General features: G+C 37.6%; 1 protein-coding gene across 1 annotated transcript; it reads right to left on the bottom strand.

The window, feature by feature from the left end:
- Window positions 1-14,172: 14,172 nt before the first annotated feature.
- On the bottom strand, window positions 14,173-70,608 carry HSPA4 (heat shock protein family A (Hsp70) member 4). Its single transcript, XM_077138432.1, has 19 exons — window positions 70,204-70,608; window positions 54,804-54,861; window positions 52,349-52,489; window positions 48,907-49,029; window positions 43,004-43,103; window positions 42,243-42,376; window positions 40,333-40,577; window positions 27,000-27,076; window positions 25,682-25,833; window positions 25,055-25,161; window positions 24,515-24,648; window positions 23,195-23,376; window positions 22,099-22,188; window positions 19,868-20,020; window positions 19,056-19,181; window positions 17,902-18,009; window positions 16,384-16,503; window positions 15,156-15,317; window positions 14,173-14,953 (listed from the first exon to the last, which is right to left on the bottom strand). The coding sequence occupies exons 1-19, from the start codon at window positions 70,308-70,310 to the stop codon at window positions 14,750-14,752; spliced, it is 2,523 nt and encodes an 840-aa protein (XP_076994547.1). The 5' UTR covers window positions 70,311-70,608; the 3' UTR covers window positions 14,173-14,749.
- Window positions 70,609-72,089: the final 1,481 nt, after the last annotated feature.

Below are 72,089 nucleotides of genomic sequence, written 5' to 3'. Positions count from 1 at the left end.
TCTATGATCAGGAACAAGACAAGGATGTCTACTATCACCATTGTTATTAGCTACAACACAATGTGTTAACATTGTGTTGGACGTTCTAGCCTGAGCAATGAGACAAGAAAAAGAAATACAAGGCATCAATTAGAAAGGAAGAAGTAAAACTCTCAGTTTGCAGATGATATGATAATACATGTCAAAAACCAAAAAAAAAAAAAAAATCCACAGCAAAACTACTAGAACTAATAAAGGAGTACAGCAAAGTGGCATTGACGAGATCAATGCTTAAAAATTTGTAGTGTTTCTATACACTAGTAATGAGAAATCTGAGGGGGAAATCAAGAAAAAAATTCCATTTACAATTGCAACCAAAAGAATAAAATATTTAGGAATAACTTTAACTAAGGATGCAAAAGACCTATACAAAGAAAACTACAAGAAATTGCTAAAAGAAATCACAGAAGACTTAAATAAATAGAAGAGTATACAATGTTCATGGACTGGAAGACTAAATGTAGCTAAGATGTCAATTCTACCAAAATTGATGTACAAAGTCAAAACAATACCAAGTAAAATACAAAAAACTTACATTTCAGATATAGAAAAATCAATAACCAAATATATCTGGAAGGGCAGGGTGCCCTGAATAGCTAAAAAATATCTTGAGAAACAAAAATGAAGTCAGAAGTCTCACATTACCTGACTTTAAGGAGCATTCCAAAGCTACAGTGGTCAAAACAGCATGGCGTTGGCATAAAGATAGATATACTGACCAATGGAATTGAATGGATTGTTCAGATATAGACCCTCTCATCAATGGACAATTGATCTTTGATAAGGCAGTCAAGCCAACTCACCTGAGACAAAACAGTCTCTTAAATAAATAGTGCCTAGAGAACTGGATATCCACATGCAAAAGAATGAAAGAGCATCCATATCTCACACCCTATACAAAAATTAACTCAAAATGGATCAAAGTCCTAAACATTAGACCTAAGGCCATAAAACTTTTAGAAGAAAATGTAGGGAAATATCTTTAAGATCTTGTAATAGGAGGCAGTTTCCTAGATCTTACACCCAAAGTACGAGCACTGAAGAAAGAAAGAAAGAAATGGGAACTCCTCAAAATTAAACACTTTTGCATATCAAAGAACTTGTTGAGAAAGTGTAAAGACAGCCTACACGTGGGAGACAATATTTGGAAACAATATATCAGATAAAGGTCTAGTATCCAGAATATATAAAGAGATTGTTCAACTCAAGAACAAAAAGACAGACAACCCAATTACAAAATGGACAAAAGACATAAACAGACACTTCTTAGAAGAAATAATACAAATGGCCAAAAGGCACATGAAAAGATGTCCAACTTCCCTGATTATTAGGGAAATGCAAATCAAAACCACAATGAGATATCATCTCACACCCACCAGAATGACCATTATCAATAAAACAGAAAACGACAAGTGCTGGAGTGGATGTGGAGAAAGAAGCACACTTATCCACTGTTGGTGGGAATGTCAAATGGTACAACCACTGTGGAAGGCAGTTTGGCCATTCCTCAGGAAGCTAAGTATAGAATTGCCATATGATCTGGCAATACCTTTGCTAGGTATCTACTTAGAGGACATGAAGACAAGGACACAAATGGACATTTGCACACCAATGTTTATAGCAGCATTATTTACAATTTCCAAGAGATGGAAACAACCTAAATGTTCATTAACAGACAAGTGGCTAAACAAGCTGTGGTATATACATATGATGGAATTTTATGCAGCTGTAAGGCAGAATAAAGTTATGAAGTATGTAACAACATGGATGGACCTTGAGGACATTATACTGAGTGAGATTAGCCAGAAACAAAAAGACAAATACTGTATGGTCTCACTGATATGAACTGACATTAGTGAACGAACTTGGAGAATTTCAGCGAAGACAATCAGGAGATAGAAATAATATGGCATTCCAGCAGCTAGCAAGCTAGAACATAAAGCAATAGGCCAAGCCCTCAATCTTGGGGTTTGTTCATATGAAACTTATCCTCACAAAGGATATGCCAATCCTACTTAAAATTAGGCCTGAGTCACCCCCAGAGAACCTCTTTTGTTGCTCAGATGTGGCCTCTCTCTCAGCCAACACACAAACTCATTGCCCTCCCCCTCTCTACGTGCATTATATAGATATCACCTTTTTAGTTAAAGTATATTGGAGAGGCTAGAGGGAAGTGCCTGAAAATGTAGAGCTGTGTTCCAGTAGCCATGTTTCTTGAAGATGATTGTATAATGATATAGCTTTCACAATGTGATTGTGAAAACCTTGTGTCTGATGCTCCTTTTATCTACAGTATCAACAGATAAGTATAACATAGGGACTAAAAGTAAATAGGGGGAACAAATGTTAAAATAAATTTAGTAAGTTGAAATGCTAGTGATCAATGAAAGAAAGGAGTAAGGGGTATGGCATGTATGAATTTTTTTGTTTTTTTCATTTCTTTTTCCGAATTGAGGCAAGTGTTCTAAGAAATTATCATGATGATGAATATGCAACTATGTGATACTGTGAATTACTGATTATATATTGTGCTGTCTTGAAAGGATGTATGTCCCCTTGAAAAGACATGTTTTAATCTAAGTCCCATTTCATAAAGGCAGAATAATTCCTATTCAATACTGTATGTTTGAAACTGTAATAAGATCACCTCTCTGGAGATGTGATTTAATCAAGAGTGGTTATTAAGCTAGATTAGGTGATGACATGTCTCTGCCCATTTGGGTGGGTCTTGATAAGTTTCTGGAGTCCGATAAAAGAAGAAACATTTTGGAGAATGAAAGAAATTCAGAGAGAGCAGTCTGCTGCAGCACCACAAAGCAAGGAGCCCACAAGCCAGAGACCTTAGGAGATGAAGGAAAATGCCTCCCAGGGAGCTTCATGAAACCAGAAGCCAGGAGAGAAAGCTAGCAGATGACACCATGTTTGCCCTCCCAGATGAGAGGAACCCTGTGTTCACCATGTGCCTTTCCAGATGAGAGAGAAACTGTGACTATGTTCGCCACGTGCCCTTCCACTTGAGAGAGAAACCCTGAACTTCATTGGCCTTCTTGAACCAAAGTATCTTTCCCTGGATGTCTTAGATTGGATATTTCTATGGACTTGTTTTAATTGGGACATTTCCTCAGCCTTAGAACTGTAAACTAACAACTTATTAAATTCCTCTTTTAAAAGCCATTCCGTTTCTGGTATATTGCATTCCAGCAGCTAGCAAACTAGAACATATATGTAGAATGGAATGATCATATGTTAAGAATGTTCACATTTATTGTTATATTTTTTTAAAAGAAAAAGGGCCCTATCTCACACCCTATACAAAAATCAAGTCAAAATAGACAAAAGACCTAAATACAATAGCCAGTACCATATAACTCCAAAAAAAAATGTAGGGAAGCATTTTCACGATCTAGTGTTAGGTGCTGCATCTTCACGATCTAGTGATAGGTGCTGGTTTCCTAGATCTTATACTGAAAGCACAGGCAAGAAATAAATAAATAAATAAAGTCAACCTCAAAACTGAATACTTCTGTGCTTCAAAGGTGTTTGCTGAAAGGGTGAAATGGCAGTCAACTTAATGGGAGAAAATACTCGGAAACCACTTATCTGTTAAGGGTTTGATATCCAGAATATATAAAGAAATCCTACAACTCAACAATAAAATGATAACCATATTAAAATATGGGCAAAAGACACGAAGACATTCTTCCAGAAGAAATACAGATGCCTAAAAACACATAAAAAGATGTCCACCTTCAATAGTTATTTGGGAATGCAAATCAAAACCACAAGATTTATCATTTCACACCTACTAGAATGGCCAGTTTCAAAAAAATAAAACACAGAAAACTAAGGCATTGGAGAGGATATGAAGAACCAAGAATGCTTATGTACTGCTGGTAGGGATGTAAAATGTTATAGCCATTTTGGAAGACAATTTGGTGGTTCCTCGGAAAACTAAGTACAGAGCTGCCCTCTGGGCCATCCTGCTACTTGGTTTAGCCCCAGAAGAACTGAAAGCAGGGATGCAAACAGGCATTTGCACACTGATGTTCATAGCATTTATTACTGTATTAGTTAGGTTTCTCTAGAGAAACAGAATCAACGGGGAACACTTGCAAATATACAATTTATAGAAGTGTCTCACATGACCGCAGGAACACAGAGTGCAAAATCCACAGGGCAGGCCGTGAAGCCAACGACTCTGATGGATGGTCTGGATGAACTCCACAGGAGAGGCTCACCAGCCGAAGCAGGAATGGGACCTGTCTCCTCTGAGTCCTCCTTAAAAGGCTTCCTGTGATTAGATTTAGCATCACTAATTGTAGAAGACACTCCCCTTTGGCTGATTACAAATGGAATCAGCTGTGGATGCAGCTGACATGATCATGACCTAATCCTATGAAATGTCCTCATTGCAACAGACAGGCCAGCACTTGCCCAATCAGACAAACAGGTACCACAACTTGGCAGTCCACCCCTTGTCAACTTGGCACCTATATATATCACCTTAAACCATACTTAATTTCCAAATGAAAACAAATAAGCACACATTTTTTTCTTTTATCTGACAATACTCAACTGTCCTGCATATAAGTGGAAACACATTAAATCTCTCCAGAATAGGGTGCAATCCTTGGGCAACATTCATTCTTAAACTTGATATCTTACAACTTAAATAGTAACATGAACAAAACAGCATTACAGTCCTCATTTCTGTAACTGATCACGTGGTCGAAGTTCATATTTATCACTACCTTCTTCCACTACCCATTCCATGCTCCCTTTACCCTCAGCAAGCACTTCAGCTGGCCATGGTTCTTTGCCTGGTGGGGGGACCCAAACCTTCACTCCTGAAGTTTCAGAGCCATTAGTAGTCCTGCCTGGATTGTGTTGTTGCAGTTTTCCATTGATTTTAATCACAGGGCATGGTAGTACTAATAGACGCCCTAGGGGATCTCCTACATTCCAAGAAAATTCTTCTTTACCTCCATTATGTACTTGCAGTCCTACTTCCTTCTGATAGTCAGGGTCAATTACCCCAGCCAATAATGTAATCCCCTTCTTGGCTTGTTGATCTAGAGGCATAAGTAGCCCAAAGTGACCAGGTGGCAATCTTAACTTCCAGTTCAGTGGTATCACTATTGTTTTTCCTGGAGAAAGCACACCCCGTTTTGGAACTAAAACCTGTAGACCAGCAGAACTCAGGGTAGCAGGGACAGGAAGCAAAAATTTTCCTAGTGGATCACTAGGGGTAATCATGAGTGGTACCACACCCATTTCCACCCTTGGTTCCTGGACCCATGGATCCTGGCTATGGGAGAAACAGCACCATACAGCGGACACTGATTCAGAGCATACACAGCTTCCTGGAGAACATTACCCCAGCCTTTCAAGTTTTTGCCATCTAGTTGACACCGTAATTGAGTTTTCAAAAGGCCATTCCATCGTTCTATCAATCCAGCTGCTTCTGGATGATGGGGAACATGGTAAGACCAGAGAATTTCATGAGCATGCGCCCATTCCCGCACTTCATTTGCTCTGAAGTGTGTTCCTTGATTCAAAGCAATGCTATGTGGAATACCATGACGATGGATAAGGCATTCTGTAAGCCCACAGATGGTAGTTTTGGCAGAAGCATTGCGTGCAGGGAAAGCAAACCCATATCCAGAGTATGTGTCTATTCCAGTTAGAAGAAATTGCTGCCCCTTCCATGAAGGGAGTGGTCCAATGCAATCAACCTGCCACCATGTAGCTGGCTTGTCACCTCGGGGAATAGTGCCATATAGGGGGCTGAGTGTGGGTCTCTGCTGCTGGCAGATTGGGCACTCAGCAGTGGCTGTGGCCAGGTCAGCCTTGGTGAGCGGAAGTCCATGTTGCTGAGTCCATGCATTACCTCCATCCCTACCACCATGACCACTTTATTCATGAGCCCACTGGGCAATGACAGGAGTTGCTGGGGAAAGAGGCTGACTGGTATCCACAGAACAGGTCATCTTATCCACTTGATTATTAAAATCTTCTGCTGAAATCACCCTCTGGTGTGCATTCACATGGGACACAAATATCTTCATGTTTTTAGCCCACTCAGAAAGGTCTATCCACATACTTCTTCCCCAGACCTCTTTGTCACCAATTTTCCAATTATAGTCTTTCCAAGTCCCTGACCATCCAGTCAAACCATTGGCAACAGCCCATGAGTCAGTATACAAACACACCTCTGGCCAGTTTTCCTTCCAAGCAAAATGAACAACCAGTTGCACTGCTCGAAGTTCTGCCCACTGGGAGGATTTCCCCTCACCACTGTCCTTCAAGGACACCTTGTAATGCAGCATCTGTCCACTTTTGGGTGGTACCTGCATATCGTGCTGAGTCATCTGTAAACCAGGCCCGAGTTTTCTCTTCCTCATTCAATTCACCGTAAGGAACTCCCCAAGAGGCCATAGCTCTGGTCTGGGAAAGAGAAGGTACTGTGGCAGGAGTGGAAACCATGGGCATTTGTGCCATTTCTTCATGTAACTTATTTGTGCCTTCAGGACCTGCTCTGGCTCTATCTCATATATACCATTTCCATTTTACAATAGAGTGCTGCTGTGCATGCCCAACTTTATGGCTTGGTGGGTCAGACAACACCCAACTCATGATAGGCAACTCAGGTCTCATGGTAACTTGGTGGCCCATGGTTAAGCGTACAGTCTCTACTAAGGCCCAGTAGCAGGCAAAAAGCTGTTTCTCAAAAGGAGAGTAGTTATCTGCAGCAGATGATAAGGCTTTGCTCCAAAATCCTAATGGTCTGCATTGTAATTCTCCTATAGGGGCCTGCCAAAGGCTCCAAACAGCATCTCTATTTGCCACTGACACTTCCAGCACCATTGGATCTGCTGGATCATATGGCCCAAGTGGCAGAGCAGCTTGTACAGCAGCCTGGACCTGTCACAGAGCCTCCTCTTGTTCAGGTCCCCACTCAAAATAAGCAGCTTTTCTGGTCACTCAATAAATGGGCCAGAGTAGCACACCCAAATGAGGAATATGTTGTTGCCAAAATTCAAAAAGACCAACTAGGGGTTGTGCCTCTTTTTTTGGTTGTGGGGGAGGCCAGATGCAGCAACTTTTCCTTCACCTTAGAAGGGAGATCTCGACATGTCCCACACCACTGGACACCTAGAAATTTTACTGAGGTGGAAGGCCCCTGTATTTTTGTTGGATTTATCTCCCATCCTCTGACACGCAAATGCCTTACCAGTAAGTCTAGAGTAGTTGCTACTTCTTGCTCACTAGGTCCAATCAACACGATATCATCAATATAATGGACCAGTGTGATGTCTTGTGGGAGGCAGAAACGATCAAGGTCTCTGCAAACAAGATTATGACATAGGGCTGGAGAGTTGATATACCCCTGAGGTAGGACAGTGAACGTATATTGCTGACCTTGCCAGCTGAAAGCAAACTGTTTCTGGTGGTCCTTACTAATAGCTACTGAGAAAAAAAGCATTTGCCAGATCAATAGCTGCATACCAGGTACCAGCGGATGTACTGATTTGCTCAAGCAATGATACTACATCTGGAACAGCAGCTGCAATTGGAGTTACCACCTGGTTGACCTTACGATAATCCACTGTCATCCTCCAAGACCCATCTGTTTTCTGCACAGGCCAAACAGGAGAGTTGAACAGGGATGTGGTGGGAATCACCACCTTTGCGTCTTTCAAGTCCTTAAGAGTGGCAGTAATCTCTGCAATCCCTCCAGGAATACGGTATTGCTTCTGATTTACTGTTTTGCTTGGTAGGGGCAGTTCTAGTGGCTTCCACTTGGCCTTTCCCACCATAATAGCCCTCACTGCACGAGTTAGAGAGCCAACGTGGGGATTCTGCCAGTTGCTCAGTATGTCTATGCCAATTATACATTCCCAAACTGGGGAAATAACTACAGGATGGGTCCAGGGGCCCACTGGACCCACTGTGAGGCAGACCTGAGCTAAAACTCCTTTGATCACCTGGCCTCCATAAGCCCCCACTCTAACTGGTGGTCCAGAGTGACATGTTGGGTCCCCTAGAATTAATGTCGCTTCTGAACCAGTGTCTAATAATCCCCAAAATATCTGATCATTTCCTTTTCCCCAGTGCACAGTTACCCTGGTAAAAGGCCGTCAGTTTCCTTGGGAAAGACTTGGAGGAAGATTAACAGTATAAATTTGTGGCAGTGTAACAGGTTTCTCCCCCAAAGGGACCTGGCCTCCCCTTCATTCAAGGGGCTCTGGGTCTGTATACTGTTTCAAGTCTGGAAATTGATTAAGGGGTCGTGACTGTGTTTTTGTAATTCTGGTTAGACTTCTGTTCACTTGACCTAGAACTCTTTTGTTTATACAGCTCCAACAAGAATTTAGTAGACTGCCCTTCTATTGTATTACTAGGTACCCCATGATTTACTAGCCAATGCCACAAATCTCTGAGTGTCATATAATTTTGATGCCTCCTTTGAGTTTGCTGTCTATTATAATAGCCACGCCTACCTGTCTTTGGTGATTAAGTGCTGCCACCTGGCTTCTGCCAACTTGGGATCCTGTCATCCCCATTGTGTTTAAGGATTCCAGCTCAGTGACAGCAGTTCCTACAGTAATATCTGACCTACAGAGAAGTGCAACCACAGAGCTCTTGAGGGATGATGGTGCTAGTCTCACAAATTTATTTCTCACTGTTTTGGTAAAAGGTGCATCCTCTGGACATTCCTGGGGTGTAAGAGCAGGTTTTGCATGATAAATCCACTCTAACATTCCAATCTCTCTAAGCCTCTGGATCACCTCATCTACATTATACCAGGGCAGTTCTGGCATTTCAACCTCAGGTAATGTTGGCCACCTTTTGATCCATGTTTCAACCAATCACCCAAACAAGCTGTTAACACCTTTTCTAACCGCTCAAGCTATAACACTGAATGCAGAATCTCTGCTTAGTGGGCCCATATCAATAAATTCAGCCTGATCCAGCCTTATATTCCTCCCACCATTATCCCACACCCTTAAAATCCATTGCCACACATATTCCCCTGATTTCTGTCTATATAAATTGGAAAACTCACACAGTTCTTTTGGAGTATAACGTACCTCCTCATGTGTGATACTTTGTACCTCACCTTTAGGGGCCTGTTGGGACTTTAGTCTAGTTATAGGTCTGGAAGAAATGAGGGGTGGTGGGGGTGGGTCATGAAAAGAATTAAAAATATCTTCCAAGCCATTAGCTTCAGGGCCTTTATTTGCAGTTTCATCTAGTGAAACAGGATTAATCACTCTAGGGCTAATCCCTTCAGGTGGAGGTTGGGTGGCCAATTCCTCAAGGCAGGCTGGAGATGGGGCAGCTATGTCCTCAGGGCAGACTATTACAGGGTTATCTAGAGAAGGCTCAGCATGGTCTGGGGTTTCAACCTCGCCCCCAACATCATTATCAGTCCATATGTCACCATCCCATTTTTCAGGGTCCCACTCCTTTCCAATCAATGCCCTCACTTTAACGGCAGACACCATGCAAGACTGAGATTTCAGTTTACATTGTAAAGTTGCTACTCTAACAATAAGATTCTGAGTCTGATTTTCAGAGATCTCAAGTCTACGGCTACAGGAAATAAGATTTTCCTTCAGGATACTCATAGAAACGTCTACATCCTTCAGACGGCGCTTAAGCTTCTCGTTTGAAGCCTTAAGCCCATCCCTTTCACCCTTTAATGTAGCCAGTGTATCTAACAACAACCAACCAACATCTCTATAACTCTTATTTCTACAAAACTCTGTAAAGGTGTCAAAAACATTATCCCCCAGGGTCTGGCTTTGTACAAGCGAAGCATTAGGAGAATCGAATGATGATATTTTGACTATCTCCTTTGCCAACAACTCACTCCATGGATTGGGAGCGTCATTCTGATTACGGGAATCAGAGTCCTTAGTGTCTCTGAGTCCAGTCAGAGCAGAAAACCATTCATAAAAACCCATTTTAAAGATTCTGTCTCTTAAGAACCACTCCTGGTATCAAGAGCCGAGAGGTGGTCTCCTTGGTGTTCCCCGAGGTTGATTTGGAAAGAGCCGGGCCACTGCATAGGCCCTTGGAAAGGGTGGGATTGCCACTTTCTAAAACTGAAGGATAAATGACTTTCAGATTTTGAAATCCAATGGTGTTTGCCTGCAGGTTTTCCTTCCAGTTTCTCCCTATGGATCCTGTGTTTATCCTCCTTTGCATATTGGCATCAGATAACTTGTTTTGAGATTCACAGGTCCACAGCAAGAAGAGAATTTTTTGCACCTGTTTAAGGTGATGCTTGAAGTTGCCAAGTTGACAAGGGGTGGACATGTGTTAGCTAGATTCGGTTGTCAACTTAGCCAGGTGAACATACCGAGTTTTCTTGCTGCGGACATAAGCCAATGGTACGACCTCATCTGTTGCTAATTAGATCTGCAGTCGGCTAGGAGGCGTGTCTACTGCAATGAGTGACCTTTGACTTAATTGGCTGGTGCTTAAATGAGAGCGTGCATCGTAGCACAGCCTAAACAGCTTGGCATTCCTCATCTCAGCACTAGCAGCTCAGCCCAGGCCTTTGGAGATGCAGAAAGAAGTCACCCCGGGGAAAGCTGTTGCAACCCAGGGGCCTGGAGAGAAGACCAGCAGAGACCGTCCTGTGCCTTCCACCTAGCAAACTAGAACATTTACACTTGCCAAAAGATGGAAACAACTCAGGTGTTCATCAACCAATGAATGGATAAACAAAATATGGTATATACACAATGAAATATTATTCAGCCATTAGAAAAATGATGCCTGTGACTATATAGATGAACCTTGAGAACATCATGTTGAGTGAAATGTCAGACACAGAAGGACAAAGATAATATAACCTCATTAACATGAACTAAATAAAACTAGCAAACTCATAGTGTCAATATCTGAAACACAGGGCACCAGAGGATAGAATGCGGGCAGAGAATGAGGAACTGATGCTTAATTTGTGCAGAACATGTAATAAGGTTAATTGCAGATGTTTAGAAATGGATGGAGATGATGGGGGCACATCATATTAAGTGTAACTAATAGCCATGATATGGGGGTGGAATTGTGGTTGAAAGGGCAAGTTTAGGGTTGTGCATGTCACTAGAAAGAAAGCCAGAGGATGAGGCATAGGACTATATAACATAGTGACCTCTCTTCAGGGTGAAAATGTTCTAGAACTGATTGTGGTGATGAATGCACAACTCTATGAATATACTAGAAGGCATCCATTGTATGGTATGTTAATTTACCTCAATAAAACTGCTTTTAAAGAAAAAAGACACCATTCCGTTAGAGCCACTTTTAAAGAGGGAAAAAAAACTACTGAAACAGATCAAGTGAACATGTTGCCAAAACCAGATTAAGAAACCAAACCTCATCAACCCTCTGAAGCCAGCCCCACATTGCCTTAATCACGACCTCATAAAGGGTAACCACTATTCCAATTTCTAATAGCACAGTTTCACGTTGGAAATATTCTTTAATCTTCTCCTTTCCTCCAACTACCAAATCTCCCATTTCCCCCATCATTTGGCTCATCCCTCAAACATGGGCTATTAAAAAAGCCCTGCTTTCAGAAGTCACCAGATTCAATTTCTTTCTGGCACACATCACTGCCACATGAACCTTCCTAAAATGTACTGTCACTCCTTCAAGTTTAAAGACACAAAAAGTACATTCAAAAATGTGACAAAACCTAACCATATTGCTAACATACTAAACACCTCACTGAATGGGGTGGAAAAAATGGGTGCTGTCCTAAATAACTACAGAAATGAAAAAAAAAAATTTAAATAGCCCTATGTACCTGACACTAGAACCTCAAGTTTCAGCACTCATTAATCCTTTCTATCATCTGACAGCACCCGTGCAGAATATGTATTACTCAAGTACTTTTATAATTGAAAAGCAACTCAAGGGCCACCATATTTAAATTTGGAATCTTCACAACCCCACCAAAGTTCTGAGAGGAAGTTCCTAGTTACAAAGGGCAGTTCCTCTTTCCAGTTGCTCCTAACACTGCATGAAAAAGCTGTGCATTGTAAAAACAAAACAAAAGGAAAAAAAAGCTATGTACCGTATGCACTATCCACACTCAAGGACAGCTAGAAGCCCAGGGGGAAACCATATTTGTTACAGATGTTTCTTGAAGGCAGGTAGAACCGTTTTGTTGGTTAGGTCCTGGCAGCTGAGCTGCTCCTAAGAACAGCCTGAGCACCTGATGGCAGAAGTTCATCTAGGCCTTAATGTCTTGTTCAGTTTAAGTCTCTTCCAACACCTTCAGAACCTTTCAGCACCCATCACCACCCCACACACACACACTCACAAAAACACACATTAACAGGACCAGCTGCAACTAACACAATCTAGGTTGTGTCTTGTGCTTTGCACAGTATCAGTCCTGTCACTTACCTTTATATGGCCATAATCTGCCTTCTGCTTTTGTCTAAATTTAAAAGACTCGGTCACAAGAAGCAAGATGGGGCATCCTATATCAGAAGAACTGGGCCAAGACTCACCAGGGAGACTATAAACGGCAGGAAAAAAAAAGAGCTACTTTTTGCCACACAGATTCTTCTTCTCCAGGCTGAAAGTCTCTGACAAAAGCTAACTGTAATTTAGCTAAGAGGGCTTACTCCTGAAGAAAAGTTCTTAATGAAAACACACAAGCACACACACATCATCCCAGCAGCCTTCATTATGAAATTAAGGAAACGTTTTTTTGAGTGTAAGACAGGTTTCTTTTATTAGTTTTTCCTAAACTTGTCTCAGGTTCACTGACTTTTTTTAGTGTAGGAACATGATCTGGAGCCTTAACAAACCAATTTGGATAATGTAACCTGGATAAATGCTTGTGCGCACGTAAGTGACCAATAATCACACTCTGGCCTGGCCTCCATGCAAGTCCAATTGGTCTTCAAGCCTATGTAAACAGAGAGCAAGCAGACCACATCATCTTATTTCTAGTTTTAACTTTTAACTTCAAATTCAGCCCATCCCAACACCCATAATCTCCCCTGCACGCACGCAAAAAATATATATGTTTAAGAAATGGCCATTAAGGACTGAGTCAGTTGCATAAAAATTAGCATAATCCTACAGCCGGCATGTCAAAGTAGCATTGACCTCACAGAAGGCCGGCTGGAAATGCTGAAAGATGACAAGTAGAGAGTAAATGAGGATGCTCCTTAGACAGAGCCCAAGTCCTGGTGCCACCAGTCTTTCATGCATGCTTACACACCAACATAAATACACTTTCAAGTTCCTCCTCTCTAAGCATTGTTTCTCAATAGCACTTTAGAGCTTATACCACCCTAAAATTTTTCAGTTATAGAGATGGACAGAAACTTATTCTAAGAATTCAAGGTATCTTATTTCTAACAACATAGGTTAAAATTAACAGAGTAGCACTCTGTTATACAGAAAATCAATTATTACAAAGATCCAAAACATAACCAACAAAGCTTATTACAGTTTCTAAGGCAGGTACCAGCTCTGGCCTCTAATACCAGTGTTAACAGGCTTCCCTTAAGAGTTTCCAAAATGCCCAAAATGCCTCATTCATATCAACACTGCCCCAAAGAGCAGTCTCAGGGAATGCTTTGTTGTACCCGACACTGGCTGCACAGTAAGAATGAGGTGATGATCATGTCAGGAACGTTTCTTTAACACTAATTTCAGACTCATCCAGTACAATCCAGTGTACCTTGTCAGCTGTTTAAACATGTACAAATTGGCAGGTTCGTGACAGATATTAACACTTAATACACAAGTGATTGTGTATGAGCTAAAAACAACTTTTAACTCTTATCCTTGGAGTTAAAGCTCTAACTCAAATTTATACAGAATATCTCCCACCTAAATAAGCAGGCCAGGATAAAATCTTTACACCATAATTAACAAGGAACAATGGCTCCATTAAAATTTACCACACCTAAAACCAACAATACATCTACCCAATTCTAACCTTCTGAAGAGAAAATTTTTTTAGACTGACGCTTGGGATATTAGTGAACATAATTTCAGGAAGAGTCTCCAAGTCTCTAAAAATCCTCAGTTAATGACTTGATCCAGGTGAGAGGGTCTATTTTCCAAGAAGAGCACATGGCATCCGTAAACAAGAGTTCTTTTATTCAGGAGAGGTGGGGGTGAAAGTGGAGGTAAAGTCTGAAGAAGCTCAGAGCATATACCTTCGTTGCTTTATGTTAATCAATGCCACACCATGCTCTGACCCTTAAAATAAAGGGAGAGCCACCCCCATCCCCACACCAGGTAGGGAGCCACTGTGGCAACCTCCACAACAGATTTTTGAAGCACAATTAGAGCTCCTGCCATATCATAATGAAAAGTCTGCTTGATAGATAGAGCTTTTGTTATAGCTCAACTTTCCAGAGCAAACTGATCTTTGTAGAAGCATGATTAAACATAAAAGGAGTGTAGCTTAAGCTCAGTAAGACCAACTGAGCTTCTAAATAGTACCTTATGAAAAAAGATACAATGCACTTAATTTCAGTATCTAGCTATTCAGAAGTCAAAATGCTCCATACATTACCTATATCCCCTCCCCCAAATCCCCTAAAAACTGCTAAGAAATCTCCAGTATTTGCTTGCTCTAGTTGATATTTAGAACAAAGTTGACAACTTAAAGCTTTATAATAGTCTATTTTAATATAAACAAGTGTTTGAATCAATCAATGTCCATTTCAGGAAGTTTCTTGTCCGAATCCGAAGGCACAGCTGTGTCTGTACCCTGCTCAGCAGCATGAGGCCCTGGACTGTCTCCTTCTCCATCCACTGGTCCATTCTGCTCTGCATTTTTTTGTTCTTCTTTTGGAGGTTCCACTTTGGGCTTGGGCTTTGAAATTATAGGGCTACAGATATTCATCAGCTCCTAGAATGGAGAGAATATTGTTGTTTCTTATAAATGAACAAATTTTACATGACCTTATATATTGAAGTCCAGTCTCTCCCACCCCATTCCCAAATCAGAAGCTAAGATGCAATAATGAAGTTCCCTCCTAAACACCACGATGATGTCTATAAACAAATATTAGGACTGCAGGGAAAGATTATATACCTAAACCATAACTTACCTTAATTTTAGCTTCAATCTCTTTTGCCTTGACAACTGGCTCCATGGTCAGACTCTGCTTGTTTTGCAGATTCAGCTTGTTATTCATCCACTCCATGGCCTCATTCGTGCTCTTCTCTACTTTCAGAATGTCACCAGGATCCAAATGGTCGTACTGGTCCTCCTGCAGCAAGTCAAGTAGTCAGAAGACTTCAAAGGATGAAGCTCCTCACCTCAGCCCCTCCAACCTCAAATATTGCCCAAGTCTCTGCTGTCTTACAAAAGTGACAATCTTTCAAAAAATGAAGAACATTCAGCCTCAAAATCTAAACGGACATCCAGTCTTCAAAAATTCAAGAAAAAAGGAAGAGTAACTCCAATTTTTAAAACACTCAGGAAATGGATGTAAAGGCCAAGACAGTACATAAAGTAGCAATCAAAAGGCTTTGTCAGTATAAACAGGCAGACATGATTTACAAGAAATCTTATGAAGATAATTTCATAGTAACAAAAAAAAAAAATTACATTTCATTAGACATGACAGCAAAGTTTTGGCATATTAATTCAGAACCAAAACAATAGTAAGTACAATTTTTAAATGAGGCCTTGCCAAAACAAAGTTTAAAAAATAATTCAGTTTATCACTCTTAGAGTTTCTGACACTGACAATAATCAAGAACCTGGAATATGGTAGAGTTGAACATGAACTCTGGAAACAGACCTGAGAGGAAAATCCAGCTCTCCCAATATATCAGCACCCTCAGGTCTTGCTTAAGCAAACTGAGGTTTCAAAGAAGTCATAAGTTACTTATAAATGTTGATACTAAGAGCTTACATTGTAAGGGTACCTGGTTTGCATGAGATAACCATATTTATGGTGTATTTATCATTTGGTGCTCAAAAACAGGTAAGCAGTTTACCTGAGATAGGGCTACATCTGATTAACACATCAAATTACACGTCTAATGTGTTCTTAAAAGACCAGGATAGGGCATGTTAAATCAAACACTGAGGAAATACTTCACAGCACGAGAGGGAAATGGAACCATACTGCTCAATTCCAAATTCCACCTAGAAAAGTAAAGCACGAAATTCTAGGCTTCTTAACATTCTATAAGACATACATTACACATCAATGTCCAAAATGAAACCAATACTGTTAAAAAAATATTTGGAGAGAAAAAACTGCTCTGTAAATGCCTCAAAACTTAACTTTTACTATAAGAAAAAAAGAGAAAAAAAACAGATACCTTGTTTTTGAAAGAGCTGATTACTTTCATATACTGTTGGATTTGTTTCCCTAGTTCTTCAAATAATTTTGGTCTTTCTTCAGATTCCTGAAATCGTATCTTAATCGGTTGGCCTAGATTCTGTAACAGAAGACAGAATACACAAATTTCTTATAGGGCAGCTTAAACAATCACAGAATTTTTCGTGCCGTTACCAAGTATGGATAAAAGCCTATTTAATCTCCACATGTTACATAATCTGAAAGTTTCTCCCTAGCCCACTGGAAATATGTCTGCCTGTCTTAGGGTGAATATTGAGCATATAGCTTCAGTGTTGTTCCACATGGAACCACTTTTAATTTATATCAACTGAGAAGAGCCCTAGTTCTCACAGTTCAGGGAGATCACCAAAACAAAATTAGATATCGCCTAAGAGATATGCAACCTGAAATTTGAAGCATACTTGCCAAAAAATAAAATAAAGAAACCCAAATCTGATGGTACCTCTATTTCTTACTAGCAATATGCAGGATAATTTTAAATACCACCATGGAGATGAACACCAGCAAAATCCAGACTAGGGGCATATCCAGAAAGAAAGAAAAATGATGGAGGGAAAACTACAGTCACAGATTTAAGAGACATAATCAACAAAATGTATGGACCTTATCTGGATGCTGGTTCAAACTAAAAACTAGTAATTTATGGACTATATGGGACATGAGAGCTTACTGAATATATATTATTAAGGAATTGTTTTTAGGTATGATAATGGTATGGAGCTTGAGGTGATTTTCTTTTAAATATATCCTTAAATATTTATGGATTAAATATAATCTACGGGACCTGCTTCAAATAACTGAGAGTGGGAGGGAACACAGAGAAAACAAAATTGGTCAGAAGCCACTAACAGCTGAAATTATTAGCCTACTTTCTTCTATGTTTGACATTTCCCATAATAAAAAGTACAACACTCTGCCGCTATTCTTGCCAAAATGATATGAAACTGCAGGCACTGTCTACTCAAGAGGTTAGTCATAACGCCCCAGAATTCCAAAAGAAACCAAGTAATTCAAAAGAAACTAAAGGGAAATGTGAAAAGTTCATTCTTGCTCACGTGCATCTATAATTATTACAAACAAAAGACCTGAACTTTAGACAATTCTTTGTACTTTTAACCCTAATGTTTAATGATCTCACCCCTACATACACACTGCAGATGCCTTTTTAGGGAAATGACATCTTACTAGTCTTTGCGTCTCTTCACACAAAGAATACACTCAAAATCTCCACAACTCAGTGAAATATTTAAGCCTAAACCCAGTTTTCAAAAATATTATTTTATTATGAGTTTCTGAAAGTGAGAAAGAAAACAGGCCTAACTCATAAAAGATATAGTTCTTCAAACATCATTTTTAGCCTGCCTTCTTAACTTGATATAAGAATTCCTCCAATTTTAAGCTACATTCCTTGAATGAAGGGTTCAGGATATCTCTGCTCACAAAAGTCACTTACTTTTTTTTTGCAAAAGTCACTTACTTTTAATTCAGCCAATTTATCAACATAAACTTGTTTTGGCTGGTCCTCTCCATCCTCATATAACCAATTTTCAGTATCCTCTAGTTTCAAGGTAAAACTGTTACGATCCTAAAGATAAAATTTTCTAATTAGGTGAATCAAAAATCAGCTGAATCACTGATGGAGTCACAGGCACAAACTACAATGATATACATTATCTGGGATCTGTATTAAAATACAGGCAGGATGAAAACTAATGAAGTAAGTGTCCTTCAAATATGAATGGATAAACAAAATGTGGTATATATACAGTGGAATATTGTTCAGTCATAAAAAGGAATGAAGGTCTGATATAGGCCACAACATGGATGAACCTGAAAACATTATGCTGAGTAAAAGAAGTCGGACTATTTCAAAAGACAAATACAAATATTTATAATTCCACTTAAATGAACTATCTAGAATAAGCAAATTCAAAGTGACAGATGGTAGACTGGAGGTTATAAGGGGCTGGGAATTTACTGCCTAATGGGTAAAGAATTTCTATTTTCAGTGATGAAAAAGTTATGGTAATGGATGGTATTGATAGCAGTATAACTGTAAATATAAATTAATCCCACTGTACTGTATGCTTAAAAATGGTTGAAATGGATTCCCGGAGCCTGCCCATGCCAAAAAAAAAGGTTAAAATGGCAAAATTTTATGTTAAATATAAATATACATACAATTTATCTTTAAAAAAGAAAATACAGGTGGGAATGGAAAGATGGGGGAAATATAAAACAAATAATTGGCAAAATGCTGTTTTGTATGATGGATAACATGGAGATTTATTATATTATTCTCTCTCCTTGAAGGTAAGTTGGAGTAAATTTCAGAATTAAATTTCATTTAAAAGTAAGTCAAAAAAGTAAACATCAGGAAAAGTGAGCTGACAAAATACTAAGTAAATAGCATGCAAATGAGTCAAAAAGTGATGTGTAAAAGTGGGGCACAAACCTTTGTGAAACAGTGCACTAATAAAGAAACACAAAATAAAGTGTTATAAAACTTTTTCCAAAAAAAGAGACCATTAAATAATTTTAGTGTACACATACAGAGGCAGACTTCCTTCCAGCACATTTAAAGACTCCCAGAAGTACACGACAGGCAGGCGCATTGTAGCACATACTTACATCTTCACTCACAAACTTCTCATATTCACCACTAAGCTTGTCTCTCATTTCATACACATATTCTTCCACTGCATTCTTAGCATCGTTCCGCTCCTTCTCCAGTTTATCCTGCATGATCATCTTACCCTGAGAACATTAGATATTAGGACAGCTGAAATGACTTCCTCTTAAATATTACGGAAAACAATTTAAAAAGTAGAGACTCTTTCTTCCCCACATCTTTCAGCTCTGCAAGTCATCCAAAAAGGATGCTGGAAGCATTAGTCTTCAATTAATTATGAAAATCAGTATGATATTATATTGAATATACTTAGAATAGCAAAGTGACAGAAGTATCACGATAAAGAAACTAAAAATGCAAAAATATGGACAAGAATGTAGAACTCTAAGAAACTATGTCACAAGGTGGAATACTCTGCTATACCATATTTTTTGTAAAATACCAAAAAAAATCAAATTTAGCCATATACTATAAACGCTAAAGATTCTATATTTTTATAGTATAAAACTATAACCTAAAACATCCCAATCTCTGGTGAGCAAACATACTCATACACCATATATAAACAATACTTCCACTACACCGAAGACAAGGGTCAAAGATCTCTAACAGAGCTTCTAGCCATAAAGACATAGTATCACCACAAAAGGCTTTGGGATCTACTATTTAAACTTGCCTTTGCAGAATCCAAATCGAAATTATTTCTCAAAGTCCAAACAACCAAAAATGCATCAAGGTAACCAAAGACAGCATGTGAACACTATGATCACATTAATTTGTGAGATTATTCTATGAGACTTTAAATAACAACCTCATTTTCAATGTATAAGTTGAGCATCTCTCTGTCTATCTGCCATAATAGCTGATTCTCAATCGGCAGGTCCACTGTACTGGTCTTCACTTTTGCCTTCTTGGCTTGAGGTGGTTGGTCCATTTTTTTGTCCTTTGATCCAGTTTGAGAGGTCTAAAATAATAGAAATCATTAAGAATAAACACACATACAGACTGCAAAGTTCCAAATGGAAGCCGTCTGAAAGGCTAGTTTTGCTTTTGCTAGTAACTTCATTTGTTTTATGATGATCTAAATAACCTAGAATTACTTCTTTTAATATCTAAAATTTTTAAATATATAAATAAAACTTCCCTTAATGCCATTATCAGCATATAATTACTATTTGATATTTAATCTTATTTTTTCCCACTCTTACCTCAACATATACAAATGCATATGAAATTAGTGGAGAAAGGGTTTCATGTCTTTATGGGTCATTAACCTACTGCCTACATGATTTCCAGAAAGTCTGTAACTATGGACATCTTCACAAAGAGTGAGAGAAAACTCACTTCACTGCACCAGGGCCAGCAATGAACGGGATTCTATCTAACTTCATCTCACTGCAATTTTAATATGTGCTTCTTTGGAGTTATAACCTTTTTTCACATACTAATAAACTATCCTCACTCTTCAATTTGCGTAATCATATTTTACCTATTGTTATCTTGGAATTATAGTGATTTTTCCCCCAAATGACTGACTCTTCCACTTTTTCCTAATCTTATTTGTCAATACAACTTTTTATTGTTGAATCTATTCATCTTTTCTTTGTAATTTCTTCCATTGTTTTCATGCATTGAATGCCCTTTCCTGTCCAGAAAAATACTCACTTTGAAATTTTACCTTTTTTTTTTTTTAAATTAGAGACGTTGTAGGTTTATAGAGCAATCCCATAGACCACCCTATTATTAACACCTTACATTCATGTGGTACATACATAACAACGATGAAAGCACATTTTTATAATTGTACTATTAACTATAAAGTCCATGGTTTAACCTAAGGTTCACTGTGTTGTGCAGTTCTGTGGATATTTGTTAACTTTTATTCTGGTAACATATACACATATATTTTAGCCACATTCAAATATATACAATTCAGTGCTGTTGATTATGTTCACAGTGTTGTGTTACTATCACCATCATCCTTTTTTTTTCCTTTTAACTTTTGAATTCCTAAGGAATTCAATTTGCTCTACAAGACAAGAATCCAATCTCATTACCCCCTCTCCTATCAAAGTAACATAAATAAGGTGATAAAAACCTAATGGTCATTCATATTTCATTTCCCATTGTAACAATATTAAGAAGGGCACTCTGGGTCCCTAAACTTCACACAGCTCCAAGGCAGCATCAAAATTTCCCTCTTCCCAAACTTCTATAAACATAAAGGAAAACAAGTATTGCTCTCTCCCACTGCTGCCTCCAACCCACCTAACAAAATGAAGGGTTTTCCCTCTTAGAAAAGGACTATAGCAAGTGTAAAGGATTTGTGAGAAAGACTTATTTGGTTCATTTATTTTAAGACTAACTGCCCAGCCAAAGGAAAGAACTAAAGTTGACATGAAACTGGATAACAGACTTAGGTCACCTTGAAGATCTACCAAACTTTAAAATACAATAATCAGAAATACCTAAGAGGGTTGGATAAACATTTGCAATTTTATGAAACTTAAAACATGTTTTCAACACTGAAAACAAATTTAACATGAAAATTCAACAGAACTAAAGAATAATTATGTTTCAAAAAGGATTCAAAAATGTTATATATTCTTTTAAGAACTTGGGAATAAATACATTATTTACATTATTTGCAAAAGGTATATAAGCATATTAATATTTAAAACAATGCCTATGTTTCAAGAAAAAGACTAAATTTGAAAAACAAGGAAGTCTCATTATTGTTTGCCAGTAAAGAATAAATCACCCATAAACCGACTATTGCCAACAGCCATCCAGGGACTAGCATGAACTACTCAATGGCCTGGTAAAATTAGGGCTTCTGAGTGCTTTCTTCCTATGTATCAACTAGAAGAGAGTTCAATGGTCATCTTGCAAATAGCATTTTTCAAATGCTCTATAAAACCTTACTAAAATATTGTCAAACAAATGAAGAATTCCTACTACAGCCACCTTCCAAGACACGGAGCCTCAGCAGAACCTTGTATGTTAGAGTCTATATCCACATGCTAAAATACAACCCCGTACCTCCATTTCTTCAGACTCTGTCTTATTTTCTGCTGCCATCTGTTGCTGTTGTTCTTCAACATGCGGTTCCTCCTGGTCCACCTGCATCTTCTAGGAGGGAAAAAAAGATCACATCAATTCTTGAAACTAGGAAATCCTAGTGAAAGTCTTTATCACACATTGACAAAGTCACATAATACAGAATTCCTGCTGAATTTATCAGTAATCAGCAGAGCTCCACTCAAATCCTAGCTACGCCACCACCTGCATTTCCTAGAGCAGGGGAGTATACCTCTCTCTGCATCTAAGTTAACACATCTGTTTACTGAGGATAACATGAGCCCAACCCTCATAAAACAGTGACTGTGCAATTCCTTTGTAAACTATGAAGTATGTATCAGTACCTAATGTGGCATCATTGAACATAATCTATTCTAAAGAAAGCATGAGCTTCCTCATGAGTCTTAATTTTTCCCAGTTCTTAAATCAGCCTTTTCATCCCCAAAAGTAAACCCACTGCCCGCATAAGGGGAGGTGATTACCTTGAGAATTCTTGTTAAAAAAAACAAAACTTGACAAAAGAAAGTAAAAAAAGAAAGAAGTTTGTGGAGACTCTGAAGCTATTATTCCCAAAGCCTGCAGCACACTAGAATGACCTAGGAGGCTTTAAAACTACTGACATCTGGTCACCACCCTCAGGTCAAATCAAACAAAACCTCTGGGAGTACAGATACGGGATGAAGTAGGGGGGTGCTGTGTTTCCTGTTTTTTCTTTTTTGGTAACACTCTCTCCACATGATTCTGATGCACCTTAAGGGACTAGACCCAATGCGTACAAATCTATTCTACCAGTACAAATAACCAACTAACTCAAATTCAAAGCATTCTTCAATAACCAGAAAGAATCAATCAATAATAACTGAAGGTGAAAAGCTGGGGAGTCTGGTGAGAGGAGTCAACTGTGTTCCATTTCTATATAAATCCTGTGTATATTTTTCTGTCAGATCCATGCAATTCCCACTTCCATTGGTTCTGTCCGTGTCACCCAGTCTACTTGCTAAAATTTCTAGACAAGTATTCTCTGGACTACATAAATGGTATAAAATATCTAAATTACCTCTTCCTCTTTTGCATTCTGATCTGTTTCCATTGGTTCCTCATTTTCCTCAGACTTGTGCACTTCCACCAGGCATGCACTGGACACACTGAAAATACCATGTACATTTACTCGAACCTTTACTTTCACTTTTGAACTGGAGCCATCAGATTGGGGGGTGACTTTCTGAACTGAAAACTGAGCTAAAAACATGAGACAAAAAGAGAATACATAGCCTAAGAAGATGAATTCAAACACAAATACATGCCCACAATGGCGGATTATGTCCTTTTCTCAATGACAGGTCAGTAACTAACAAGACACTTCAAAGAAGTAAAGTAGATACCCTTAACATCTATTTAAATTTACAGACTTCTCCTTTCATATCTAGTCAAACTCTTATTATTCTGCCCCAATTAGGGACTCAAATACCTCTTAACTTCTTCTCTCCCTCCAGCCCATTTCTATTCCAACTCATCTTTATTTTCTGACTGCCAGAAAATTCCTGAAACATAGAATTTGTCACATTCTCATCCAATGACTGAAATTGAAAATAGCCCCAATGAATCTACACTGCTTCTGTGATTTATTGAGAGACTGCCATTTCTAGATCCAGTTACTATATCAGAGTTTAACTCATATTTTTTTAATTACAAAGTTCTGCAAAATGTAAATTATTAGCATTATTCCTATTTTACAAACAATGGAAATAGAGTAAGCTGACTTTCCCCATCTTTTAAGTGTCATTCAAGATCTTCCTAATACTTTTTTACCAATGTGTTCTAGGTATGTCATTATCATATGGCTCTAGCTTCCTTCTCTTCACAACTGGTATTATTTCTAGATTATAAGAGCTTCTCACAGTCTATAAAGGATCCAGTCAACAGAGCAATGAAACCTACATATATTGCTTCTGTATCAGACTTTCCTAGTAATTCTCTGTATACATCTTGTAACTGAATGCCAGACTCAGAACTGAACTGAACTTCTCACAGTACCACTTCTGCCCTCGGGAGATGCAAAATGTGCATTAATGAAAAGACCATCCCATCTAGCTGGTTCTGCACCTAGTAAACAAGAGGTTTTCTTTTCTGATCTCAAGTGCCTAGATTTAAAAATAGTACATTCATATAGAATGGAATGATCAAAAGTTAAGAATGTTTGCATTTGTTTGGTGTTTTTTGGTATTTAAAAAAAATTTTTTTAATTAATTTGAAAAAAAAAAAGAGACTGAAGAAAAATAATAAAAATAAAAATAAAAATAGTGTATCCGCTCTCTTATTCTGGTTCTCCAAGTACTTATAAGCCTTTTTGTTTCTTAAGACCCAACTCTAAACTTACCCATAGCAGGATCTGGATAGGGCAAATCCTGAGGAGAGCCGTAACAGGCCTCAAGAGTGAAAGGCTCCTTTCTATAAAATGTGAGGACTTTAGAGAAAGGAGCAGCATGATTTTTCGGAAAGACTTCACAGTCACTGAACACAGGAAAAAAGACAAAACACAAAAATTCAGGATATTCCCAACACTTTACCCATGTATAAGCCTAGGTTTGTAATCATCATATATCTCTAGTTTCTCCCTCTCCTCAATTGGTATCATTTTCAGATTATGAGAGTCTCTGAGAATTTAATAATTTAAAGTCAGTAAAAAAGGAACACATGAATCAGCATATCAAAAATTTCAGGAGAATCAAATATTCCAAACTAAATAAGGATGCAAATTTATTTATTCTGATGACTAAAATAAGTGACCACTTTACTTCATGTGCTATAACAAAATGTTACAGATTTGTACAAGTTAATAGGGAGGATCATGTATTACTCAGACCTAGTACTGAGTTATTAATCTAAAGTATAAAAATGATCAAAACAAATATATTACCTGGACCCTTCTTCAGCTGGAGAATTCCATCTCAGAGATATTGGATATGGTACTACATCAGTGATGGAAAATTCTCTGACTTTGAAAGCAGGCGACAAGATTGCACACTAGAAAAATAGTTTCTTTCTTTTAATTCCACTTGACAAGTACAGATATGATGAGCTGACAGTATCACACTTATAATGACTTCAAAAGATCATTATCAACTTTTCTTTAAATATTTACATGAATAATTTAATGTATAGGAATAAGCAATTTTATAAATTCTATCATTTGTCCAACTGCTTATATAGCCTAGTTCTTCCTTATTTTCCATTAAACTCCTTATTTTTTAGATATACAACACTATTTCATAAAGAGATAATAGACCATCTGTCAAATTCTATTACTATTTCAGGTTTAGAGTTATCTATGCTTCTAGTAAGTCAAGTTATCCTCACTACATGCTGTAGAGTACAATTCCTTTTATGAACATCACCTCTGCCTGATTATCCATTTTTCAAAAAGGCTTCAGAATCTTACCTGAAATCACTGTGAGCTAATCTCAGGTTATAAGTTGGATACACAGCCACTGCCATCTTGTCACAATGGTCTATAAATGGCAACTTGTGAAAAACTGAAACTCACCTGCAATGCACAGCCTCGAGTGACAGCTTCATCAGCATTTAATGTTGTACTAAGTTCTTTACCAAAAAATTTGGTGATCTTCTCTTTTACTGCAGGGATTCGTGTAGCACCACCAACTATCTCTACTGCATAAATATCTTCCTTCTTTAACTCTATTATAAAACAATTACACATTCAGATTAAAGAAGTATTTTACAGTGAAATAAAAGAGCAATAACACCTTAACCAATTTTTTAAAAGTCACAGATACATAACAAAATTCCTCTACTCCCACCCCAACAACCCACTACATATGTGTGCTTGCACACACATGGAATCTAGAAACATGGGTGTACTTTGATTCTCAAAAAAGACGGAAGAGTGGCACAACAATATCGGTGCCGTGAAGTTTATAGGTCCCGCAATCCCTAAAACAGTTTCACACAAAGAATTGTTAAAACATGAACAATTAGACCAAGCATACATATGTACATAGACTAAGCCATAAGGAAAATAAGAAAGCCTCAAAATACTGGATAACGCCTAACCTTGCATGAAAAAGACAGATCCAGAAGAATATATAACCAAACAAGCATAGTCCAGATTATAACAAAGGTATAGTCCCTTTCTATCAAAAGGAGAGGTGTGCACCACAGCTCTACTTATGCTCATTTTAACCAACACTCACTGATAATTCCTTGAGAAGGGATACATAAAGGAACGGCTGACCCAGTGAAGAAAGAACATGCCATGTGCCATAATCATTTTGATTTGAAAGCTCAGCCTGCATCAAGCTGACAGAACATCTCAACACTCTCAAACAGCATCCAACACAACAGAGAACTCTGTTGAAATCGTGTAGAACAAGGTTTTAGGAAAACTCGAATACATTACTACCTCAAACTGCCACCTTTTAGTCTGGGATAAAATTAAACATCCTCTTAAAGTATGTGGTTATCTTCTCCCATTGCTGTATCTCTCATTCAGCAAACTAAAAATTCACTGACAGAATTAGGAAACTATGACATAAGCACTGCAAAAGAATTTTTACCACCATAAAATAATTGAGAAGCTTATATCCATATGCTGAGTCTGAATTAGGTTTCTTGAAAAGGCATAATTTAGGTTTCCCTGAACACTGTATGTAAGGATGGGGGGGTTGGAATGGAAGAAAAGAGAGAGGGTGGTGCAGGTGAAGACAAAGATAAAAAGAAGCTTAACAGAACTATGAAGTAGTTCAAGCAATGGAATTTAGGTAACTATTTGGGAAAAATAAAAAGTAATAAACAAAACTTCCCAAAGAATCTGAGGGACAACAATTCAATCACAAAATACTTACTGGCTTGTTCCAAAACACTACGAAGTGGTGGCTCCACTCTAGCTAAAAGATCATCACACATCTCCAGAAATTTACCTCTATTTAAAAAAAAAAAGAAATAGGTTATATTCAAAAAGGCTATGCAATAGACTACACTCACAAAAAAGTTAGACAACAATCAACACTGGCAAGTATGTGGAGAAATTGCAACCTTCATGCATTGCTGGTAAGAATGTAAAATTACACGGCTACTTTGGAAAAGAATTTAGCAGTTTCTCAAAACATTAAATGTAAGAGTTACCATGTGACCCAGCAAAGCAATTCTACACCTAGGCATATAGCGAAGAGAAAAGAAAACATATATCCACATAATAACTCGTACACAAATATTTACAGCAACATTATCCATAATGGCCAAAAAGTAGAAACAACCCAAATATCTATCAACTGTACTTAGCATAAAGGAATGAACACAATATGAAATGTTCAGAATCAATCAATCCATAGAGACAAAAAGCAGATGACCGCTGTCTAAGGCTGGAGAGAGAGGGAAGAGATAGAAAGTAATAGCTAAAATGAGTAGAATTTCTTTTTGAGATGAAAATGTTCTAAAATTGGACCATGGTGTAGAACTCTGTACTGTGATAAAAAAAACCCCTAAGTTATCCTTTCTAAAGGATGAGTTACATCTCAAAACAAAAAATGGGACAGGTACAGAATATTACCTTCCAGTGGAATGGCAAAAAATTAGACTATAAATACCAAACACTGGTGAGACATGAAGCAAACAGAATTCTTACAAGTTGGTAGGAGTCCAAAATGACAGTTTTATTCCTAAGAGCCAAAAACTGGAAAGACTCAATTGCAGAAAACATTAAACCTGCAATGGCAGGCATAAGAAGGAACAAATAATATATGCAACTACTGGATGAATTTCAAAAACATTATGCTGAGTAAAAGAAATCTAACATAAAGATTACATCTTTATTTACAAGCTCTAAAAGAGGTTAATTTAATCTACGGCCCCCCAAAAAGAAAAATCACAACAGCGACTGGGGAATGAACGGAGGCAAGAGAAAACTTTGACATGATGGCCTGTTTCATATTAGAGGTACTAGCTAAACAGTTGCATGTGTTTGTCAAAACTCAGCAAATAAACAACACTTGTGTATGTCATTATACAAAAATGAATCAAAAAGAAAATCTGTAAAATAGTTAACTCTGGTTAATCATATGTACACATTTTTTGGAGAAGTGTATAGATAATCTGCAATTTACTTTGAGATGCACCCAAAAATAAAAACGATGGGTAGATAGAATAGATAGATGAACAGATATGATAAAACAAGAATAGCACTGTTATCAGTAGAAAACAGGTGGCAGGGTAAATGGTTCAATGTAAAATTCTTTCAACATTTCTTCACGATTAAATATATCTCATAACAGAAAAAGTACAAGCTAGGGTCTATAGTCAACGGTAACACTGTAATATACTTCCCACTGAATGTAAGAAAGGCATTATGCCAAAACTAAATGGGGGGGGACTGGGAAAGGGGTATGGATTCTGCGTGGAAGGAAAGAAAATGTCTTCAGATAGAGTATGGTGGCAAAGACATGTCTACATAATTAGGCTGGATTGTATGATGTATGAATAAAACTGTTTAAAAAAGAACGAGAAAAACCAGTGCTAGAGAAAAGCAGAGGAAGAGGTGCACCTATTCATGGACGGTAGGGAAGTAAGAGGTGCAGCCCCTTCAAGGGCAGTGTGGTGGTTCCACAGGAGGCTGGGGGTGGGGTTGCCAAATTATCCTGCAACCCCACTGCTCAGTATGTATCTGGAGGAGGGTGTGGGGACCGGAATGGACATTAGCACACTGGTGTTTCTGGCACAGTGTTATGATTTACAATGAATGGAGGTGGCCTACCAGTACAATGACTAAGGAATGAAAAAGGGAACTGTGGTGTATACATACAATGGACTACTGAGCAGAAGCGAGAAAGAATGATGTTGTGAAGCAGGCAACTACATGAATGGACCTTAGGGGGCTGTATGTTAAATAAAATGTCAGGAACAAAAAGACAAATATTATCATGCCTCAATCATATGGACAAACCATAATATAAAAAGTCAATGAACTGAAGTCGAGAGCATGGGTTATTAGGTTGGGACTTACTGTAAGGTGTCCTAGATTGTAAGCTCTTACAACAGTCACATGTATTTAGTAGATGTGACTATTAATTCTCAATTCTGAGATACAGAGCTCTTCGTATATAACATGCTCTTTCCCAGAAACTTTCCAAGCTCCTAAGCTCTGTGACCCGAGTTCAGAGTCAGAGCTATGAAGGTGAGCAGTAACCCAGACAGGAACTGTTGTTCATTGAGTTGACATACAAATGAAGCTGATCTGGATAGGACTAAGGTATATCAGAAAACTGTGTAAACGATGATATCGTCCATATTTTAAAACTTCCACTTCTATGTGAAACTAAAGGGAGAGATGTTTATTTGGTGCAAAATTTATATTTTGGGGGTGCATGGGTGGTTCAGTGGCAGAATGCTTGCTTACCGTTCATGCGGGAGACCCGGGGTAGATTCCCAGATCGTGCACCCAAAAAAATAAAAAATTTTTATTTTGGTTAGTACATTTCCTAATTTAACTTGTATGGTCAGTTTAGTTGAATACCTTAAGTACAAGGAATCTTGAATAGGGCATGAGATTTTGTTGCTTTGTCCAGGTTAGTGTAATGTCCCAATAAACCCCAGAGTAAGCTGGACAGTGAGTAAAGAAGCATTTGCAGAGTCCCCTTGGGGGAATGAGGAGAAAAGGGGAAATATTCAACATCCCCATTTGGAGAATTTCTGATATACCCACAAGCAGTAAGGAAAACCAAATAAATAGGCCAAGCCCTTGATCTTGGGGTTAACCCCTTTGAAACTTATTCTTGCCAAGGACAGGCTAAACTTAACTTAAAATTAGGCCTAAGAGTCACCCTCAGAGAACTTCTTTTGTTGCTCACAACTGGGCTCTCTCTCTAAGCCGACACAGCAAGCAAACTCACTGCCCTTCCCCACCTGTAGATGGGACATGACTCCCAGGGGTGTCAATCTCCCTGGCAACATGGGACAGAGCTCCTGGGATGAGAAGGGATCTGGCATGAAGGGACTGAGAAAACCTTCTTGACCAAAAGGGGGAAGAGAAATGAGACAAAATAAAGGTTCAGGGGCTGAGAGATTTCAAACAGAATTGGGATGTTATCCTGGATGTTATTCTTATGCATTATATAGATATTCTCTTTTTAGTTTACGTGCACTGGAGTGGCTAGACGGAAGTACCTGAAACTGCAGAGCTGTGTTTCAGTAGCTCTGTTTCTTGCAGAAGATTGTATAACTATATAGATTTCACAATGTGACTGTGTGATTGTGAAAACCTTGTGCCTGATGCTACTTTTATCTAGGGTATGAACAGTGAGTAAAATATACGGATAAAAAATAAATAACGGGGAAACAAAGGTTAATATAAATTGGGTAGATGGAAATACTAGTGGTCAATGAGTAGGGGGAGTAAGAAGTATGGTATGTATGAGTTTTTCTTTCCCATTTCTTTTTCTGGAGTGATGCAGACGTTCAAAAAAAATGATCATGGTGATGAATACACAAGTATGTGACGAAATTGTGAGCCACTGATTGTACACCATGGGGTATGGAAATGTTTATATGTTAAGTTTTATTAATAAAAAAATTTTTTAAATCCCATAATAAAAAAATGAAAAGAAAGGTGTAGAGAAGAATCCGGGAATATGGGGGCAGCAGCAATATAGTTTTCAGTTTATTTTTAAACAGCTTTATTGAGATACCATTTGTATACCACAGAATTCTATTTAAAGGCTACAAGTCAATGGTTTTTAGTATATTCACAGAGTTGTGCAACCATCACCACAATCCATCTAAAAGCATTTTAATCACTTCATAAACAAACTCCACACCCCATAATCATCATCCTCCAATCTCTACCTAGCCCTAGGCAACCAATAATCTACACTTGGCTCTATAAATTTGCCTATTCAGAACATTTCATACAAAGAAAATCATACAATTTATGGTGCTTTATGACTGGCTTCTTTCACCTAGCATGAAGTTCCTAAGTTCATCCATGTTGTAGCATGAATCTGAACTTCATTTCTTTTTACCACAGAATAATACTCCAGATTATATTGATGGGGATTTGGATTTTTTTGTACTTTTTGGCTATTACAACTATTATTACTATTAACATACATGTACAAGTTTTTGTGTGGACATATATCCTCATTTCTCTTGATATATGAGAGCAGAACTGTGTGGCAGCTCCATGTTTAATTTTTTTGAGGAACTGCCAAACTCTTCTCCAAAATGGTTTCACCATTTTATATTCCCACCACCAGTATATTAAGGTTCCAATTTCTCCACATCCTCATCAATACTTACTAATTGTTTTTTTTATTTTATTATAGTCATCACAGTGGGTGAGAAGTGGTATCTCATTGTGTCCTGATTTGCATTTCCCTGATGGCTGATGTTAGCCATCTTTTCATATGCTTATTCATCACTTGTACATTTTCTTTGGAGAAATGTCTATTCAGACCATTGCCTGTATTTTACTTGGGCTAACGTTATTTACTGAGTTGTGATAGTTCTCTGAACAATCTAGATACATGTAAGTGCATATCGTTGAATCTCTTCATATCCTTGCAAATAAATGCACAGAGCAACTAGGAAAGCAAAATCAAAAACTGTTAACACCTACAACATAACTGGGCAAAACGGTAACCCCACAAACCCCATTCATTTTAAATGGACAGAGACAGAACACTGGCTGCTATAATCACTTCACAGTTACCAGCATCTGTGGAAAGAGTAGCAAAGGAAAACAACAAGACATGTAACAGACCTGACAATGCCAGAATAACCAAAGTTCAATGAGCCAATTTGAAAACAACTGAAATGAGGAGTTTGCAACTCCAAACACAATCAAATATAAAAGGTATTAGTAATATATAAAAGGACCACAGAAAAATGGGCTGAATCTCAATAAAAAGAACATCAAGTTCCCTCCAAGGAAAAAACACATTACGGAAAAACTCCTAATAAAAAATATATATATTTCTATATATATCCAAACCGAGAAGGACATGAAGAATAAAAGAAGAGATGGGCGGGGGGGAGGGGGGGAAGAGGAGCCAGATCTCAGTAGATTAAGAAGCCAAAATTTTCAATATTTCATAAAAAATGTGCTCTTTATAAATATTTTCTAGTATCTAAACTATATAAAAGAGCAGTACAATAAGAAAACTCTTAAATCATACCCCCCTACTAAACATTCAGTTTATTTCATCTAAAAATAAGTAAAAGTTTTTAAGGAAATGTACAGAGTAATTTGGTAGCTGCCTAGGACTTAAGGGAAGTGGGGGACTAAGAAAATGGAGAGTTACTATTAAAGACATAGAATTTCTTTATGGGTAATCAAACATTCTGAAAGTAGTTAGTAGTGATGGTTGCACAACCTTGCTACTTTACTAAAAACAAATGAACTGCTTTCAAATGGTGAATTTTATGGTATATGAACTATACCTCAATTAAAAATGATACAGGAAATGAAAAAGCAACAAATGAGAATTACAAAAATACAGAAAAGAATATGAACTAAAAGAACAAGCATCGAATGAAATTTATCCAGAAAGTACACAAGAGTAAATAAACCTGATAAAGTCTTAAAAAATGCAAAGAAAATGGCAAATCAAAAGTCAAGAAAAGAAATAAATACTACACATGTAATTCAAGAAAACAACAGAAACTTAAAAGGCTAGGAAATTACATTTTGAAAAAGAACACTGCATACCTGGAGAAAAATGATCCAAAACAACTAATACCAAAACAAATTCTAGTCACTGGATTTCAAAGAGAAAAAATTAATCCTCTGGGCATCTATGCAAAAAGAATTAATAAGTAACACAAATTTACACTGTCAGACTTCCACAGCAATTATCTATGCTCCCCCCTCAACCCAAAACAAAAAAAAAAGGCATTACTCCTTTAAGATATTCAAGGAAAGAAAACACAAACTCGGGATGTTTTATCCAGTTAACCAGCTAAAGTGACTTTCAAGTATAAACATAATACCCTCACATCTAAACAATCAATGATTTTTGACAAGGGTACCAAGTCCCTTTCATTCAGGAAAAAAAAAAAAGTCTCTTCAACAAATGATGCTAGGAGCCAGGGGAACTGGATAACAACATGCAGCACAATGAAAGTGGACCCCTACCTAATACCATATAATGAAAAATGTAAAAGGGATCAAAGACCCAAATATAAGATGTGAAACTATAAACCACTACAAGAAAACACAGGGAAACATCTTCAGGATCTTATGTTAGAAAGTAGAATCTTAGACTTTACATGAAAGAAAAAACAGATAAATGGGACTTCATCAAAATTAAAAATCTGTGTGCAAAGGACATTATCAAAATAGTACAAAATGGGAGAAAATATTTGGAAACCATGAATCTCATAAGGGTTGAACATTCAGAATATATAAAGAACCCCTACAACCCAACACCCAAAAGAAAATCCAATTAAAAAAAAAGGCCAAGGCACATTTTACACATTATACACATTTAATCTACATAAAATAATATGCAAGTTACAGGAAGTACTGAAAGCACATACTTTATAATGCTGATTACTTCTGGTTATTGAAACTAGGAATAATTTTAATCTTCTGGTACTTCTCTGTACTTTCTACCAGTAAATGCGTTTTTTAATTGAAAAAAAAAAACTGTACTCACTGCCAATGAAAAAAGAAAAAAAAGTGGGCCCACGACTTCAATAAACATTTCTCCAAAGAAGATATACAAATAACTAACACAATGAAAAGATGCTCAAAATCATCACCCATTAGGAAAATGTGAACTAAAATCACAGTGAGAGAGGGCAGGCCATGGTGGTTTAGCAGGCAGAGTTCTTGCCTGCCCTGTGAGACCTCTTTACAGTGCCTGCCCATGCAAAAAAAAAAAAAAAAAAAAAAACCCACAGTGAGATACCACCTCACATTCACCCACTATAACAAAACCAAAGAAACAGGTCGAATACTGGTCAGAATTGGAAGAAAATGGACACTGTTGGGAGGGGAAGTGCTATTGAATGGTACAACCACTTTGGAAAATATTATGACAGTTTCTCAGAAAAGTATAGAATTACCTAGCAATCTCACTTATAGGTATGTACCCCAAATAATTGAAAGTAGAGACTAAAAGAGATCTGTGCAGATGTTCAAAGCTACGTAATACACAATAGTCAAAACATGGAAGTAACCCAAATGTCCATCAATCATTGAATGGATAAACAAAATGTGTATATGTGTGTGTGTGTGTGTGTGTGTACACACACACATACAAGAGACCACTGTTCAGAGTAAAAACGAATGAGTACTTGCTATAACATGGATCAACCTCGAAGATATCAGTGTTGAGTAAAATAAGTCAGACATAAAAGGACAAATATTGTATGATGTTGTTTATATGAAATAATCAGAAAATGCAAATCCGCAGACAAAGAAAGTAGTTTACATGGTACCAGGGCAACTGTGTATCACGTAACTATCACATATTAACTGTGATGGTTAAGCCCAGGTGTCAAATTGGCCAGGTGATGGCACCCAGTTGTTCTGTCACTATGCACTTAAATCATCAGCATGTGAATTTAATCTACAGCTGATTGCAACTGCACTTCACTAAGGAGAGTGTGAGTGCATTCTGCAACAAGTGAGCTCAGAGCTCTTTCTCTCTCTCTGCAGAAATTTGGAGATAAAGAAGGGAATCACCAGAGAAGGCCGTTCAAAACCAGAAGCCAGGAGAGAAGGCCAGAAGACATCACCGTGTGCCTTCCCATGTGACAGAGAAACCCAGATGAAAGCTAGTTGCCTTTTCTCAGAAGAACTGTAAATTTGTAAGTAAATAAATCCTCTAAAAGCCAACCCATTTCTAGTGTACTGCCTTCAGACAGCTTTAGCAAACTAAGACTTGACTGAGAGTTAATGCTTAATGGGTAGAGAGCTTCATTTTGGGCAATGGAAAAGTTTTGGTAATGGGTGGTGGTGATTCATAACTCTATGAATGTAATTCATTAACATCACTGAATTACATTCTTGAAAATGGGATATCTTACGCTGTATATATGGTATATTTGTATATATGGTACCACAATTTAAGAAAACAAAAAACGTAAGAGACAAATTCATCAACATGAAGAACCTAAGAAACATTTCTCCCCATGTGCTGTTCCTTAGAAATCTACAGAATATTTTTCCAACAAACAAAAGGATGAAGAGACACTGAGATAAAGACTGGTTTGTTATTCCAACTATACCCACTAGGATGTGATAATAAAAGAAACTGAAAATTAAATCTTGGCAAGGAGGTAGAGAATTGGGACCCTCCTACATTGCTGATGGGCTTGTGAACTGGTGAAGCAGCTGTGAAAAATAGTTGACGGTTCCTTAAAAAGTTAAATACCAAATTATCATTTCACCCAGAAATTCCCCTCCTAAGCATATGCCCAACAGAAGTGAAAACTGGCACTCATGGTTTACACAAGTGTTCACTGAAGCACTATTCACAATAGCCAAAAGGTAGAAACAATCCAGATGTATATCAATGGAACAATGGATAGATAAATTAAGGCACATACATAAAATGGAATATTATTCAGCTGTCAAAGGGAATGCAGTACATGTTACAACACAGATGAACCTTAAAAACATGATAAGTGAAACAAGTTAGACATAAAGGTAAGACTGTATGATTTCATTCATGTTAAATATCAAGCAGAGGTAAATCCATATAGACAGAACACTAATGGTTACCAGGAAGCTGAGAGGAGGGGGAAATAGGCAATGATTGCTTAATGGATATGGAGTTTTATTTGGGGGGGGGGGGCGAATAAAAATGTTCTGAAACTAGATAAAAGAGATGGTGTTTGTACAACACTGTGGATAAACAAAATGTTCTGAACTGCTCACTTTAAAATGGTTAACTCAAGGGTTTATGAATTACACCTCAAAAAGGGAAAATAAATTTAATTTGAACAGATGCTCAAATGTCAGAAATTAAAAATCTGGTTTCATCAGTTAAAAAAAAGACTGGTAATGAATGTTAAAGACAAAATCAAAAATATAAAAAAGCAGAGAATGGCTATATACTGACAGGATATACAGTATGAATGTCTAAAAAATGCAGAGGAATTACAATATATCCATACATCTAATCAAGGTGTTACAAAGTACATGAGACAAACATAGGCAAAACTGAAGAGAGTAACAATGTCTCTACAATAACAGTAAGAGACTATAAAACCCTCAATAGATAAAACATCTCAACAGAGAATCAGAAACCAAAAAAGAACCTAAATAAGATGATAAATGAACCACACCTAATAGATCATAACCCCAAAACAGCAAGATATACATTCTTCTCAAGTGCTCATGGAACATTCGCCATGAGAGACCACATGCTGGGACACAAAAAAAGATAATAAACCTAAGAAACTGAAATTATACAAAGCACTACCTCTGATCATGATAGAATGATCTAGAAAGCAATAAAAAACGGAAACTAGGGCGGGCCACGGTGGCTCAGCAGGCAAGGATGTTTGCCTGCCATGTCAGAGGACCCAGGTTCGATTCCTGGTGCCTGCCCATGTAAAAAAAAAAAAAAAAAGGAAACTGGAAAGTATACAAATACATGGAAGTTAAACAACACGCTCTTAAATAATCAGTGAGCAATGAAGAAACTGCAAGAGAATTCAGTAAAGATCTTGAGACTAATGAAAATGAGAAAACAACATATCAAAACTTATGGGTCACAGCAAAGGCAGTGCTGAGGGAAATTTGTAGCCCTAAACTCCTACATTAAAAAGAAAGAGCTAATATCAACGACCTAACTGAACTGGAAATACTTGAAAAGGAACAGCAAACTAATCCCAAAGCGAGCAGAAGGAAAAAAAGTATTACAGCAGAAATGATTTAGTCTGGAGTGGTAATTGTTATTTCTGGATTTTGAGAGGCTGTTTTATATATGTACAACTGATATTTAGAGATAAGAATGAAGCCAATCAGGTTGGGATTAAGGTAATTCAGAACACAGGGGTAAGGAAGACCGTATTTTAGAACCTCATTTACATTTTGAGACCAAAGGAAGAAAGTCTTATTATGCCCAGAACCTAAATTTTCTGCAGCACATAACCTAACTCAATCTGTCTAAACAGATCATTTAAACAATCCAAACACCGGGAGCCCAGAGTAAGAATAAGAGCCTTTAATCCTGTATAGCTTAATGTAATGCCTGGATATATTCCAGAGTATATTAAGCAGATAAACAAAAAGTATTGGCAAAGTCCCTTGAGGGATGGGAGAAAAATTATGAAACTATTAAACCTTTCCACCAGGGTAATCCAGGTACTGTGCTAAACATTAGGGATGCCCAAATCATTAGGTCAAACCCCTGATTTTTAGGCTTGCTCTTGTGAAGCTTATGTACGTAGCGGAGAAGCTTAGCCTACCTATAGCTGTGACTAAGAGTTACTTTCAGAGCACTTCTTTTGTTGCTCAGATGTGGCCTGTCTCTCCCTAAGCCCAACTGCAAGTGAAAACATTGCCTCCCCACTACATGGGACATAACATCCAGGGATGAAAGTATCCCTGGCGGCATAGGAGATGACTCCCAGGGATGAATCTGGCCTCTGTGGGATCAACAAGGCCATCCTGACCAAAAGCGGGAAAAGAAGTGTAACAAATAAGGTGGTATCAGTGGCTAAGAGACTTCAAATAGTCAAGAGGCTAAACTGGAGGTCACTCTTACACATGCTTCAGTTAGACACTGCTACCTATCATAATCTGCCAAACCACAACCAAACCATTCCTGCCAATCCTAAAGAATACTTAGGGCATTATATAAGATTCTACAAAAGTTCCAAGCACTAGGGTAACTCCAAAACCTACAACCTCCAGATGGGTCACTGGACCAGATGAGTCCTGAAATGAAGAGACGCCAGCCTTTCCAGAACATCAACTAGTTTCATCCCCCTATCTCATATGAAATTGACAGCCCTTCCAACATGAAAAAGTTAGAATAGGCATACCCCAAATACCCCTAAAGAGTGAGAGGAAGATCAAAGATGAGGGTGAGTTATACAGAAAAGGTTGGGTTTAACAAATGAGTATGACTAATAAATCATTATACTGACATTTCTTTTAGCCTCCAGTACCTTAGAGCAACTAGAAATAAAAACCTAAAATTGTGGAATTGGAACCCATACCAAACTCTGAAATCTCTTCTACAACTAATTGTGGTGCTGTGCTTTGAAATTTATTGTTTTGTATATATGTTATGTTTCACAAAAAAGAAAAACAAAAGTTGATTGTGATGATAAAAAAAATATTTATTCCTTCTAGCCTCCTATGTTCTGGAGCAGCCAGAAGGAAACATCTGAGATGACGGTATGGTAGCCCATGACAAACTCAAGGATCTGTCCTCTAACTACTTGCTGAAGAGTGCTTTGCAAACTACTGCTATTTTTTTTTCTGCTTTGTATATATGTTATTATACAATAAAATTTTAAAAAGAAAGAAATCAAAGACCTGAATAAATAGAAAGACATTCCAAGTTCACGGATTAGAGGCTAAATTGTAATTAAGATACCAATTCTACCCAAATTGATCTACAAATTCAATGTAATAACAATCAAAATTTCAACAGACTATTCTGCAGAAATGGAAAAGCTAATTATCAATTATATTTGGAAGAATACAACTCTTAGAAGAAAACGTAGGGAAGCATCTTCAAGATCTAGTTGTAAGTGATGGTTTCTTAGATCTTGCATCCAAAGCACAAAAAACAAAGAAAAAAAATAGATAAATGGGGCCTCATCAAAACTGAATACTTCTGTGCTTCACTTTCAAAAGTTGAAAAGGAAGCCAACCAAATGGTGAAAAAAATATCTGGAAACCACATATTTAATAAGGATTTGATATCTAGAATATACAAAGATTCCTACCAACTCAGCGATAAAAATAAAAATATATACTACCCAATTTTAAAATAGGCAAAAGACACGGATAGACATTTTCCCAAAGAGGATATAAATGGCTAAAAAGCACATGAAAAGATGCCAATTTTCATTAGTTATTGGGAAAATGCAAATCAACATCTAGATACATCATTTCACACTCACTAGAATGGCCACTATCAAACAAACAGGAAACTACACATGTTGAAGAGGATGTAGAAAAATAGGACCACTTATTCACTATTCGTGGGAATGTAAAATGGTATAGCCGGTTTGGTGGTTCCTCAGGAAGCCAAGCAGAGAAATGCCATATGTTCAGGCAATCCCATTAATAGGTATATACCCAGAAAAGGCGAAAACACGGATGTACACAGACATGTGCATACCAATGTTGATAGTGGCATTATTCACAATTACAAAAAAATAGAAATAACCCAAGTGTCTATCAACAGATGAATGAATAAATAAAACGTAGCATGTACATACAAAGGAAATTATTCAGTAGGAAGAGTGAAGTCCTGAAGTACAGTTCAACATGGAGGAAACTGGAGGACATGTTGAGTGAAATAAGTCAGACACAGAAGGAAAAATATTGTATGAAATCACTACAACAAACCAATTACAATGTGTAAATCCACAGAGACAAAATCTAGACTATAGGTTACCTGGAGATAGAATGAGGTTAGAGAATGGGGAGCAGATGCTTAATGGGTGCAGTATTTTCAACTAGGTTGAAGTTTAATGTTAGGAAATGGATAGAAGTTAGCACATTATGGTGAGTGTAATAAACAGCACTGAATTACGTGTGTGACTGGTTGAAAGGGGAAATTCAGAATCATCTACATCAATAGAAGGAAAGCCAAGGGTTAAAACATGGGATTGTACAATACAGTAAACTCAGTGGTGAATGATGATTGTGATTAACTTCACTATTACTAGAAGTTAATAGAGTGGTACATGGAAAAATGCACCTATTGAAAACTATGGACTATAGATAACGGTAATAACAATACTCTTTCATGAACAGTAACAAATATACCACACCAATGCTAGGGGTCAATAATGAGGAGTGGGGGGAACAAGGGGTATGAGATGTTCTGGTGGGTTTCTTTCTTTTTTGCAGTAACAAAAATGTTCTGAAACTGATTGTGGGGATGAATGCACAACTGTGATGATACTGTGTATATTTTGAATTGATTGTATGGTGTGAATACATCTCAATAAAACAACATTTATATATATAAATAAAGTTACCTATTCATAGTTCCAGATACATCAACATCATTCATAAAACATTCGATGTTCAAAGGGAGGTCTGAAGCATTTGCACTCATCAATTTCTTGAGTTTCTCACACTCTTGAGACAGCCTTAATAATGCACGGATTTTGGACTTTATGTCTAGTTTGTATTTCTTCCCAAATTCTTCACAGAAATGATTTACTAACACCTCATCAAATTTTCTGCCTCCCAGTGTTGTGTCAAATGCAGTGGCCATAACCTTAGAAAAAAATATAATTAATACAGCAATTAACCAATCAATTAGAAAATTATCATAATAAGTTATTTAACAGGTAAGTTGTATTTTTTTAAAAAGTGGAAGGCATTACAATTGAAAGGTGGCAATGTGAACGTCTTTTAATTCTTGTTATCACCACACAAATAGACTATATAATCCTCAATTTATAGATGTAACTAGAGATCTAAACAGATCAAATAATTTGCAGATTACAAAGATAATAAGTGGCAGAGGTGGAATTCAAAACCAAATTCCTAAATTACAAAATTAATGCCATCCTCTGACTCCCAACAGCAATTTCACATCCAAGGTCAAATGCATAACTATAATTTAAATGTATATGCCGATTTCTACATAATCAGTGGCAAAGAGAACTCAAGTATACACTAACATGTCACACACACGGTTCTAGTCTTATCACTATCACAAAACTCTGAATTAATACCAAAGTTGAAATTCTAGATGCAGTTTACTACCAGTATATTCTGGAGCAGCTAGAAGGAAAAATGTGAGATGATTGTACGGTAGCCCATGGTAAACTCTGGAATCTGTCCTGAAACTACTGGTTGAAGAGTGGTTTGAAAACTATTGCTTTTTTCTTTCCTTGCTTTTGTATATATGTTATATTATGCAATAAAAAAGTTATAAAGTTTAAAAACTTAAACCAGTGAAAATCATGACTCTCTTGTTTTCCAACCATCTAAAGGTTTGCTTTCTCTTTGTTTAAAAAAAAGGGGGGTGCTAAAAACAATATAAACTAATAAACCAGAGCCAATATATAATATAGTAAAACAAAGCCATTTTTCAAAGAAACAGGATCACACAAATAAAGTCTCAAATGCCCTCAAAAATCTACCAAATACTTATTTTGCAATAGTCATTCCCAACTAATCTTCCCAACCAGGTCGGGGTGTAGTTTAGACCTTGGCACTAAGGACTATGATGCACATCTCAAATAATTAAGGCAAATGCTCACAAAATCCCTTGTACTTATGCAAATTGTAGATTAAACCATCTAGAGCTAGACAGAGAACTGATGCGATATCCTATTTTGGAACTAGCATAAAACAACAAACTCAACTTCGAATACGATCACCCCCTCTGGCTTTTGTTTCTTGACTCTTCTTTATTTTTATACTTACAAACATCTTTGTATATAAAACCACTTTCTCCAGAAGTTTAAGTTTCCCAGAATAACACTACTCTTCTGGTTTATTTTGGCTATCCAAATTCTAGACCCTCAAGCCCTTTTCCCAGAACACTCAAACCCTCAAGAGCAAGAGAACTCCTTTCCCAAACCCCTCAATCTTCAGTGTAAAATACAGCAAGAGAGCACACGATGAAGAATCCTCCTACCAAGACTGCAAGGTAATTATTTTCCCCCTATGATCAGAAAAATGAGGCTAAGGGAGCTAAAGACCTCTTTTCCTTCAAGGTCTACGTCTTTGTTTCACACTATGCCACCTCTTGTTAAGTTATTGTGGGCTCAAACTTCCAACCTGCACCTACAATACCTGGTATCTAGTTCAGATGGCTCTTAACAAATTTCCAAAAGAAAAATACTTCCTTAACCAAGTATTTAAATTTTCTCTCAGCAATTACTACTTATCACACTTATATAATAGTCTTTTTAGAAGATATACTTACTTTCAGTTTTCCTCTATTAAATGCACATACAGAAACTTGATAAGCAGAATGCCCCATATCTACAAAAACTACATTTCTTGGTTTCTCTTCTAAGGAAGGAAGATCTTGTTTATAGATTCCATATGCGAGAGCAACTATACAAGAAAAAAAGTTTAAATTCAATATAGTATTTAAGTAAAAACTTAAAGTAGGAAAAAACAGATTTTTAGATACAGTGAATGGGATCACATCGTGAACAGTAAGGTAAAATAAAATTCTTTATTGCCTCCACATAATCTACTTGGAAAAAGCGTGCAATTTCAAGGAATTGAACGCTGACATTCACTTATGTTTTCTTACAGATTTCGTGGACTTTGGCAAGTTTTCCCAAACCATTCCCATACTTTCAGAATAGATTTTCCCAAATTTTTCTGCCTGTGTGCCATATCAACATTCCCACACATCCTGTCCCCGAGATGATGCTTTATTCCTCATTCCTGACTCACCAGAGCCCACAAATCAGAGAAAGGCCAATCTTTAAAATACTTCGGTACACATAATAAGTGTGTTCTTTTCTAAATAAGCCTATGAATAAATACCAAAGTGCTATGAGGTTATGAAAAAATACTGGTCAGGGTAATTCTTTGTATGCGACAGTCTCCAAAAACACTGACATATAGGTGGTATATACCAAGCGGGGGGGGGGGGACACAAGTAACCTAAGATTTCACAATGTCCAATATTAAGCAAGTCAGAAAATGGACTTAAATTGACCTTCCTACCTGCAGTAGTTTCATTCATTAATCGCAGACAATTGAGACCAGCAATCTGTGTTGCATCCATCACTGAACGTCTTTCTGCATCAGTATAGAAACAAGGAACCTAAAAAATATTTTGAAAGTTATAGAGATTCCTCATTTAACATGCACCTATCAAAAAAAAACCAAAAAAAAGCCACAGGAAAATCCAAAAGCACTTTCAAATACCTACAGCAATTTATTCTATATATGACGGCATAAATATTTCAAACAAGTAGGGAAAAGTTAGAATTTTCTTTAAGTAGTGTTGGGACAAATGGATAACCAGACAGAAAAAAAAAATTAAGGTACATCCCTACATCATACCTTACACCAAAATATATTTCAAATCAAATATTTAAATGTAACAAATCATCAAAGTACCAGAATTAAAGCAAATCTTCAGCATGAGAACAGGGGAGGTCTTTCTAAATATAACACAAGAGCCAAAAGCCAAAAAGCCAAAAGCCCCCCAAAAAAATAATAACATTAATACATTTAACTGCATAAAAAAGTTCTAAAGACCAAATAGAAAAAAATTTTTTGCAATTCCAATCATGAAAGGATAGAGCTAATCTCAAATATATGAAGAAATATCAATCAAACTGACAAACTCAAAATGAGCACAAGAATATCAACTAGTTTCATCCCCCTACCCCATGCTGACACCCCTTTTCAACATAAAGAAGTTCATTTAGAATGTTCTTGCCCAATATCCCTAAAGACTGGGAGAAGGATCAAAGGAGAAAGAGGAGTTCTAAGAGAAAAGACAGGATTTAACAAATGAGTACAAATGGTTAATCACTATACTGATATTTCAATCTCCAGTGTCTTGGAGCAGCTACAAGGAATTATGAACTTAAATTGTGGAACGATAACCCATATATCATACTGAAATTTATTCTATGACTATTTGTCAAAATGTACTTTGGTATTTATTGGGTTTTGTATTTATGTTACATTTCACAATAAAAAATGTTAAAAACTGAAATGAAATGAGCAAAGGGGGTAAAACATTTCACAGAAAACCAAATAGAAATGGCTCTTAAATAAAAAGATACTCAACCTAAATTTTAGAAATGAACTTTGATACCATTTTCCAACTTTAAGACTAGATAATACACAAACAAGTGGAGCTGGTGAGGATGTAGAGAAATAAGTGCTCATGCACATTTCTTGTGGAAGTGTACAAATTGGTACAAATTCTTTAAAGGGCAAGTAAGCAATAACTATTAGAATTACAAGCACACATATACTTTATTTCCCCAACACTTGTAGAAATTTATCTTCTAAACCCTAATTTATCACACACAAGTAAAATGACATCTAAGGTTATTCATCACACCATTCTTTATAATTATGGGGGAAAAAAAACATGGAATCAATCAAAATGCCCAATAAAAGGCTGATTAAATAGAGTAGGTACATGCATAATTGAAATACTGATAAGAACAATAAAAGGAATAAAAACATTTTCATGTACTGCTACAGAAAAAGTAAAAGATAAAACATCTAAAATCTGTTAAAAGAAAAAAGAAAATGAAAAGGGGGTATATATATTTGCTTAGGTACATAAAAACCTCTGGTAGGGCTAGGTAGACAGACAGACAGAAAGGTTAAAAAACCTCTGGAAGGATCCACAACAAAGTGGCAAAACCGGGAGGCAGGGTGAGATGGCAGCATAGCGAAGTGTGAAATTTAGCTCATCCTTCAGAGCAGCTAGTAAATAGCCAGGAACAGGATGGAACAACTGGTGGGGGGAAATCAGTGAATGGACACACATTGTACACCAGCTGTAACAGGTAGACTGGTAGAACAGATAACATGCCATATAAAACTGTAAGTCTCCCAAGCCATGGAGGCCAGCACCCTGCTCCATAGGCACAGATGGCTGCTTTCCCCAGGGAAAAGGAAACAGACTTTACTAGTAAGGAAGTTAGCTCAATCAAGCTCCACTTGCAGAATTAATAAACAAATGAGGACTGCTGAAAACAAGCCCTGAGCACAGATAAACCTGGAATAATCACTAAAGGAACATGGAGACTTTTAGAGATGAGCAACATATAATACTGTAAACGGGCTGGACCACAAGAAAAGGGGGTACACAGAGCCACATACTAACTCCAGCTCTTGACTGGTAACCCCTCTCAAGTTTCATCGCTGCCCAAACAAGGGCGGAATTAAGGCATGTCTGAGAGACAAAGTAAATAGTCAGATGAATGGGAACATTCTCTAAAGCGTGTATCTTCTCCAAGAAAAAGGGGGCAAGGCCCAGCTCAAGAGGGAGCCGTTCTTCAGGGAATTCAGGCCCCAGGGGCTGCAGACAGAAGTAACCTAAGCCTGCCCTCTACCTCAGCCAGTCTCAGCCACACCACTGGCAGGGAGAGGCTGCTAAAATCAAAGGCACTGCATCACTTTATGCTGGTGGGAAGCTGCAGTCAGACAAGCGCCACAAGCTGGGCAGGATAGGAAAAGCACAGAGTCCAGAGGCATCAAAGGAAAGACTCACAATCTGCTGGGTCACACCCTCAAGGAACTTGATATTGGCTATTCTCTCCCCCTGAGAAGTGGACCAATCTGGTCTGGGAAAATCTGACTGCAGTCAATCATATCTGAGGAGAATCTCCTGAAAAAAAGGTTCCACGTAGGCAGGGCAAGAAAAACAAGGCTGAAAAATTCTGATCAATTAAACTCTATGCTAGTGGTCTAGAATAAGTAGAACTGCATGCCAAAGAACAGATAAAAGAACAAGCCAACAAACAAGAAAACCCTAGGTAAAAAAGTGAAAACAATCTCCAGAATCAACTAATTAAGGAACTCAAATGCCTAGACACCAGCAGAAAATAATGAGTTATACTAGGAAAATCAAAGATATGGCCCAATCAAAGGAACAAACCAACATTTCAATGAAATACAAGAGTTGAATTAAGGATGTTCGACCAGATGTGCTGCAAAATCACCTCAAAAATCAAATCAATGAGCTGAGGGAAGATATGATAAAAGAGATGACAGAAATAAAGACAACACTGGGCAAGCATGAAGATCTCAAAAGTTTGAAAAAGCAAATAGCAGAACTTGCAAGAATGAAAGGCATTAACAGAAGAGATGAAAAGAACAATGAGACCTACAACAGCATATCTGAAGAGGAAGAAGAAAAGATTACTGACCTAGAGGACAGGACATGTGAAATCTTACAAACAAAAGAAAAGATTGGAAAAATATAAGCAGAGTCTCAGGGAACTGAATGACAACATGAAGCACAATATACAATTATAGGTATCCCAGAAGGAGACAAGGAGGGAAAAGAAGCAAAAAAGACTAATGGAGGAAAAAATCACTGAAAATTTCCCATCTCTTATGAAAGACATAAAATTACAGATCCAAGAAGTACAGTGTTCACTAAAAAGAATACTTCCAAACAGACTGACTCCAAGACACTTACTTAGATTGTCAAATGTCAAAGACAAAGAGATGGGATTAACCCCTACGAAACTTTCCCTGCAAAGGAGAAGCTAAGCCTACTTATAATTATGCCCAAGAGTCACCCCTAGAAAACCTCCTTTGTTGATCTGCGGCCTCTCTCTAAACCAGTTCAGCAGGTCAACTCAATGCCCTCCCTGCTTCGAGGCACATAATTCCCAAGGGTGTAAATCTCCCTGGCAGCATGGGACAGAACTCCCAGGACGAGCCAGGACCCAGCATCATTGGACTGAGAAAGTCTTCTTGATCAAAAGGGGGAAGACAGAAATGAGACAAAATAAAGTTTCAGTGGCTGAGAGATTTCAGAGTCAAGATGCTATCCTGGAGGTTATTCTTATGTATTATATAGATATCCTTTTTTAGTTTATGATGTACTGGAATGACTAGAGGGAAGTACCTAAAACTGCTGAACTGTGTTCCAATAGCCTTGATTCTTGAATATGATTGTATAACTATATAGCCTTTACAATGTGACCATGTGATTGTGAAAACCTTGTATCTGAAACTCCTTGTTATCCAGGGTATGAACAAATGAGTAAAAAAATAAATAAGTGGGAGATAAGGGGTAAAAAAATTGGGGGTAGATTGAAACATTAGCAGTCAATGACAAGGAGGTGTAAGGAGTGGTGTTCGAGGTTTTTTGTTTTTTTTTTCCTTTTTCTGGAGTGATGCAAATGTTCTTATAAAAAAATCATGGTGATGAATACACAACTATGTGATGATATTGTGAGCCATTGACTGCATACCACGTATGGACTGTGTATGTGTGATTTCTCTATAAAAATATTAAAAAAAAAAAAACAGGACTCATCTATATGATCTCTTTAGACCAAAGGACAAAAACAGATTGAAAGTGAAAGATAGGAGGTAACAACTGCAGACAGAAAGATTAGAGAAAGGTTGTTGTCATGCAAACAACAACCAGAAAAGAACAGGGTAGCTATACTGGTATCTGACAAATGAGACTTCAAATGTAAAACAATTAAAGAGACAAAAAGGACACTGTATGTATTAATAAAAGGAACAATTCAACAAGACATAACAATCATAAATATTTATGCACCAAACCAAAGTGCCCCAAAATAAATGAGGCAAACAGAGACAACACTGAAGGGAGAAGTAATAGTTGCAGACTTCAGTATTCTCATCAATGGATAGAACATTCAGACAGGGATCAATAACAAAACAGACATTTCAAATAATACAATACATGAACTAAACTTAACATTTACAGAACATTACACCCCACAACAGCAGGATATACATCCTGGCATCAGGGGATTGAGAAAGGCTGCTTGACCAAAAGGACGAAGAGAGAAATAAAACAAAATAAAGTTTCAGTAGCTTCCAGTTTTCAGAGTTGAGAGGTTATTCTGGAGGTTATGCATTATAGAGATATCCTTTTTAGTCTGTCACGTATTGGAGAGACTAAAGGGAAGTATCTGCAACTCTTGAAAATCACTGCGTAACTATATGGTTTCTACAATGTGACCATGTGATTGTGAAAACCTAGTGGCTGAAGCTCCCTTTATCCAGGGTATGGACCGAAGCATAAAAAAATAAGGACAAAAATTGAAATAGAGAAAAATAAGGGAGAAAAAATGGGGTAGATTGCAGGTAAGGGACCCAAGGGTGTTTTCTTTTTTCTTATATATTTTTTTCCTGTAGTGATGTGAATGTTCTAAATATGATCATGGTGATGAATACACAACTATGTGATGATACTGTGAGCCACTGATTGTATACTTTGGATGGACTGTATGGTGCATGAAGATATCTCAATTAAAAAAAAAAAAGGCCACCTAATAGTCCTTGCTTTGTCACTGAGTGCACCAAGAATAAAAGAGACCAGAGCTACGATAGCAGGTAACAACTGCAGACAGCAACTACAGTATAAGAAAATTGGCAAAGCGAATATGGCCACCCATTCCTCAGCAGTCCCTAAGAACTCAACTATACTCCACATGCAAAGCTACAAAGTAGCCAGGCTTCCACCTAAACAGGCATATGTAAAAAAGACAAGATGACGTCTATTGCTGTCTCGTCTTTAATGCTACACACAGACAGCCACTAGAAATGGAGATCAAGACAACATTTATAATCCGGGGTATACTATCAATTCAACAGAAGAATAGCTACTATGTTCCAAGCACTATGCTAGATGCTTAGAAGGAAGCAGTACACTTTAATATGAGCCTTGAAGAACAGTTAAGATCACAAGCAGACAGAGTAACTGGAGGCCTGAAAACAAGGAGGCAGAAAAAAAATGTTCAGAAAATGAAGAATAGTTTTGATACATTTTTTAAATAATCACTGTAACCTAAGGCAAAAAAATTTTCTTGCTATTAACAGCTTTCTTCTCTCTGCTTCTTCATGAGTCTCCAAGAAGGTGTAGTAATCAAACTCACTGAAACAACACAGTCAACAACAGGCTTCTTAAGAACACTTTCTGCTGTCTCCTTTAGTTTGGATAAGAGCATGGCAGTCACTTGCTCAGTGGTAAAATTTCGCTCTTCCTCCATATATTTCACCTGCAAGAAAACAGAAAGGATCCAGAGTTCTTATATTTAGTCATATCTAAAAGCCTAAAATGCCTTACATATTCAATGGAACACAATCTCAAGAGAGAACTGAAGAAAGCTAGTTCGGAAATCAAAAATAACCTGGTCACTTTTGAATTTTTAACATGCTTGCCAAACATGTTAATGTCATGGGCAGCACAAAATTTGAGGCAATTACCTATACAGAAGAATATGACAGACTCCTATAGATGTCCCAGATGTTCAAAAGCTAGTATCTCAAAAAACCAACAAAATAAAGTCTCAGTGGCTGAGAGACTTCAAACAGAGTAGAGAAGTTATCCTGGAGGTGATTCTTATGCATTAAAGTTTCTTTTTAGTTTATGATTTATTGGAGTGGCCATAGAGAAGTACCTGAAATTGCTGAGCTGTGTCCCAGTAGCCTTGATTCTTGAAGAAGACTGTATAACTCTATAACTTTTACAATGTGACTGTGTGACTATGAAAACCTTCTGTCTGATGCTCCTTTTATCCACGGTATGGAGAGATGAGTTAAAAAATAAAGATTAAAAAAAATAAACAAGGGTGATAAAGGGCAAAAACAGAGTAGATTAAAAAACTGTAGGTCAATGAGAGGGAGGTGTATATGGGATGTACGAGTTCTTTGGTTTTTTTTTTAATTTCTTTTTCTGGCCTGATACTAATGTTTTTAAAATGACCATGGTGAACCCCCCCATGGTCATGACATCCAGGGGTAAAAGTCTCCCTGGCAGCATGGGAGATGATTCCCAGGGATGGATGAGTCTGGCGTTGGCACTGTGGGATCAACAATGCCATCCTGACCAAAAAAGAAAAGAAGTGTAGCAAATAAGGTCTCAGTGGTTGAGAGAGTTCAAATAAAGTCAAGAGGCTACTCTGGAGGTCACTCTTACACAAGTTTCAGCTAGAAATTGCTATTTACATAACTTGCCAACCCCCAACCAAAATATTCTAGCCAATCCCAAAGAATACCTAGGGCAATACATAAGATTCTACAAACGTTCCATGCACTAGGGTAACTTTTCAGAAACCTACAACCTCCAGATGGGACTCTGGACCATGTTTAAGTCCTGAAACCTAGAGGGACCAGTCTCTCCAGAACATCAGCTAGTTCATCTCCCTACCCCATATTACCAACAGCTCATTCCAACATGAAAAAATTAGAATAGGCATAGCCCAAATACCCCTAAAGAGTGGGAGAAAGACCAAAGGTGATGGTGGAAATAGACAGAGAAGGTAGGGTTTAACAAATGAGTATGATTTCTGAATCATTATATTGATATTTCTTTTAATCTCCAGTATCATTACAGCTGTTAGAAGTAAAAACCTAAAATTGTGGAACTGTAATCCATACCGAACTCTGAAATCTGTTCTACAACTAATTGTTATGCTATACTTTGAAATTTGTTGCTTTTTAATATATGTTATTTTTCACAAAAAAAAAAAAAGGGAAAAAAGTCGATTGTGACTATAAAAAAAAAAATTTATTCCTTCCAGCCTCCAATGTTCTGGCGCAGCTAGAAGGAAAAATCTGAGATGATGGTATGGTAGCTCATGACAAAAAAAACAAAATCATTTTTCCCCAAAACATCTCTTTCTAACCTAAACTATGTTGTCAAAAGTATGACCATATATCTGATTAGTGGTTTTAAAGTATTAATTCCTTAGCTTATTCTTCCAAAAGTTCATTTCCTAAATTCACACCAGAAGACCACTGCATCCATAAGCAAGACAAGCAGCAATGGCAGGTTAAAATTGTATCACCACTCCCCAGTCCTCCAACCCACAATAATAGTGACACCTATGACTCCCAACCAAAACTAGCAAAAGCTTTTCCTAAGCATTTGTAAGTATTTTCATTACAAATTGAATGGCACCAGAACAGTACCGATATAAAGTGAACAGACAAAATAAAATACTGAATTTTTTAACAAAAGGCAAAGCCAGTCAGAGGGGTTTGGGCTTCTAAGAAGAGAGTAATCCTAATACAGTTAACAATGACAAATAAAAGAACAAAGTAATTATTTGCAAAGATTATCAATCTTCATTTCCTCCCTCTCCTCTTTCAGCTTCAAATTGCTCAACTGAGTCAAGTCTCCAGTCCATCTGTCAGAAAATGGAGACTGTTGACCTCTTCTAATAAGAGCTTTTTAAATTTCCTTCATTTCGTGGCCAATTGTTAAAAGACTGTGAACTCTTCTGAAATTTAAGAACAAAAGAGCAACACTAAAGTTCAGGAAACAGAGCAGATCTTTTAATGTCGTTTACTGCTGAAAGTGCCATTTAAGCTCACCGTACTTGAAATTATGTGACCATGTCCAGTTCTCCAAATGTCATCTCAGACTACGATGCTTCAAGTAGTAACCACATTCTAATTAAGTAAACAGGCTGGGATATTTTTCTTTGGGGGGTGGGGGACAAATGATGAGAAGTGGTGGCTATACCCATTATAAAGCTCTTATTAGATAAATTAAACTCTTTTTCTATTGAGTAAAGCATGATAAATTAAACCCTGTCCTGAAAAAAGATTCACGGTCTTTTTAAGACATCCAAACATCTTGTTTGGAAATAGCAATCACTTGATCATAAAGTAACATTTGATGGTTCTTTGAATTAGAATTTTTTTTTGGAAATAAGACATATTTACATGCTACTGAAGCTTACATTACAAAAGGGGCTATCAATTCTGTTGTGTTTCAGAATGGATTAGCAAGTCTTAGATAAATTATTTGATCCCATATTGTTATGGCACATTTTAGAGTTTCTTATTTGGAATGGATAATGTTTATATTATTATTCAGAAATATAAGATTGTGGAAATAGTTTTTAAATTAGTTACAAGTAGTCTTTTATCATTTCCCTTTTCCCTTTTCCAAGGGATCGATGGCTACTGTTAGGGAAAAAATTTGTTGTTGAGTTATGCCTAAGTGGAAGAATTAACATGGAAGGAAGTGGTGAAAGATACCACCCATGTAAAATCAACAACTGGGTCTTCCATTTCAGAATATTAATTACTTTTGTTTTGACTCTGGAAAGATACATTTCCTGCTGTAGGAGAGGTACATTTTTGTACCTTAAAAAACTGTTATAGCTGTGACCATGGCATGTATAAAATTGAAAAGCTTTGTAACACTCCCCTTCCTGTCTTTTCATGTTGAACTTTCCAATTAAAAGACTGTTTTAGAAAAGACCAATTCCTGAAATGTGATTTTTTTCATGTACAAATAAAATCTCATCTGTACCTTGAAAAAAACTGCATTTTATTTGTAAGGTATTATCTTGAGAATCTTACCTTTATACCTGTTAATCCAGTGGGCAACTGCACAATATCATATGCAAGTTTAGATTTTTCTGCCTCCACAAACGGATCAGAGAATGCACGTCCATGAAATCTTTTAAACCCTTGGACTGTGTTCTTTGCATTGGAAATTACCTAAGAGAAAGAGTATCAGAGTCAAGAAGTAAAAAGACTAAACAACTATTGAAGTGAGAAAAAAATAAAATTTCAACAGTCCCATTTTAACTGCAGAAATATCATTCTTAAAATTTTGGTTTTCTTCAGATATTAAAACTTCCTAGGTGATGCCTGCTAGTAAGTGAAGAGAGTTGTGAGGGACTTAAATATGGTCACACAGTTGACAGGGCCAGGACCAGAGACCTGCTCCTCCTACTTTTCCATGAAGAAAAGGTATTACATTTATTAACAGTGTGTTCTGCTTTTAACCTTCTAATAAAAATTTACCTAATGAAATATTTGGCTCTTAAAAATTACCCATACTTAGTAATAAAAAATTGAGGAGGAAAAAAGTTGTAGTGCATATACCCAAGCAGTTAATTGACACAATTAGGATACCCTTTTTCCCTGGGGGAGGGGAAAAAAAAACATACTTAAAACTTAGCAGTATGTATCAACTCAGAATTCTAGGTAAGGAGATTAACCATAAAGGAAAAAAGGTCACACAAATCATACAAAGATGAATGCAAAAATGGTACTGACAGGATATTATTTAAAACAGCAGAAGACAAGAAAACCCGGGACCAGTTAAATAAAGTATGATTTATCCATACAACGAAATACCTAACAGTGGGCAAGTTTATTTAGATGGGAAGATAAGTATCTTTATAGTATGGTATCACTTTCATATTTCATATTTCCAAAGACAAAAAACATTATGGGGCAGGCAACGGTGGCTCAGTGGCAGAGTTCTCGCCTGCTATACCGGAGACTCAGGTTCTATTCCCGGAGCCCGCCATATCAAAAAAAATAAAAAACATTACGCTTAACAGTACAAAAGGATATTCGTTAAGTAAGGTATTTACTAAGAAATTAACAGTAATTTTTTGGATAAGGGTATTACAGGTGACTTGCAGATTCCTTATACTTTAACATCTGCATTTTCTAATTTTTCTAAACTAAACTAGTATAATACAGGAACAAAAATGCTGACAAAAACACTTTAAAAATTTAAGTACACACTTGTACTCAGATTTACAGGCCTCTTCCCAATGCAGTAGTAGGTGTAACAAGCCCCTATAGGAGATACACCAGCTCCGCATTAGCTCCGTCCAAAGGCACACAAGAAGTCCTATGTCAACGGACATGAGACTTCCACAATCAGGCCCTGCTTCAATAAGAAACTCGTGTCACAATAACAATGTCAGCCTGGGTAGCTGGGTAGCGAGTTCAGTACAACTGTTCTCAATAAGAAAAACAGGTTTACAAGCTAGAAGAATGCACTGGAATTTTAGAAAATGTTTCAAAATAATGCTATACTTACTCTTTACTAGCCTCCTAAAACATCTTGAACTTTTGCAAATGAAAGTAATAAAAACCACCAAATTAATTAAAAACCAATTGGCCCGGGGATGCAAGGGTAGCTCAGTGGTAGAACTCTGGCCCACCATGAGGGAGACTGGGGTTCAATCCCTGGCCCATGCACTTTCCAAACGAAAAAAACAAAAATTCAACAAATAATGCTCACATAGATGCTCACACGGAAAAAGAATGAAATGTGACCCCTGTCTGCCACACAGCATTTGAAAAAAAATAAAACTGGCAAAAAAAAAACAAAACAACTGGCTGACAAACAAAAAAGAAAAACACAAAAATAAACCATTTGGTCAAGCACTGTTTTCTTAGGCTCATAATTATACCCAAACAGAATTTTTAGGCCCTGCCCAATCCAGAAAAAAGATAATCACTCTATATGTTGCTCCAAACTGAACCATAAAAAAACACACAACTCCATAATTTTACAGAGACTCAGACACTCCAGGTCAAGGAACTCGGATTTCTGCTGCTCTGGTTACTCAGAAACCAGCCGACATAAGTCAGATTCCTGGTTTACAAAATAAACTTTTTTGTGATTCTAGAAATATGCTTTCTTCTCTGAGAAACTTAGATCAAATTTAGAAACAACACTGACCCTAAAAGAAGATGAAAAGCCCATTAAGATAATCTTCAAGGAACATTTAAAATACCAAGTAACAAGGAAGGCTGCTTAGACAAGGTCTGAGTAAAATACATTCTAACAATTTACATTAAACAGATTATATTAGTTAAGGATATTTTAAAGAAACATTTCATTAAATCACACAAGCACATGAAAACAGGAATAAGGTCTGTTTCTGTCCATTTTAAACTTAGGGCCTAACAGTGCCAGGTAAGAATCAGCTGCTGAATGTATGAATGAACAAACCAGATAAATTAGTCATTGGGGGGGGGGAGGCGGTGGGTAGCGCTCTACCTGGCTTTTAGCTGCTGCTCCAATTGAACGATTCTTAGGACCAAAAGAAATGCAAGCCCTAGAAGATAAAACAAACATTTAAGTATCAAACCTTATTGTGATATTAAATCCAAAATAGCATGCAAGATTTCTGAGTCTCAGCTGTAAAGCTATATATTTTCACAGTATTTAAGTCTATGATTTCAATATTTCTAAATGAGTATAACTATTCATGGAATGGGCGCTTCATTAAGAGAATCCTGTCATTTAGATGTTGTAGCACAAGTCTGATGCGATGACAAGATCTGAGTAAAATACCGAGTGATTTTGTATTTGACTGATCTAAAATGCTAAGAAGAGAGGTAGATTTAGCTAGTCTCCACTATTTTCTAATTCTTCAAGTCTCATGTTCAAATTCCAGCATAAAACAATGTATTCTCATATGAACCTACGAATAAAATTTTCTTTGTTTTTTAAGACAGAACATAACTTCACTAACAAAATAGGGTATAAGCCCTGAAAACAGCTCTCATCTTGTTGTGTATAAGTAAAAAAGTAATGTTCCTTAAACTAGCTTATAAGGACTCATATTTCAGACACTGAACTTCATTCCTACTTCTGAAAACCATCTTCCACATTACCTTGATAATAACCAATGCCTGCTGGTTAACTAGATGTATTTGCTGCTCGTTTCAGGAGGCAAAACTGAAATCTGCATAAATGTCATAACTATTTAAATACACTGTTTAAACTTCAGTTATATTGGAGTTTGCTGATGACTGCTGTCATGACCCCTATGTTCTTTCTAATCCCTCTGGAAAATTGTCCTGGTTTCCTTCACTCTCATGTATTTGTCACTTCTTTCAAGTAGCTTCTTTCTCAATCTAAAATAAGACCAATTCATTCATCCCACCTGAAAAATCCTCAAAGACAATCTTCCTACCGTTCACTTCCCCCTCAAGCTAGTGAGCCTTCTCTTCCTCCTACTTTAACAATGACTGCATAAACCACTTACGTATACTATTTCATTTATTCCTCAGAAGGACCCTGTCTTATTCCTTTACAGGTAAGGAAAAAGGTAATAAGTAAACTGATCCAGGGTCATGCAGTCTGAAAGGAAGAGTCAAGACCCCAAATCATTTACCCATATACTAGCTTTGATCTAACTATTCTTTGTCTATCTTCCCTGGACTCCTAGGGAGTTCTTTCAATTTAACAAAATAAGTAAGAATAAAAGTTCTAAAAAGCATATTGCTTTGGCCCAAACCTGACTATATTAAATGATGTACTGAATAGATTTCGTTTTATTTAAATAACTTACTAGTCCTGTGCAAACTGGCAGAATGTTGGGTCTCTATGTGCATCAGTGGCCCTTTTCCAAAGAAGAGGCTAAGAATACTAGAGCAGTTGCAAACAGCTATGCCCTGCATTAACTGGTGGGAAGAGCACGGCCCAGCCTAGGATCTCATTAGATTTTCTTAGAACCCTAAACTCTGAGGTCTAGACAGCGCTTGGGGTAACCCCTCAAAAAACACGGGTGTAAAGTTTAGCCTCTCTGCAAATAAGCCATCAATCATTTAGATAAATAAAATCTCTTTTAAGTACTACTCAAAATTGTCTCCAGTTCATATACCCCCTGAGGAAATTGTCCAGGTAATCTTACTCCTTTATTCTCTTTATTAAAAAAAAAGGCTCTTGCCTACCCCTAATGATTGGCAAATTTACATCTTTCTAAAAAAAAGCACCAGATCTGAATTTCTAAGGAGTATCCCACCAAGACGGCAAATATTACCTCAAAATAACTAATAGGCAACATTACTGATCTACCTTTATTTCCTGCAGTCCTTTTTCAAAAGTTCATCTCCTTAGCAACGCTTCTACGAACAAAAAACTTTAGTGTTCCCAACTCTCCTATACTTCCGTTAAAGGGTTAATTCTCTATTCTACCTCAGTACTAACGCTATCTTGCTCCTAATAACCTTCCAAACAAAACCAACTACCAACAAATAAAGTCCAGATTCCTTTATCTTAATTCTAACCCCATCTATTTTCCAACTGCATCTCAGCCACCATCACCCTGAATAGTCTCACAATTCTTCCTGGTTTTTGTTGATGCCATTTTTGCCACCTGGAATACACTGGTCCTTCCAAACCTGGCCCTAAGTAAAATTGCTCCGTATCGACCTCTTTAAACTTCTGGACCTGGCTTAATTTCAACTTAGCATTGACCAAAAATGGAATTATGAGTGCTGTTATTTGTTTCCCCTCCAACAGTGTTTTATAAAAACACAAGGTCAGGGGTGCAAGTAGTTCAGAGGTAGAATTCTCGTCTGCCAAGTGGGAGACCAGGGCTTGATTCCCAGCCCTTGTACTACTCAAACAAACAAGCAAGCACACAAGCACACAAACGAAAACAAAACAGTAAAAAAAAATGGTGCTGCGATAAGGGAATATCACATAGAAAAAGAATGAAACGTGACCCCCCCCCCCCCCATACAGTACACACAAACACAAAACCATAGGTCACAACCTATTTGAGGACATAAAAATCAATGAGAGTTGGGGGAGAAGAGTGTGAGATCATGAACAGCAACTTAAAAAGAAAATAAAACATACGTTATATATATGATGGTTAATTTCCAGTGTCAACTGAGCTAGGATATGGTGACCAGTTGTTTTGGTCAAGCACTGGCCTGCTTGTTACTGTGTGGGTATTTGTAGATTAAGATGTGCATCTATAATCAGTTGATGGCAGAGACGATCAACAAAGGTGGTCCGCCCTCAGCATTGTGGGTAGTCTCTTCATCAAATCAGATGGAAGTCTTAAAGCTAGAAGCGAGGGTTTCAGAAGTGAGAAGAATTTCCTCAACTCCAGCACTGGCCCTTGTCCCAGTTTCCAGCCAGTCAGCTTCCCCTGGGGAATTCAGACTAAGGGTTTCAAAACCCCCTTTACCAAAGCACCTTCAGTTTGTGATCTGTCCCAAGAGGTTCAAGACTTGCAAGTCCCCATGCTTCTGTGGGCCAATTCCTTTATACACATACATGTATATATGGATGTAATAATGGATGTATGGAAGGATGGATGGATGGATGGATGGATGGATGGATGGATGGATGGATGGATGGATGGATGGATGGATGGATAGATATATGTATGTATATCCATTCTGTTGGTTGGTTGTCTGAAGAACCCTGAATATTTCAGCATGTAAAGGTACACATTGTTTAATGAAGTTTCTTTTCCTAGTTGTATGTGTATGTACACATACAGCATATATATATATATACATATATATACACACACACACTAAGTCTTAATGTAAAATGTATAACTTACTAAAGCCTGAGGTCTTAAATTTGCTACAGACCTGTACTGTCCCATATGGTAGCCACTAGACAAATGCGACAATTTAAATTAATTAAAAGTTAAATTTTAAAACTCAGTTTCTCAGTCACACTGACAGCATTTCAAGTGCTCAACAGCCAAACATGGCTTGTGGCTACTGTTTTGGACAATACACATATTCTAAAAACATTTCCGTAATTGCAGAATATTCTAATGGACAGAGCTGCTCTAGACAATATTCTCCTTAAAGTCACAACATCTTTACTTTCTTTTAACATCTGTATCTGCATTGTTAACAGGAATAGTGTTTTTTGTATCTCAAGAGTCACATCAACATATGTCTCAGTTCAAATTATTCCTCCCCCATTTTCTGGTCTATGCATACACACATCACAAATAGTTTTTAACTTCTTACAAATAATCAAATGTCATTTGTACATCTGTTCAAACGAATTAATGGAACTTCAATCTTCACCAATATAGCAATAATATAGCAATTTAACTTTAAATTAGGCATAATCTATGCAAGCAGGGGTCAAGTCCTGTCTTCATAACCATATACTTATAAAAGCATCAATATAATTTCGCCACATAATTCTTACTTCTGAAAAAAAGCTCTGTAACAATCAGCCAACTACCACATTAAAAGAAATCCTTAGCTTTTCTACTTTACCATATACTTGGTTGATTTGACCACATGTTCAGTAAAAAGAGCTCAGTCTCTAAAATCAGACAGCTTGGTCCTTCCGAATCCCTTCTCTGCCTCTTTCTAGCAGTGTCAGTGTGAAACATTGCTTATCCCCTGAGATTCAATTTGATCATCTCTAAAATGGGGCAAATAAGGGTACCTACACCTCATATGTTGCTGTAAATATTAAATTTGATAATCCTTTTATTCCTGAGTCCAAGCTCTTATTTTTTAAAGTCTAATAAAAATTTACACAATTATATTTTACACAGTAATATTAGTGAACTTTGTCCAAAAGGGATATGCTTTAGGCTTACATGTGAAAGCATAAAAAGCTTTTATCACTTAAGTCTCTAGACAACAAGAAAGGAAAAAAGCCTTGCTAAAAATAACAATTAATAATTTCACAAAGGGCCAGGTGACATCTAGTTTATCAATATATGCTCTTTGTATATACAACAAATCCATTTATTAATACTGTGATAGAAAAAAATGAATTAATCCATATTATGTGGTAAAAATAGACCGTGAGGATGATCGTATGTATCACAAAAACATACAAGAATTTCTCCCACAGCTAAGTACTTTTCAACATAATGACAACCTCGGGTTAACAGAGTCATGTTAGATCTGCTATGTCCTAGGACCAAGGATCAAAAAACCAAGGGCATTATCATCAAACTGCAAAGCAGCTCTATCATTTATCCAGGATTATTTAAACATAGTTACTATGTGAAAAGTTCACCTACTTTGTGAATTGGAAAAAGTAAAACACTAAAAATGGAAAATGCATTAATCAAAAGCAACCCCAAGCCTACTGTAAAGGTTCCTAGACTGTAAACTCCTAGCAGATACATCTATTTCAGAGTTGTAACTATATTTTCTAAATCCTGAGATACTGAACTATTTGTGTATAATCTGGTTGTTCCCGGAACTTCAGGCATATGGGTTGGAGTAAGAGCTATGAAACTATGAGAGTCAACAATACCCCACCCCTAGGGTCGTGTGGAGTGAGCCCATCTGCCTTTTGCCATGGCTGCTGCAGGGGAAATAACCCTTTAAAATAAAAAAGTGGAAAATTAATTTTAATGTGAATTACAAATTTTCCTTTAAAAGCTTTTAAAGGTAAAAATTATTGCAACCTAAATTTATTCAGTGTTAAACAGAATCAGGACAAAAAAAAGAAGGGAGTAGTTTTGATTTCACATAACAACAAAACTCAAATTACAATGGCTTAAAAACTGTTAATTTGTCCCTCATGAAAAAGTAGTCGAGGACTTTCTCATCTCCAATCTGCCTTCCAGTGGGTGTGGTCCTCCTGGTATGGTTGCCAGGGGTCCTGTCATCATATTCACATTCCCCACAGCAGGATGGAGGAAAACCATTAGGAGCACATGCTTCCTTCCTTTAAGGAGACTTTCAGCAAGTCAAACATACCTCCTCTTACATTTCAATGGCCAAAACTCAAGTCACATGGATACATTTCAGGTAGAAAATGGAAGATACAGTAGCTGTTAACGAAACAGGATAACCCTTTTTTAAAGGGTTAATGTAAGAGACCGGCCAGTACTAAATAAAGTACTTGCTATTATTCTAGCTCCAATGAAGCCCTGGTACAAAAATGGACCAAACTAGTTTGCTCTGGGAGTTCTAGTTCACCTTCTCAAACTGTTCACTAAAATCCAGCTGGCCATCTTTAAAATTGTCTATTCTTGTGTGATAAGTTCCTACCGCTTCCATTAACAATGAATGAAGGTCAATACGAAAAACAGCAAAAATTAAAGATTACTGAAAATTAAAAGCTTACACAAAGAAACTAATATTTAAATATAAAGAAATTAAAGCCCGAAAAGATTAAGGTTACACATCTAGTTAAAGGTTAGGGGCCAGCAACAGAACCTAGTTCTGTGCATTCTAATAGAAGTTTATTATAGAAAATTGTAAGACAGAAAATTACTAAGAAAATAAAGATAATATGTAATTCCACAAACCTCCTGTCCACTACAGATGGCATTATTAGCATTTAGCAATTCTCATAAATCTAGTAAGTTCTTCTAAAAAAAAAAAAGGCTAAATACCCCCAAATCACTCATTCAGTTACTCCTCAACATATGATCTGAAAAAGTTTTCAGTGGCTAAAGTATTCCTTCAGAATTTTTAGATGGAAGCAAGACAAGAACATTTAAAGGAATCACATGTACTATTTCCACTCACCAGAAACGAGGAATTGCCAAAATTTGCACACAGCAGACATCAAATTCCTATCTGTGGTAGTAAACCTCTCTCATTCAAGCTACTTTTTCCACAATTTTCATTTCAGAGTTCGTATATACAAGGTATTGTGCTAGGCTAGTTTCTGCAGCTGATACTCCAAAAAACCCTGAGAAAATAAGTAACACTGACCTACTTTTACAGATTTAGAACTGATTCAAATTAATGTGCCCAGAAACATAACTAGTAAATATTAAAGCCCAGGGTTCAAAATCAGGGCTGTAAGACTCCAAATCCCACACTTACTATTCCTGGTCTACCTATGAAAGCCTGCTAAATTCATTCCTATTTCTCTATCTTCACTCAGCCTGTCTCAATTATTTCCCTCGTGAATTCTAATCCTACTTGCTCAAGTCACACTCCTGCCTTTCGTCATCACTCCAAACGCCACTCTCTGAATTCAATATTTTGTCTATACGGTATAACCTGGTTCGAAATTAGACTCTCCTATTTACCGTTATTTTATGTCTTTCTTATTTCCAACTAGAGTCGTTACCTCTCTAGATAGCAAGAATAATTATTTTACACTTAATGCACACTCCACACAACTCAAAGCTGCTAAATACATAAATACTCACTTTGCTGCGTGACTGACAAAAGAATACTTTTCCTCCATTCCGAATTACAGGGTGACATTATAGGAAATTCATTCAAGTCAAGTTCAAGATTCCTCTCTTCTAAATCCTAGAAATAATATTCTTTTCCAAGATAAAATAACATTGTTCTCCCTTTCCTGAGTAAGAGATATTTCTGACCAAATATTTATGTGTATGCTGCTAGGATATGAATAGCTACCATGGGCATAAATCCTTAAAAAGTACAGTTTCCTGTTTATATTTGTGTATAGTACTGCTCTCAGAATATTAGAACAGCTATTGCACTATTAAATCTACTTTCTTAAACAATATTTTTAAAAGTGAGCTTTCTGGAGAACCCACAATAGTATGTAGACTATCAAAAACAGTGGCAAAACTGGCATGGAAACGGGTAGAACGTTGACCTGTGTCTTCCAGTTACTGCCTTAGCCCTGAACTTTAAAATACCAAAAGGAGTTGATGCCAAGGAGACCAAACAACTCTTACTTTTGAGATTTGCAGTTTCTAAAACACAGCAAATTCCACAATGGATAAGCTTTGCAATTTAAAATAAATGCTACACTGAAGTTGAACCTGAAGGCAATCTTGCATAGTTTTCATGTTGCTGTCTCATTTATAACCCATTGATAAAGAACATTAATTAAAAATACAAAAATTATCATTTTAGCAAACATTTAGGTTTTTATTATATGCTAAAAATTATTTATATATTTTTAACTCATTATAATCCTCACGACTGCCAGTATACTAGAGAACTCATTTATGTTCCTGGTAAAAATCAACTCCTTAGTTTTTTTGTTTTTTTTTGCTTGGGCAGGCACTGGGAATCAAACCCAGGTCTCTGGCCTAGCAGTTGAGAACTCTGCCTGCTGAGCCACTGTGGCCCACCCACTCCTTAGATTTCTGGACAGTATTCTGGAGATTTGTACTGAATCGCTACATAGAGAACCTGTGACCTAGCAATTCCACTTCTAGAAATCTAACCAATAAAAGTATCAACATGTAAACATAAATATATAAAGCAACTTGTTGAAGCCCGATTTGTAATAGTGAAAAATTAGAAATAACCTGTGTATTTCAAGAAAATGTGCTGTATCATATGAAATATTACATATTTAAGAATGAGGCAGTCAACGTTTGACTCTGAAAGACATTTAAAATATATTAAGTGGAAAAAAAGGTTATAAAATATGGTATGATCCTATTCGTCTAAACACATATTTTAAAAAAACATGTAAACATTATAATGTCTCATTACTATGGTCTAACTGTAATGTGCAAACTCTGAGAATTGAATCCAAGGGCACAGGTTATCAGGGGAAGGGTTATTATAAAGGTTCCTAGACTGTAAACTCTTAAGCTGTCACATACAAACCTAAGTTGTAACTGTTATTTCTAAATTCTGATGCTGAGCTCTTTGTATATAGGGTATCTGTGTGACACCAGAAACTCAGAGCTAGAGTTCTGCAGCTATGAAAGTCAGCATTACCCTATACAGCAACTGTTAAAAAGCTGAAAAACAGATTAGATCTCAATTAGAGATATGAGGCAAAAGCAGATCTGGTTACAACTAAGGTAAATCAGATTAAAGGGTAAAAGATGATACTGTGTTTTAAAACTTCAACTTCAGTGTGAGACCAAAGGAAGAGATGTTTATTTGGCCCAAAATTTCTATTTTCTGTAGCACACTTAAACATGTATGGTCAGTTTATTCGAACACCATAATCAAACGGAATATTAAATAGGGAGTGAGATCTTGTTCATTAGTATGATACCCCATATATTCCAGAGTAATCTAGAAAGAGAATAAAAAAGCATTTGCAAAGTCCCTGTGACGGGTGAGGTAAAATGTAGAAATATTAAACTTCCCCACCTGGGAATTCCTGATATACTAGCAAATATTAGGGACTACCATTTTAATAAGAGTGAGCTCTCAATCTTGGGGCTTGCCCTTAGGAAACTTAACTCCTGCAAAGGAGAAGCTAAACCTACTTATAATGATGCCACCCATAGAGAACCTCTTTTGTTGCTCAGATGTGGGCTCCCTCTCTCTAAGTCAGATCAACAGGTGAACTCACTGTGTCCTACCCACAACATGAGACATGACTCCCAGGGATGTAAATCTCACTGGCAAGATGGGACATGACTCTCAGGGATGAGCCTGGACCCAGCATCATGGGACTGAGAAAGCTTTCTTGATCAAAAGGAGAAAAAGAGATGAAACAAAATTTCAGTGGCTGAGAGACGTCAAGAGAGGTCATTCTAGAGGTTATTCTTATGCATTATACAGATATCTCTTTTCAGTTTCTAGTGTATTAGAAACACTAAGAAGAAATACCTGAAACTGCTGAACTGTATTATAGTAACCTTGATTCTTGCAGCCAGCTGTATAACTATATAGCTTTCACAGTATAACAGTATGATTGTGAAAACCTTGTGACTGATACTCACTTTACCCAGTATACGGACAGATGAGTAAAAAAATAAGGACAAAAATTAAATAAATAATGGGGGTATAAGGGTTATGTATGTTTGGGGTTTTCTTTTTCATTTGTATTTTCAATTATTTTTTGGAGTAATGAAAATGCTCAAAAATTGATTATGGTGATGAGTGTGCAACTGTAAGATAATACTGTGAACCACCTGATTGTACACTTTAGATGTGGTATGTGAATATAGCTCAATAAAATTAAATTTAAAAAAATTCAAGTGTATACTGGAAGAAGTCAAGGGTAAAAATACAGAAGATACACAGCAAAAAGCAGGTAATCAGAGGGAGCAGAAAATTATATCTGAGCACTTTAGTGGTTTTATTGTTGAAGCAAATACTTATTTTGTTAGATGAGTTAAGAAAAAAGTTTCTTGTTTTTAATTAAAAATTCAGAAACCCAATTTGGAACCTAATGATACAAAGTTCCTACAGATAACATCTACTGATTTTTTTATATGAGGTTGTATTTTAATCCTTAAATGATTCTAAGAAACCATTTTTCATAACTTCTGCACTTCAACAAATGGGTGGGAAGGAAAATGTGTAAGCAGATAAAGCTTTGGTTAACAAATCAACTTTCCTTGTCTATGATTCCAAAAGATCTAAGTTATCCTGCTTCTGTACTTGGTGCCATACAATGTATAAAGACACTTTGTTCACAGAATACTATCCTGTACAACTAAGGTATCAGATGTTACTCTGCCAATTAACCAGAAACTATACATACTTTCATCTACTGCTACTCAGCTCTTTAAATTCCTATCACATCATTTTATTAGAATCTAAGTCTATGAAAATGATAATGTGAACAATTCATCCACAAAAAATTTTCATAAGTAACTCATTTCTAGCCCATAAAGTATTCATGTTAGAAATTATGACCCAATTAATTTCTATAATGTTGATAGTCCAATAAGACTTTTATTCCAGAGAAATTTTAAGGTTGTACCCTATTACAATAACACTACAAAATACAAAAAAACAAACAAACAGGTTTTTCACCTTATTCCAAAGTCTATGGTCAAAAACTGTTCACACACACATACTCGCAATTTAAAACTGCAGAAGTTATTTCAAAGTCACCCACTTTTATCTCCCATGCTACCACACTAGTGGAGACCAACATCAATTCCCTCATGGACTACTGCAAAAGCTTCCCCAAAATTTCCATGTCTTCTCTTGCCCTTCTCAAATAAATCCACTGTCCACACAAAAGCCAGTCCTATTTTTAAATGTCAGTCAGAGGGCGGACAACCGTGGCTCAGTGGCAGAGCTCTCATCTGGCATGGGAGGTGATGCCTCAGGTCTTTGCATTTGTTGTTCCTTCTGTTCCTTCTTCCTGAACAGCTCCTTCTTCAAATCAATCACCACCAATATGGTCAACTGTTATTATTCATCCCCCAGGTCCCTTAGTCTTAGCTTAAATGTCACGTCTTAAAGTAACACCCTCCATCTCCAGTCTATATTCAATTTAAATTAGGCCTCCCTGTTATAGTTGCTTATTATTCTATATTTTTCCATCTTGGCCCTTAACAAATGTTTACTATTTGGCTTTTCTACTGGCCATATCCATGGCACCTCAAAAAACTGAATCTAAATTCTTTTATACTCACCAATTTGTAATGAGGTACTTCTACTATAGTCCACCCTCTACAACCTGCATCTCATTTCCATGTTCACATTAAAACAAACCTACATCATGCAGTCTTTGTGTGTTTCTCTATAAAACCCAAATCCATTCTTCCACAACCACCACAAAATCAATTTTTGTGCTCCCATTTTCTAGCTGGTCCTAGACTCAAAATAGAAATTTAAGCTAATGAAAATCATAATTCAGAAATTACTTGAATGTATGTGGACCTTCCTATAAGTTCCAGGGGAATATAAAGGAAAATATAGGGAAATCATATAAGGAAAATTGAAGTATTTAAACAGTACTTTCCTTTTTATATTACAATTATATTATGGTGTTTCTTGTCTCCCATCACTTAGTCTTTGAGGCAAATTTAATTGCAATCTGGGCAGATTAAATTGGGTTTTTTTCTGATACAACTCCTTCAGTTTCAAGTAATTAAAGTCATAGTAAAACTATGGTTCTGGCTACTCTCTGTCTAAAGGAAAAATAGGAGTATAAGATAACACAAGATAATAGTCTAAAAGGAATGAAAGGAAACTTTTCTTTCCAATATTTAGGATTCTCTTCCTGTGTCACTTTTGGAGCTAAAGTACCTTTAATTCTAGGCAGGAACAAAGTAGTTACATTCCTGACTCAGTGTTCTAGCCTTTTTAATCCCCTGGAGAGGCAATCTTTACAGATAAAAGAAACTAGGATCCAGAGAGAAAGACAATATCAAACAGAAGGTTAATGCTGCAGCAAACAACAGCTTCCCAGCCAGTAACAAAAGTAGCCCCAGTTTTATTTTAACCCTTCGTGTTTGGTGAAAAGGAAAATCCTAGTCACTCGATATTAATTCAAAGCAAGAAGAAAAAAAAAAGAGTACAGAGGATGAGATTTACAGCAGTATTTTTGCTTTTGTCTCTCCTGTTTATAAAACTTGCACCAAAGGGGGGAAAAGTCTGGGGGAGTCAAAAGAAAGATATGGCATGTGTTGACTAATACACCGTTGACTTAAGTACCCCTACAACTCATCCAGGTAAACATTACTATTCTAAGGCCATTTTACAATCTAATCCATTCCTGAGACTACAACAATTTACAGGCACTTATACCTCAAGATCTTCCCTTATTCTGCTAACCAAAAGAACCCACTAAGTTTAAAGAAACTGTTATGATGCCCAAGGTTCAAGAAACTGTTAATGATGCCCAAGGTTCTGTCCAGATGTTTCAGTCACAGGATTTTAGGAAGCTACTGCCCACTCCACATCTCCTAATTAGTTCTGCCCTTCATCTCCTAATTACTTTATTTGAGGCTTATTTTTATTTCTTCCTCTAAGAGATAAAGTTTTGGTAACCAAAGTACATTCACCAAGTGACAAATTGACTATACAATTTCAGGTGGATTTTAACAGTGCTCAAGTTTTGTAAACTTTCTTAGATTCTACTACACATATAAAAACAAATTAAATAACTATCATGAAGTCTTCCCACTATAAAATAACATTATTTAGAAATTCTAAAATAAGCAACAGCAGATATGGCCTCTCTCTCTAAGCCACTGCCCTACCCGCTACATGGGACATGACTCCCCGGGGTGTAAATCTTCATGGCAACATGGGACAGGACCCCTAGGAACAGCCAGACCTGGCATAACGGGATTGAGAAAGACTTACTGACCAAAAGGAGGATGAGAGAAATGAGACAAAATTAAATTTCCACGCTTGAGAGATTTCAAACAGAGTCAAGAGGTTATCCTGAGGTTATTATTATACATTATATAGATATTCCTTTTTAGCTTATGGTGTATTGGAGTGGCTGGAGGCAACCGCCTGAAACTGCTGCACTGTGTTCCAGTAGCCCTGATTCATCAAGATGATTATATAACTATATAGCTTTTATAATGTGACTGTGTGACTGTGAAAACCTTGTGTCTGGTGTTTCTCTTATCCAGGGTATGGAAAGATGAGTTTTTCTTTTTCTTTTTCTTTTTCTGTAGTGATGCAAATGTTCTAAAAATGATCATCGTGAGGAATACATAACTGTGTGATGATACTGTGAGGCACTGATTGTGTACTATGTATGGACTGTATGTGTGTGAAGATTTCTCAATAAAAATATTTTTAAAATAAAAAAATAACATTACTTAGAAATTCTAATTACATTAATAATCCTTCCTACACTCCTCCCAAATGGTAGGTTCATCCTGCTTTGTAACTCACTGGTTATAAAAAGTGAGAAATACAGAAGGGCCACCTTCTTTGCTAATACTTTTCTTAAGGCACAAAGAGGTCTATAATTAATAATGAGTTTTCCAGTTGATGTACATAAGAAACACATAAGGTATTTTTAAGAAGGTAAAGTTAAATGATCATAACTACAATGATCCACAGAAACTTGAGATGTTTCACCTGAAAATGAAATTAAATTCTCAATTATTACACCATAAAAGCAAAACTAATTTGGAAACAATTCTGATGCTTACAAAGGTACATCAGTTAGCTATTTCAAAAGAAGTTCCAACGAAGAAATCACGGAACACAAACACAGCCAATAAGCATTAATCCACAGATTTACACCTGACAGTAAATAGTGTCATTATTCTTAAGCTTGTAAAGACGATTTAAAGACTACACTATAATTAGAAGAGAGTGTACAGAGTTAAGCTTACCCATATTAACTACAATAGTTTATTTTCATGAACTCTAAGCTATAACTAATCAATTTTAGACAGGAACGGATCATAAGAAACCAAACAAGTACCAGAAAACTGAGGCTTTCAAAGAAAAACAATTCTCTTCCCCTTCCTTCCTCACAACTAACATATCCCTCTCTTTCCACCTGTGACTAGAAAAGAGTGACTTCTTGGCGCTAGTAATTTTCTAATTAGTGCTAGTGATTTCCTAGCTTTTTTAGGATGCCTGTTTGGACTCTTCAGCAAATATTTGAACAACTTCTTCAGTGTACAATACATTTCCCTGGAATTGCAAATTAGAACATAACACTGATTTTTAAAAAAAGGCTATAGTGCCACGGTGGCTCAGCAGGCCGAGTTCTTGCCTGCCGTACCAGACACCCGGGTTCAATTCCCACTGTCTACCCATGTTCAAAAAAAAAAGGGCTATAAAGGATGGTAGAGGGTGGGCAATGACTATTAACAGGCAGGTATGGTCTTCTTTTGGGGGTAATGAAAATGTTCTACATAGACTGTGCTAATCACTACAAAATTTTGTGGATATACTAAAAAAACAGTGAATTGTACTGTTATTAAAATATATACAAACGAATCAGGAAAGTGACATCAAACTATAGCGTTGGGTTCTGGGATGAGTTTTCAGGGAAAGCACCTGTGTTAGGTCTAAAACAAGGGGCAGAAATTGGACAAGTGGAAGGGGAAATGTGAGCACTCTGAGTAGCAAAGATCAGGCCAGCATCTAGAGCTGCTTGGCAGGCAACCTTCCTGGGAGGTATAAAGAAAGTTCAGTGTGAAAAAAGATGGACTTAGACTACAGGGCCTTCAACCACCACACTGAGAAGCTGGTAAATAACAGAGCTTCTTAAAAGATTTTCAACAATAAAACAAAGACTTTTTTACACTAATCAAAGAATGCCTTGCGAGTCACGGTTTTTTAGAGCTGTCTATACGGGTCGCGTAACTTACTACAGGTTTTAGGAGTCAAAGCGAACCCTGAGTCATTCATTAACAATTTCGGGCAACACCCTAGTTAGACTGCAATTACCGCGAAAGTGGCAGGCTATTAGACGACGGATGCGCAGAGAACGGCCCAACACAGTTCAAAACATTACAAGGATACGGAAAACCAAAGTGAAGCAAAGGAATCAAATGGGCATTTTAGCTTTCTGGAACCTCCTCGTGCACCCCATTCCGAGGTCGCTGTCCATCCGCAGCCAAGCCTCCGCGGCTCGACTCCCTCTTCCGGGGGCCGCCCCGCCCCCACTCACGTGGGCCTCTGACCGCTCCACCATCACAGCGGCCAAAACCCTTTCAATTCAACTTTCATTAAGGGCCTCCTACGTGCGGGACTACGAATTCCATGTTGGGCTCAAAAAAGTCAGTACGCCCAGGCCTGATCTCTGACCCCTAAATTAAAAATCTCCACCTGTCCTACGGCCGTGGCTGCCTTCCCCCCAGCTCCTACACATGCCCTCGGCTGGCCCGAGTCCCGACTCACAGCCTTCCCTCGGCCGCGGGTCACGGCTGAAAGACCTCCTCCTGCGCGGGCGCAGACCCACACTCCGCCACCGAGTGAGGCCCCCCTACCCACGGGCCCTCGTCTCGGGACGGAGGTGACTCCTCGGCCCGCGTTCCCCAAGTCGCGAGGGTCGCAGGCCGGACCCAGCGCCGCCGCCGCCACCCCGCCCCGTGCACGCGGCCGGCCCGACCCACACTCACGGCGTGCAGCGGTCGCTATACTCATTAGCGATCGTCTCGATGCCGCCGGCACGGGCCACAGCGACGTAGCAGCTCTGGAAGCCCAGGTCTATGCCCACCACCGACATGGCGCCGGCTACTGCTCGGGCTCGGGCCCGGGTCCGGCCGGCGAGACAGGACACGGACCCCGGCGAGGCTTCGAAGCGGAGAGCGGGGCTGGGACGCGGAGGGCGAACGGCGTGGACCTGGTGACCACGAATAATGAAATACTGCGGGTGTCCAGTCGAGTGCCCACAACCTTAGAAGGGGGGCCGCAGCGAACGCGCTACTGAGGCCCTGTTCAGGCCGGCTCCGGCTCAGCGGCTGCAGAAGAAGCGCCGGTAGCGGAGGCGGAGAAGATCTCGAAAGATCTCGTTGCAACGAGAGCAGAGCAGCGGTGCGAGAACTGCAAAGGAAAGGGAAGTTATCGCGATATCCTGTCTCTTCCTCCTGAGGCCCCGCCCCCGGTGACGTCAGAAAATCACGGCGCGAGGTCCTGGCGAAGGACCGGGTGGAAGAAGACTGAGACGGAATTGCCCTGCCCCAATGCGCCTGCGCACAGGACCGGCCGTTGCGGCTCCGCACCGCAGCAGAGAGTTCTCGAGCACCTCCCCATCCAGGCTAAAGTAGGAGAGGCGGCTTGAGGCAAAATACCGAGAAAACGCCGTTGGCCAACTTCTACCATTTTGCTTTATCTCTTCCGGGGGTGACTGCTCGCTCTCGCTCTTCTGGGCCCCCGAAATTGGAGTCTGAGCTAATCTGAATTCCGCAGCGCTCCCCTCGGGGGAACTTGGGCCGTAGGGGAGGAGGCCGCTACAGGGACGCCGCCCTGAGCTGGGCCTTATGTCCTGCTCTGTCCAAGTCAAAGGCAGCGCCCTTTCTTTTTTAGCGGAGGGAAGAAATCCGCTCCCAATCCCACCAACGTGTTTTTACTTTCAACTTTGTCGCACCTTTCTCCAAACTTCGTGTCCTTAGAACAAACTGGAGGGCCCGAAGAACTTAAAAGCCTTTCGTTCCTCAACCCAAACACCTGCCTAGTTCTAGGTCCTGAGCTGGCTGCAAGGGTCGCAAAAACGGATAACCCGCTACCCAGCCTCGGAGACCCGCTTAACGTGAGGCTAACAACTCAGTTTTAAGGGCTCCTCACTTGCACGGGCCTCTGGGAGTGTTCCAGGTGGGGAGGAGACAGATAAACTGCTAGCGCTCGGAAAGCAATTCTGTGTATGCATTTCTGATAAATTGCCTGAAGAAATTTCAGACGAAGGGGATCTGAATCTCCAAGTCTTCGGTAATTTATTGTGATTTCTCATTTTAAAAATTCACTGTATAAACTTGAGCTCCGCAAAACCCCTATCCACCCCGTCAGGATCCCTGTGCAAGATGTCAAGTGCCGTGCTTGTATGCACGGAATCGGGGAGACAAGGAGGACTTTCCAGAAAAGAGAAAGTCTACATTCAAGTTGAAAAAAAACAGCAATGGAGAGCTAATATAAGTTAAAGAGAACTGCAAGAAATTGTGTATTGGAGTTATTTGAATAAAGAAGAAAGTGTGGTTTCCACCCTTTAAAGGGAGCTCATCTCTGCATTTCTTGCTACCTAAGGAAGCCTCTTAGTCTCTAAGAGCAATGCCAGCAGCCCAGTTTATTTGCGTTAAACTTGCAAATTACCGCAGGGTTCTCACTTGTGGGCTAATCCAAATCTGTTATTGTCTTGCAACAAGAACTGATGGCTAGGTGCTATCTCGGGGAGGAGGCGTAGGAGAGGAGGCAGCTAGGAAGGTCTTTGGGGAAAAAAAAAAAGAGGATGACCTTGACCTTTCTTCTTCTGTCTCCTAATTTATATCAGTAACAGCAAAGACAGTGTTACCTT

The sequence above is a fragment of the Tamandua tetradactyla genome, chromosome 20 (genome assembly GCF_023851605.1).
Source record: "Tamandua tetradactyla isolate mTamTet1 chromosome 20, mTamTet1.pri, whole genome shotgun sequence".
Taxonomy (NCBI): Eukaryota; Metazoa; Chordata; class Mammalia; order Pilosa; family Myrmecophagidae; genus Tamandua; species Tamandua tetradactyla.
The sequence above is the reverse complement of the archived record's forward strand: the minus strand, read 5'-3'. Positions and strand labels throughout refer to the sequence as shown.

Bases quoted from the DNA above. Each gene is read 5' to 3' on its own strand.
- HSPA4 (XM_077138432.1), bottom strand. From the start codon at position 70,310: ATGTCGGTGGTGGGCATAGACCTGGGCTTCCAGAGCTGCTACGTCGCT. The intron at 49,030-52,348 runs GTAAGATTCTCA...GTTTTCTTGCAG, and splicing joins CTGGATTAACAGGTATAAAG to GTGAAATATATGGAGGAAGA. The intron at 25,834-26,999 runs GTAAGTATTTTG...GTTTTATAATAG, and splicing joins TAGTGTTTTGGAACAAGCCA to AGTTAAAGAAGGAAGATATT.